Consider the following 53,064-nt stretch of genomic DNA (forward strand, 5'->3'; position numbering starts at 1 on the left):
TAATGCCTACTATGGGCTGGGCGTTGTGCTAAGCATTTTAACCACCACCACCACCACCACACACACACACACAAATATATAATCTCATCTGATCTTTGTAAGAACCCTAAAAGCTAAGTGCTGTTTTAAACCACATGTATAATTAAGGAAACTGAGGCAAGTAAGTAATAATTAGCTGTGGGTCACACAATCTGAGGTCAGATTTGATCTCTGGACTTCCAGATTCCAGATCCAGCATCTCCCTGATACAAAATGCTCTTTCTGGAACAGTGTTTTCCCTCAGTTCTGACCTGATACCATTTCCACAGATGTATCCTCAGATAAGAGCAGTAGCTCTGTAGCATGGGACTCAGGGAGCTCAGGGCAGCTATTTCTCATCTCGTATGCTCTTTCTCATAAGAACATACATCTAGGACTGGAAGGAACCTTAAAGGCCGTCTAATTCAACCCTTTTATTTTACTGATGAGGGAATGGAGGCTTGGGGGATGGATGGGTGGAAGAAGTAGTCACCCAGGGTGAGGTTTAAGCCCAAAGCCTCGAACTCCAGAGCAAAGGCTCTTTCCACTGTACCAACCTTCCTGACTTCCTTTGGGCAGGTTTCATTTACAAAATTAGTCTAGGTGAATTCTGAGGCATCTTCCAATTCTAAGTTTGTGGTCCTGATTTGATCAATCCTTCTTCCACCCTGGACCTGGACCACTAAAAAAATAAACTGAATGTGCAGTACCATGGCAACGAGGGGAACACCCGACAGTACAACTGGAAACATCACATATCAAAAGTGATCAGGAATCAGGGCCTGGAAGAAAGGGCTCTGGGCCTTGTCCCCCAGGAAAACCTCAAACCCTCCACCTGGGTCAGATCTTCTCAGAACAAATCACCCCTCTCTTTCCTCTGCCTTCCAAGGCAGCTCTCTCTCTAGGAAGTCTCTTCTCATTCTCTCCCGTCCAATTCTTGTCAGTTCTTCACATCACCACCTCAGTAATAAGCCTGCATTTCTGAGCAGGGGGTTTTGTCTCAAATCTCAAACCCAGAGGGCTCGAGGAATGGGTCTTTTCTATCAGAAGTTTCCCAGGACTGCCTGCCTTCTACCCAATTAATCTCCAGCCTCCCACTTTCCTCCTCCCTCCTAATGCAAGTGGAGTGTCTCAGAGGTTCAGAAACAGTGGCAGCTTCTCCAGAATCTGATTAGCTGTTTATTTCATTAAGTGATTAACTGAGGCGACATTGTTTCCTGTAGGATGTCTAATTGGTGGGGAAAGCAGCAGCTGAACCAGCCCCTGGTGCTTCCTCCCCATCCTAGGTGACAGGGTTCCCCACCCTCTCTCCCGTCTGTGAGGGGCTTCAGAGTAACAAGAGAGAACTGTTCTCACCCCCGTTCTCACCCCCTTCCCCCCTCCCTTTTCTGTCTGTCTGCCCTCTCACTCTCAACCTCAGGGCACATCAGGCAATCCCAGGAGTAAAGAAGGATATGAAATCCTTTTCCGGATGTCAAGCTCTGGAAATGCACTAAACGCAGGTGTTTTATACCCCTTCCCCAAGGGCTTTGTCTTCCTAATTATGTCTTTTTTAGGCTGATGTTGAAATTTTGAGTTTTCTTTTTCTGTATGCAAACCATTGGGGGAAGGATGGGAGAGGTGATGGAGGAAGAGGGAAGATCACCTGGGTTAGCAGATCAGTAAAACCAATCTTGAATTACTTCTCTGAGAGCCCCAAGGCAGGTAACTATTTCTTCTCACCTGCAGAGAACTTCCCAGGTGCAGGGCACAGGATGGTCAGTAGATAAAGTCCGAGTCACACAGCTGGGGCAGCCACAAGAGCCCAAGGCCTTCGTATACACCAGAAGTAGCAGAGAAAGGGACTTGCCCTTCCTGCCCGCTCAGCAACCGGCTCATTCTCCGGAGTCCCAGCGGTTCTCTACAATCGAGTCTGACTCGGTCATACAAAGTGCTATACTTATGGGACCTAGCTTTTCATTAATGCAGAAACTAGGCCCTGAGAGTCAGGGGCAGATGACTGGAAATTTCCTCTTTGGGAAGAAGTGAGAGTGAACTCTTAAATAACAAATTTCAGAGCAGATTCCCAGGGGGAAATCCCAACAAGAGGCCATAGGTTATGAACTAGAAGAGGAGTGGAGTTCGGGCAGATTTAGGGACCTGGGATCTTGGGGGGAGTGGGGAGAAGCTGAGAAGGCCATTGAGGAAGAATAGGCAGGATGGGGGGTTACAGGTAGGTGAAAGTCTCCCAGGGATAGACCATTCTCTCTGCTTAGGAGAGCTGACAGTGTGTGGGCCAGTTTTCATTTCCCTGTTATTAGGAACTAGGCTGGGACTGGGGGATGGGTTTGGAAAGGAGGAATTTCCCCCTCAAAACAATGGAGATTTAATACTCCCAGGAAGAGGATTAGTGGAATCCACATCAGTGCAGCTGTGATTTTCTAGTTTATACAGAAATTCTCCATCCTTTTGCCATGAGAAAATTCTCATTTCCCAGAAGTTCAAGATAGTTCTTTCCCCCACCCCACCCCCTTGCTAGTTGCTGTCCTTGGCACCAGGGCCAGGGAGGAAAAGTGGACAGAGTGCAACCAAACACCTAACAAAACACACAAAGATATCACCTTCCTGGTCATATAATAACAGTCCATTCCATGGGGCTTCCCTCTTCCGCCCTGGGACTCTCCATTTCAAAAGGGATGGATTAAAATAAAGCATTGGATTAGAAGAAAGAAGACATGGATTCAAATTCTGCCTCTGGAACTTGCTACTTTATGAGACCCTGGGCAAAGGGAACAATCTCTGAGTCCCAGTTTGCATGGAAAGCATTTATTAAGCGCCTACTATGCACTTAATCAAGGGCTATGATAGGCCCTGTTATAAAATCTCTAAAATGAGAGTAGAATGAAGTCTCTCTAGTTGCAAATCCTTTAATCCTATGAAATTTAAAACTGATTAACCTTGCCCAGCTCTGGTAAGTATTGAACCTTAGAACTCCAGCTCCTGAACTCAATGAAGCTCAGAAATCGGGTGCAAGTAGCCAGAACCCCCAAACCAGCTAACGGGATCACAGGTTTTCTTAATTTTCTCAACCTGGGATGTTAAAAGGTAATGTAAGTGATTTTTATTCTCCTGTGATACACCCTTAAGGAGGGAAAATTTGGAATGAGAGAGAGAATCCAAGACCGTGAGGATGAGGACCAAAACCTCAGGGGAGAAGGGAATACATACTCCTGTCCCTTAACGATGGACACTGGCAAAGAAGAAATAATATAATAAAAGAATTGAAGTTCATAACTTGAAATCAGGCCCGGGAACCTGGACAGTGGTTATTCTGATAGACCCAGCTGGGTACTGTGGTCTCATCAGGGGAAGTTGTCATCTCCCCAACATTTTGTTCCTCTGTCCAAGATAGGGGAAGTGCTGGAGAAAACGTTCCAGTCCACTTTCCCCAGAGAACTTCCTTTTTCTGTGGAAGTGGCAAATGGGGGGCCAGAGGAAGGGCAATTTTTGCCATTGCACATTAAAGTCCTAAAATCTTCAACACCTCCCAGAGCTAGCAAGTCTCCCATCTTTCTCTGACTTCCACCACAGAGAGCTCCGTCTTTAACCAAGATTGCTCTCCTCTGTGTACCTTCAAACATTAGCAAGTCCTAGGTGGGGTGTGACTTCCATTGCTCAACCTCTGAGAGTCTTCTCCTCTGTGGGAGCCTCAAATAATAGCAAACCCTAGTTTCCACGCCTCTCGCTTCCTTCTGTAGGGTTGGAAAATGCAATGAACTGAAGTGGAGCCGCTTTCCATGGACATGGGTTTTATTAGCCTCCTGTTGGTGGAGGAAGGCAGCAGGGAAGAGAACTGAATGGGGACATATCCTTTGTCCTGATTTAGTGCACGTGGCCTGGAGTTAGGGGGTCAGAGAAAACAGCAGCAGAAGCAGATGGGGGTGGGAGTGGAAGGGGTGGCTCTGGGCCCGCGAGGGGCGGGTGTGACTATGGGGGGAGGGGGAGAGGGCCACTCCTCGTCTCCCGCACGTTCATATGTGTAAATGTTTGTGGACATGCTTGTGTCCATGCACACATGCCTCTGGGCTCAACCTTGGGGCTCCGTGTAGCATGTGCCCAGATCGTTTAGTCATGGGGGCGCTCCCAGAGTTCCGCAAGGGAGAGAGAGGGAGGGGAGGTAGGAGGTGCTGGGCACAAAAATCTCCCCCTCCCTCCTCCCCAGCCCGCCCCTGTGCCAGATTAAGCTAGGTTATCAGGGTGAGTCTGGGGGGTCCCGGGCGAGCGCGACTCCAGCCCAGCACGCTCCCTCAGGCTCAGCCGCGTGCCCGCTGAGCCCTCACATGACGCTGCAGCTCTTGGCCCGGTCCTTGCGAATCTCGCCCTCGGCCCCCTTGTCCGACCTCCCGGGCAGCTGCGCCGACCTCTGCGCCGACCTCTGCAGGCCTCTCCTGGAGTCACTGCGCCGGAGCTGCCGGTGGCCGCGACCCAGGGAGGCCACGGTGGCCACGTGGAAGACGTCCCGGACGCTGCGCTCGGACGACCGCGACGAGCACTCCACGTAGGACACGGCCCCCACCTGCCGGGCCAGGACGCTGCCCTGGGACGGAGGGAAGCGCGGTGTCCTGAGGGTCTGGGGGAGCCAGCCCCCCATTCTGAGGGCCCGTGTGGGGGTAACGGCCCTGAAGGGACTGGGAGCGAGTGGTGGCCGGGGGGAGAGAGCGAGGAAGGCAAAGGGTCCGGGCTGCGGGCCCAAGTGGGACCGGGCCAGAGGGCTGGGGCGCACCTGCTCATGCGTGACGGGGATGAGCCGTTGCTTGGAGAGCTCCCTCAGTGTGGCCAGGTCTGTCCTCATGTCCAGTTTACACCCAACCAGAACGACCTTAGCATTGGGACAGAACTCCTGGGTCTCCCCTTGCCACTGAGGGAGCAAAGAAGCGGTTTGTTTTGGGGGAGGGGTGCTCCCCCCAGCCCATGAAATCATTCACTCTCTGACTTCAGAAGTTCGGGATCCGTGGGTAGTGGGGCCGGAGCGTGAGAACCTTCTAAGTGAAGTGTGAGAATGGCCGAGTTCAGAGGGAGACTTGGGCTGGGGTGAGGGAACTCCCTCTTTCCCAAACTTTCCCTGGGAACGGGCTAATTCAGACCCCTGCCCCCGCCCCCTCCCGGGAACCCAGCAGGCCAAGAGCCCACTTCTCTCTATTCACCACAAACTTTTCTCATGGAAATCAGGTCCTGGGGAGAAGGCAGCTGGGGAGCAGGGCTTCCCCGGCCCCACCCCCTGAGCTCAGGGAGCTCCCAAACTCCCACAGAGACCCGGCGGCGGGAGGGGCGGGGGTTGGGGGGGAACGCTCCAGATTCATTTCAGGGAAGGAGTAGAGAGCCTCAGCGCAGCTGGCTAGGCTGCACAACCCAGAAGTCCCTTCCTTCATCCCCAGAGCCCAGGGCTCTACCCAAGTAGCCTCAGTTTCCTAAGGGAGAGAACCTAGATTTCCCCACAATAGTTCCCACCTTCTTGAGCACACTGTCCAGTGTCTCCGGCCTGCTGATATCGAAGCAGATAAGGACAGCATCAGAGTCTGGGTAGGCCAGTGGTCGGACATTGTCATAATAGGAGGAACCTATGGAGAGAGAAAGAAACAAGAGGTCCAGAGCTGGTAGGAGAAGGCTCAGAAGGAAGAGTGGGGGGTTAGTCAGGGAATGGGCAATGCTTCCAAAGTAGAGGAGAAGAAATCAGAGCTCCCCTTCTTCCTCAGCCCCGACTCCAGCAAAAATACAAAGGGCGGGAAAACATCAAAATATCAATAAGTAATAATGTCAAATAGCCCTTGAATTGTCCTTCATGGTTCCTGGAGCACAGGGGAGACAGGGAGGGGAGAAAAGTAAGGAAGTCAGATTGCAGGAGGAACTTTTCAATTATTATAAGATAGTGTTCTGCACCATCTGGGCAACCCCTGTCTCCCAAACTCACTAATTAAGAGACTTTTCCAAGCTAGCTCTCATCTCAAAAGGAAAAGGGGCAAAAATAAAAAGTCACTGGCTTCCCTTAAGTTCCACAGACACATCTTCCAGAGGTCTCACATCTTCTTGGGTATGGGCTCCGTGTAAGTCTGGAATGGTTCCTTACTCTGCCTAGGGACTCAGTTTCCCCTCTGGACCGACAAGATCCAGCCCTATCTTTACACCTTCTGGCCAGGCCTTGAAGCTTTATAAGGGAATGAATGAAAAAGGCAGGCGTGTATATGTGTGCCCTCTGGGGACGGAACTGTTCTGTGCACATTGGGGGTCTCCTAGGATCGGAGCTGGCGGGGAGGCCCGAGCTCGGGAGGGAGTCGGGTCCTTCCGAGACGCCGGAGAGGGAGTTACCTGAAGTGTCCCACATGTTGAGCTCTATGCGGCGCTTGTCGATCTCAAAGCTGGCTGTGTAGTTCTCAAACACGGTGGGGACATAACTCTGCGGACAGGAGGCACTGGGTCACGGTGAAGACCCTTTCCCCCTCTTCCCTCCACTACTCGGGCCACATTTCCTCCCTTCCCGCTCCTCCCGAGGAAGGACCTGGACACTGGATCGCCCCGGGATTTCGGGGGGGATTGGGGTGGGGGGAAGTAGAGGGCTTGGGAGGACTCTGGGAATTGCCGAGGAGGGAAGAAGCCGGAGAGCCTTGCACGATCCCCCTCCCTTGCAGCCCCCATTCTTCTCTTCCTCGGCTCCTCGGATAGAGATCGCTTTCCTCGGGTTCTCCCCCGGGTACCCCAAATCTCAGGATCGCAGCCCTGTCCCTCGGTCCCCCGTCCTCCCAGCCCCCACCGCGCTGCCTGAACCCCCAGCCCCGATCACTGCAGCTGGCAGGCTTCCCGTTCATCGCCCAGCGGCCCCCCCGGTGCCCAGTCGCCCAGCTCCGAGCCTCCCGAGAGCGCCTCCCCCGGGTCCTCGGCCCCTCACCCCGGGGTAGGCGTCCTTGGCGAACACCTGCAGCAGCGCCGTCTTGCCGCACTCCGCGTCCCCCACCACCACGATCTTGCAACGGCCGCTCTGCCCCTCCATGGTCTCAGCTACGCGCCAGCCAGGGCCCCCCGCCCGGGCGCCGCCGCAGCCGCTGCAGCCGCCGCTCCGGCCGCCGCCGTCGACACCGGCATCTCCCGGGCCCGCGCCGAGCCCCCGCCCCGGGCAGCCACCCCCCGCCTCCCCCGGCCTCCGCCCCCCAGCCCGGGAACCGCGCCCCCGGCCCCGCCTCCCACCCCAGCGCAACGGGGAGGGGCTGCGAGGGCGGGGCGGGGCCAGGGGCAGGAGGTGCCTGCAGACTTGCGGACGGGTGGGTGGGACTTATTAGGGAGCTTCTTCCTCGGCGAGGCGGGCTCTGACACCCCGGAGAAGTTTTTGGGGGTGAGGCCGCTGGTTTGCTCCTTCTGCTGATTAAGTGCCCTCCTCTAACCACACGCATGCATCCACGTGTACATGCAACAGTGCACCTGCGGGACCTGCGGGGTCGGGGGGAAGGGAGAGGGGTCCGCAATTCTTTTCGCCCCAGGAGAGCCTAGAGAAAATAAGGGGATCCTTCTCTCTAAGCAGGGGCACAGGCTTTGAGGATCAGCGACGGCCGAGGCGCCGGAAGGCGCGGGGAGGTAGTGATGACATCACGGTCAGCGCCTAGGCGGTGGGGTGGGGCAGGGGCGAGAAGTGGGGTCATAGGGGAGAGTAGTGGTGACTGCAACGTGAGCCTGGGATGCAGCGGAAAGAGCTCAGACGCCCGCTCCTTGCGACGAGCTCGGCTGGCAAATTTTTGGAGAGCGGCGCTCTCTGCTGGTGAATCTGAGGATAGGAGAAGGGGGAAGAATTCTGTTTTGTGACATCTGGTGAATTCAGACTCACACCTGACTAGACCTGAAATCCTGTCTGGGCCCTATCAGGCCTGATTGTCATACCGGTTTGCCTAATAGTTACCCCACAGAAACAGAAGCATCCTGGGAAGACGAAGGGGCTTGGAGCCAAGAAAATCGAGATTTGAGTGCAGGTTTTGCCCCTCACTGGCCCTGTGACTTTACACAAGTCACTGTCACCTTTTTCAGCTTCAGTGCTCTCATTTGCAAAACAGAGATGATATTATTGATGTAAATTCCTCCCTTAAAGGCTGTGAGGAAAGTAACATGAAATCCCCTTTGCAAGTAATCTTTTCTTGTTCTCAAGACCACTATAGTTTTGGAACCAGAATCTTACTAGGAGGAGACAGGAAATCCAGGTGCCCTAATCCTGACTCACTAATCCACTGTGTGAACTGTTACTTAACCTCTCTGGGCCTCCATTTCCTCCCTTGTAAAATAAGCCACTGACTAATCCTACTAACTCCTTCTAGCACTAATGATTTTACTTTTATTTTGATGATTTTACTTATTTAACTTTTTTTTTTTTTTTTTGGTGAGGCAATTGGGGTTGTGTTTTGCCCAGGGTCACACAGCTAGGAAGTGTTAAGTGTCTGAGATCGGATTTGAACTCAGGTCCTCCTGACTTCAGGGCTGGTGCTCTGTTCACTGCGCCACTTAGTTGCCCCCTTATTTGACTTTTTCTAAGTGTTTTCAAATCCCATTTTTATTTACTAAAAAAAATAACTTGATGGAACATGAATTATTTATTGGGTATAGAAGGCTCTTCCTTCTCACTTTTGCCTTTCATAATTTCTAGCTTTCTTCAGGGCCTAGCTCTCATGCTTCCTCCTACAGTGCCTCTCCCCAAATTCTTTCATAATACACAAACACACACACATGCATATATGTTGTATACACCCACACTTTAAAATTTTAATCTGTATACATATCCCAATTAAAAAAAAAAAGCTGTTGGACTGCAGAGACTTGAGTCTTTTGCTTTTATCTTGGAATCTGCATGTACTTAATACAAGCTTGTTGAATTAATGAATGCATAATGAATTAATCTCCATTTTAGAGAGAAGAAAATCTAGGCACACAGAGAGGAAATCAATATGATATAAAGTCATATAACAATGTAGCTGTTTCCTTATGCACCCCTATATTATATTACCCCACTAGCAGCCCATTAACTTTTCTACTAGTGAGTACACTAAATTGTTCCTAGACTCTATACTAAGGAAAGATAAAAATAATAATAATAAAGTCAGTCACATCTTTTCTGGGTTGGGGCTTCAGTTGGAGAAAGCTTGAATTCAGTCCTGGGACCTAGGATTTTCTTCTTTCAGGGTATCCTTAGCAGGATTTGGCAAATCCTCTCAGGTCCCTAAACAGCCTAAAATTATGTATGTGATCATTAACAATCATTTCTTATGTCTCTACTATTAAGCCAGAAAAATGCTATGCTAGGCACTATAGACACAAATACTTAAATGAAAAAGTGACTAAACTCAAAATTTTAAGTTGGCCCTGAAGACAATAAATACGCAATTTAGAAATTACAAAATATATACATTTTCATTTCAAGGTATTTTAGAGGACACACACTAACCACTAACAGCTGGTAGGACCAGTAAGGTCTGTGGTAGAAAGTGGTCTTTCATCAGAGTTTTGAAGGAAAAGGAAAGTCCTTCTGAAGCATGAATTACTTAATTTGGGGTCCAGGTACTTATATGTGTGTGTGTGTGTGTGTGTGTGTGTGTGTGTGTGTGTGTGTGTGTGTGTGTGTCTTTGGATACCTATGTCAGTATATGTTGTTATCCATATTTTATACATTTAAATATTATTTGAAGGAAAAAAACTCCATAGGTGTCACCAAAGGTCTTCTTGACACAAGAAAGGTTCACCTTTTAAAAAATATATTTATATTTATTTCATTAAATATTTCTCAATTATATGTTAAAAAAAAAAAAGTATCATTCTTTTTAAAAAATTTTGAGTTCAGTTACTCCGGCCTGCCCTCTCACCCGTTGAGAAGACAATAAATATATCAACATATCTATCTATCTATATATCCTCATATATCTAAATATATATGTGTGTATATATCCTCAAATATACATAAATATATAAAACACATTTCCATATTAACCATGTTGCAAAAGAAAATATTAACACAAGAAAAATAAAGTGGGGAAATAAGTTTCAGTCCACGTTCAGAGTTTATCAGTTCTGTCTCCGCAGGTTTTGGGGAACTGTCTTGGAGCAGAGTAGCTGAGTGTTTCGCAGCTAATCCTCGTTACAAAGAATCTCTGTTTTAAGGGAAAACCCTAAAGTGCCATAAGAATGTAGGGGAGGAAGAGCCTTATTCCTTGTATTTTTATCCCCAGCGCCCACTACATACTTAACCAACGTTGGGAATAGATGTGTTCACAATAATTGTTGATAAGGACCATTAAGATTCTTAATTTGTCTCGGGATCACTAACAAAAATAGATTCTCATCTGTCTGCCCACTCCCCTAACAGACGCTCACAATGCCTCGCCTTCCCGTCTTGCCCCTAGAAATCGGGAGTAGAACGTTAGCGCTGTTAGAAGGCAAGCGCGCTGCGGGCAGAGAACATTTCGTTCCAGCCTGGGCGGGCGCGGAGGCCGCGGCGAGCCTACGTAGAAATTGACTAGGGTCGGGCCCACTTCTGGCGTCCCTTTAACTCGGCCGCCCGGGCTCCGCCCCGCGCCTCGCGATTCTTCGCCGCCTCGGCTCCGCCCCGCGCCCCTCGCCTCGCTTTCCCCAGCGCCCGGAGCTCGCTCCCCATAGCTGTGCACCCGGGACCGGCGGCGAACGGACAGAGCTGGAGAGAGCCATGTCCGCAGAGGGGGAGGCAGCGGAGGTGGCCATTGCAGCGACGGCCACGGCCGGCGAGGGGGGCGATGCCCCTCCGCAGCTCCCAAAGTCGGAGGAGCCCGCCGCCCCGCAGCCGTCGGAGGCGGCCAAGGACGAGGTTCCCCCGGAGCGGCCCCCGTTGCGCTGCCTGGTGCTCACGGGCTTTGGCGGCTATGACAAAGTGAAGCTGCAGAGCCGGCCGGCCACCCCTCCGGCCCCGGGCCCCGGACAGCTGACCGTTCGGGTCCGAGCCTGCGGCCTCAACTTTGCTGACCTCATGATTCGCCAGGGAGTGTACGACCGGCTGCCGCCGGTGCCCTTCACCCCCGGGATGGAGGGTGCAGGCGTTGTGATTGCGGTGGGAGAGGGAGTCAGCGAGCGCAAGGTGAGCGGGCTCTCGGGGTCTGGAGGAGGTGCGGGGGTTACAGGTATGGTAGGCGAGTGGATGGGGACTGGGGGTGTGGCACAGAGGGGAAAACTGACTGGGAGGGGAGTGTGTGGGTGTGTTTGGGGAAGAGAATAGAGTTAAGACCTGCCAACAAGCCCTCCCTGTCTTGGGGCTCCTTCATAATCCCTGCGGATAAGGAATTTTGGGGTGATCGTTGGGAAGGGAACTCCACCCCATGTGTCTGTCCACTTGCAGCCGCCGCCCTTCGCCGGTGCCTGAAAAACAATAGGGTGGCCTCGCGCATGCGGAAAGTGAACTACACATCCAGCCCCCCCCTCAAAAAAAAAAAAAAAAGATTAGCCCCCACGACTTCTTGAGGGTGCCCCCCCCTCCAACAAACAGTCGAGTCTGGACTGTGCACGTCTTTAGGCAAAGTCTATAGCGCCCTGCTCTGTTAAGGCGAAGGGGTGGGGCAGGGATCAACATTGCTTAAGAGCTTATTGGTTTTGGGGGGGTAGACGGGGAGCCAGGGCCAGAGTCACATGCACCCCCGTGGCTGGCGGGGGCGGAGGGAGGGGACTACCTCTCCCTAAGCCAGAGTCGAGGGACGGGCACGCCCACCTCCTGGAAGAGGGAGGGTGGGAACTCTTACCCCACCAATTACCCTTTCCTCCCCTTCCCCCTTTCTAGGGGCGTTTTCTACCCCAAAAACCAGCTAGGCATTTTTTGGGGGGGAAGAAAAAAGGGAGGAGGCGTCGAAGACGGGAGGGGGCGTTCGGAGAGGCTCCTTCTGTGACCGTCCTGCTCTCTCTCCTCCCGGTGACTCACACAACCGGCCTGGCTTACAATGCTGCTGCTGCTTAGGCCGGGCCAGAAACCTCGGAGCACCCTCTCCAAACAAAGCAGCCCCCCACTGGGACCCTGGCTCTGCTTTTCTGAGAGCTTTGGGGGTGGGGTTGGCACTGAGGAGCAGGTTGTCCCTGCTCCGCCAGTCACAGCATCCTGTTTGAATTTATCATTCATCTCAGCACAGCCCTTGATTTCATTGGGGAAAAAAAACAATTAAAGTTTAAGAGAAACGTGTGCAAAGGGATAGATAATCAAGAGATCGTTATTTTATAAAGAGACCTTTACCCACTCCCAACCCTATAATAAGTCCCAAAGGTACGAGGGGGAAGGGCTATTGATAAAGGTCTGGCTAAAACTCCCCTTAAAATTCAATCCTTTCCTTTTAGCTCTTCTCAGTGTCACATCTCTCCAGCCTTTTAGTTGGGAAGCTGACCTTAAGAGATGAGGGATTTGGAGGTGGTGAACGGCCTGTTCTTGTAAACTGTGGAGGGCCATTCTTGGTATCTTCCCCAGCCAAAATACACAGAGCTTCCGACGGATATCCTGTCCGGAGGAGGAATCAGAAGCGAAGGTCTAGAATTAAGCTTTGAATTGACCTCACCCCTGAGATCAAGGGATATGGGCCTTTGGAAACGTTACACAGGCTACATCCAGGGTCCTGTACAGAAAAGTCCTATAAATAAATGGATTATTAAAAGTGGGGAAAGGAGATCTGGGAAATCCAAAAGAACCAAGTTCAAATTTTGTTTCAGTTACAGCTGTGTGAGGGAAGGCAAGTTAATTAGGAATCTCAGCTTTTTCTCTATAAAATATGAAGAAGTTGGCCCCTAAGGTCCCTTCCCAGTCTAAATCTATGATCCTATTAAATCAGAGAATTATTTTTGCCCTCCACCCTCACCCTACCCTATTTCCTAGCCTTTGAACAGAAGCTGGAAGAGAATTTTCCTCCTATTCTCTTGCCTTGACCAGCCCAAGGCTCTCATCCTGTGCTGTAAGGAGCAGGCTGAGAAAGCGATATCTATGTTTCAGAGTTTTTGTGCTCTAGTTTCCCTACTATGTAGAGAATGTAAGCCTTGGGGATAGTAGGCTTTTTGGTGGAAAGGGGGTTAGATAAGTGTGGGAGTTCTAGCCCCCTCCCCCTTCCCCACTAACTGGCTGCTTCTCATTATCATGCAGGAGTCTCATCATTCTTGGCAAGGGCTGAGACAGACCCTGATTGTCCGAGCATCTCACCCCCACCCACATCTCTATGTTCCCTATGGAGGAAGAATAAACCTTCCACCCCCGTTCCAGAGAAGACCCCCCCCCTAAAAAAATGCTGTCAAGCTGGAGGAGAAGACCAAATAATAGTCTGTTCTGCTTTTAGTCTAGGCATTGTGTGCACTGTGCTCTGGGAGTGTTCAGGGGTAGAAGGGGAGTGTTTCTCCATCTTGGAATGAAGGGATGGATGAGAAGCAATGTAACCGATCTCTCTGAATCCCCAATAACTTCTCTGTGTATGTAGCATGTTCCAGAAGTCTTAATGTGGTTTAAAGACATTTGAACTTAAACGTGCTAAAACTTTCAGAATACCTCGTATTCTACCCTATCTGTCAGGATCCAGTCTGATTCCCACCCCCATCTTCACCCTCTGCCTTCTTTGAATTCCCATAGCATAGTATTAGAGTTTATTCTTGTATGTGTTTTGTTCCCCCTACTCGACTGTAATCGTAAGAGGAGGGATGGTTTTATTCATCTCTGCGTTCTGCCTCCTCCCCCCGGCAGTGCGGAGCAGCCTTGGACAATAGTTAAATAAGAGAACATGACCTGGGAATTAGAAAGCTGGACTTGAGTCCTGCCTCCTCCACTTAATAGCTGTGTGTGATTTTAGGTAAATCCTTTTCATCTCTGGGCCTAAGTTTCTTTCTGCATAAAATGATCTTAACCTAGGGGTCCAGGGACTTGTTTTAAGGTTATACCGATAACTGAATTTCAGTAGAATCTATTTTCTTTATAATCTTTTGTATTTTATTTTACGCATTTAAAAAAAACACACACACTTTTTTTTTTTTTTTCCTGAGAAGGGGCCCATAGGACTGTTAGATACAGGCAAGCTGAAGACCCCATGGACCAGGTGATTTGAGTCAGACTCCTCCCAGACTCCGTAATTTTCTTTGTGGAATGAAAAGTCTTTTTCTCTTCCCGCCCCCCTAAGGTAGGGGACCGGGTGATGGTGCTGGTGCGGTCCGGGATGTGGCAGGAAGAGGTGACCGTGCCAGCAGTGCAGACATTCCCCATGCCAGAAGCCATGTCCTTTGAGGAGGCAGCTGCCTTGCCAGTCAATTACATCACCGCGTACATGGTCCTTTTCGACTGTGGCAATCTTCGGCCTGGCCACAGTGTCCTGGTGCACATGGCCGCAGGTAATGCCGGACTCTCCTCCTCTGTCTGCTGGTCCCCTCCCCCACCCCTGCCTCCTCCTCCAGCCACCAAGCTGGCTGTTGTCATGGCAACACCAGGCAGACCTTGGCCTGGACTGCCCAGGAACCTCCCAGAGGCCTCAGCAGTGGTGTTGCCTTGGCAACATCCAGGCTCCAGGTTGGGTTTGGCGGTGTGGTTTCCATAGCAACTTGCCCCTGCCCCTTTCCTATGGAAATCTGGGCCTGGAATGTGAATGTGGAAGTGGGCTGGGAGGTGAGGTGCGCGAGGGCCTGCCAGAAGACTTGGCCTCCTACATGTTGTTTTTGTGACCATCCCCTGTCTGTAGGAGGGGTAGGAATGGCAGCCATCCAGCTGTGCCAGACAGTGGAGAACGTGACCGTGTTTGGGACCGCGTCAGCCAGCAAGCACGATGTGCTGAAGGAGAAGGGGGTCAGCCACCCCATCGACTACCACACGTCCAACTATGTGGATGAAGTCAAAAAGATCTCCCCCAAAGGTGAGCATGTGTGTGTGTGTGTGTGTGTGTGTGTGTGTGTGTGTGATGGAAGGGGGCTCCGTGTGTGTATGTGAGATGGGAGGGGGCTGCGTGTGTGTGTATGTGAGATGGGAGGGGGCTGCGTGTGTGTGTGTGTGTGTGAGATGGGAGGGGGCTCCGTGTGTGTGTGAGATGGGAGGGGGCTGCGTGTGTGTGTGTGTGTGTGTGTGTGTGTGAGATGGGAGGGGGCTGCGTGTGTGTGTGTGTTGTGTGTGTGTGTGTGTGTGTGTGTGTGAGATGGGAGGGGGCTGCGTGTGTGTGTGTGTGTGTGTGTGTGTGTGAGATGGGAGGGGGCTTCCTTTGCCCAGCTCCACCCCTGCTGACTTTCTGTGACCCTCCCTACAGGAGTGGACATTGTCCTGGATCCATTGGGTGGAGCAGACACCTACAAAGCTTACAACCTTCTGAAACCAATGGGTAAAGTTGTCACCTACGGTGAGTTTCTTTTGGGGGATGGACGGACACTGAGGGAGAGGGGTCAAGTTGAGATATGCAGTATCAGGCACATAGTAGCTAAAAATGCTTGTCAATCTACTTGGCATTGCATCCTCCTTTTTATGGATAACTGGGGAACACTTTTACTGATTTATTTTTAAATGTATTTTAAAGTTTAATTTTTAATAAATGAGTTCAGGAGAAAACAGTCAAGTGGTCTGCAGATGAAGTGAGTTGGGGAAGGTGTTCCTAAATCTCTGAGGAAAGGGAGGTTGGCCCTTTTTCTCTCATTCATAAGGTCATAGATTTGGAGATGGAAGGGATCTTAAAAGGATCAAATTCAGTTATTTCATTTTGCAGGTGAAGAAATGGGCTGAATGTTGCCTACAATCACAGATCTGATAAGTGTCCTGAGATGAGGTTAGACCTTTCTGACTTCCTGTCCAGCATTCTCTGCAGTACACCATACTCCCATTGAAGGGATTTAGGGAAAGTTATAGCTGGGGACAAGGAAGGGGCTTTTGAGACATTTTTTTAAAAATGTAAAACCAAACTTTGTTCAAGATCAAATGAGATATTTGTAAAGTGTCTGGGACATAGTAGATACTTATTAAATGTTCATTTCCTTCCCCTTTTCCTCCATCTTGCCCCGAGTATTGCTACTCTCACTGCCCAAGGAATGCAAACCTCATCTTAATGTTATTCCCTGAATCATATATTGCTTCCTTCTTTTGGAGAGGAATCTGGAAATGTGTAACAAGAGTTATAAAAATGCTCACCCTTTGACCAGCTTACCGATTCCACTTTGATGACTATTCCACAAGAAAATAACCCAAAAGGAAGATGGGGGAAAGAGATGAAAGTTGTGCAGGGGCGTTTTTAACAGCGCTGTGTATAATGGTGGAAAAATTACAGACAACTAGATTGCAGTTGTAGGTTGTCTAAATTAGTGTGCTATCATAGTGGAACACTGGCTGGCTGTAAAGTGATAGGTGTGTGGACTCTGCCCACAAAGAGTAATGTGTTGACAGTGCTAAAGTTCTGGCAGTGCCTGGAGATCCTAGGCCTCAAAGTCCTGTGGAGGTAGAAAGAAGGCAGCCCTGGGCCTGGCCATGGGCCTGTCTGCTGTTCACAAACCCAGGGCAACAAAGATGGTGCCTGGGTTTGCTGATTTTCCAGTTGAGACAGCTATCAGAAACCATCTGCTATTGTAGCAGTCAGGTCCAAAGCGACAAGATATAGCACGCTTAAAGTAGAAAATCCCCAAGATTATAATCACTCTGGCTAAAAGACCTTCCTAGAGGTCTTCAGATAAAAGCTGGATGAGTACTTGTGAGGAATGTTGTAGGAGAGGATTCCTGTTCAGGTGTGGGTGAGACCTGCATGGTCCTTATCAACTCTGATACAATGGCACAACTATGTCAAAGTTGACACATGAACAAAGCAAACCCATCAACAGATAGCAGGAAATAATCTGAGCGCCTTAAGAAACCAGTAGGTTTCCTTCAGATGGCAAAGTAGGTAGAGCTCTGGACCTGGAGTCGGCAGGGGAGCTGATTTCAAATTTGACCTCAGATATTTGTTGGCTGTATAAGCCCAAGCAAGCCACTTACCTTTGCTTCAGTTTCCTCATCTGTGAAATGAGCTGGAGAAGGAAATGGCAAACCAGTCACTTAGCCTTGTTTGCTCATTTTACACATGAGGAAACTGAGGCAATGACAAATCACTACAATGTCTTTCCTAGGAAAACCCCAAAAGGGAGTCTAGTTAGACAAAGACTGAAATTAGTCCCTCTCCTTCTAAAAATGCTTAGATTCCTGATTTAACACTTGTGTATACACAAAAAAAATATATATATATATATATATATTAATGCATAATTACATTATATAATTTAGTTTTTTAATTTGAGTAGATTTGTAGTCTTATTACTAATAAAGAATGCCCAGTGAGGACATTCCTATCAATGCAAATCAACTCCTGCTTTCCAACTGAGGGGTTATACACTGGGCTCTGATGGATAATTGACTTGATGGAGGTCAGAAGCAAAAGTTGTACTGAAGTCTTCCTAATTCCTTAAGGCTGAGACCTACTCTTTACCCTTTTGCCTCTAAAGAATGTGCATACTCAATATACAATTTGTATTAAATCTGTACTATGTAGATGCACCAGATGTTTTTGTTTTCATTGTACCTAATACGTAACACATTCGTGTGTCATGTATACACATGGATGTGTATGTTTTGTGTGTTTACAGGGTTTTATGTTAAAAAAAAAAATCTACCTGAGCCACACACAGATTGAAAAAGTCAGAGCAAATTGGCACATTCTAAAGCTAGTCGGGGAGAAGGCTTCAGGATCAGGCGCTGGTGTGGAATTCCCCACTTGCTGCTTCCTGCCCTGGTGGAGATTGTTTGAGAAAAGGCTCCAGTGGGCCTTGGATCCCTTCCTTCACCAGCAGCGGATGTGCGTGGTTTTTAATGAATGTGTCCTGTCTTTCCGCAGGGGTGGCCAACTTGCTGACCGGCCCCAAACGGAACCTGATGGCAATGGCGAAGACCTGGTGGAATCAGTTCAGCGTGTCTGCCTTGCAGCTGCTGCAGGCCAATCGGGGCATCTGTGGCTTCAACCTCAACTACCTGGAGAACGAGATGGAGCTGGTCAGCAGGGTGGTGCTGCAGCTGATGACCCTTTACAGCGAGGGCCACATCAAGCCTCACATCGACTCAGTCTGGCCCTTTGAGAAGGTGAGCTGGGGGCTGGCCCAAGCAGGCCTTAAGGGACCTGCTTTATGAAGCTGACAATTCAAATATGAGGTGCCATAGGAATGATTATTTTACTTAAGAGGGCACTGAGATTCAGAAAGAGTTGCCTGTGTTTACTTAGGTGGCAGGTGGCAAAGATTTACCTGATACCAAGGCTGGACCTGGAGTCAGGAAGATCTGAATTCAAATGCAGCCTTAGACATTTATTAGCTCTGCCACTTAATCTTCATTTTCTCAGTTGTAAAATGGGGATAATAGCACCAACTCTCAAAATTGTTGTTAAAGTCCAATGAAATAATCTTTGTAAAAGTGCTTAGCTCAGTGCCAGGTTCACAGTGGGTGCTCTACAAATGCTTATTTCCCCGATTTGTTCCCCCAAGTCCACTGTACAGTGCTTTCTTATAGCTCTTGTACCCATAATGGCAAGGGTAGCTGAGAAGGGATGGGAATGTGTTCTGAGCCTGGCTCCAATGTTCTCTGGATGGTCTCTTTCGACTACAGTCCACTGAGCCTTAGGAATACCTTGTTTGGGATTACTCCCCGAATGGGGGTAGAGGGAAAGGAACTCCAGGGGTCAAAAAAAGCCTCAATGTTTTGTTTTGTTTCCCCTTTCCCCAACAGGTGGCTGACGCCATGAAGCAAATCCAAGAGAAGAAGAATGTGGGCAAAGTCATCTTGGTGCCCAACTCAGAGAAGAAGAACTAGTGGGGAGGGTGATGGCAGGGGAGAAAGGCTGGGGGCAGAGAGGACAAGGGTTAAGACTTGGGGGGTCTAGAATGGAGAGGTCAGGAAGTCATATTCTTTTGGGTTACTACTGATGTCTCTGCCTTCTTTCTCCAGCTCTCCCAAATACACTGCCCTCCCAAGGGTCAGAGATGGTCTTCGTGGTGTGATGACCTCTCTCCAATCTTGTTTCTTTTCTCTTGGTCAGGGCTGCCTCCCCTCCCTCCCACTTCCCTCAGAAGGTTAGGAAGTGACCACTTGGATGTATGGGCCCTGCTGAGTGGGCGGGGACCGCCCAGAGGCCCAGCTGCTTCTTCCCACCCCACCCCCTCTTGTTTCCCCTGGGCTTTCTGCCCTTCTTGTGCCAAGTTTAACCTCTTCCCTGTTGTGTATGAGTTGGTCTCTGCTTGTTGTTCCCCAATCCTACCCCCTTACTTCCCCCAAAGAAACTGAAATGCCAGCTCAGGGTGGGGGTGAGGGGGCCGTCCTTTTGAGTCTGGCACATATCCCATTTCAGGTGCACTCCCTATTCCCACTAAGTCTGAATAGCCTCAGAGCTGACCACTCTCTAAAATAATATACAGGGTGTCCTAAAACTCTTAGTGCCATTTTAAGCTTGCTAAAATGGCACTGGGATTTCTGAGATACCCTCTGTAAATGCAATTAATAGTAAGTGGCTAAGTCCAGTCAGTATTTCCCTTCTCCTTATTCCTGACTTTAAAAGCACAACTGGACCTTTCCTTATACAGGGCTCTTCCACAGGTTTAATCTAATTTGTGTCTTACACCCTAGGGAAGGGACCAGCTCCCCCCACCCTGATTCTGCGGGGTCCTGGCAGGAGTCCCCCTAGCTTCCTCTCTTCCACTGAGTTCCTTAGATCTGTTCTCAGTGCCTTAGCATCTGAAAAGGTTCTTGTGTTCATGGGGAGTACTATCATTTCCTACCCACCCACCCCAGGTTCTCTTACCCCAACACTCCCCAGTGCCTTGTTCTGATGGAGCTGGGGTTTCCAGTCCCACTGTGCTGCCAAAAAAAAAAATCTGTGTCTGAGGGGGTGGGGATCCAGACAGCCTGTAGTCTCTGGGGCTTGTGAGAAACTCCCCTACCCTTTTTCCAGTCTAACGTAACAGTCTCTGGTTGGGGAGAATTTTTTTTTTCAGCCTTGCAGATAACTGTGGAATTTACCAGCCTGGCTTAGAAACAATTGTGTCCATTTCCAAACTCTGGGACCAAAATAAAATTTGAAGCACATTCCAGCTTGAGTCCTGTTAAGGCCCCAACCAATTTTTTTCCTCCTCAAATTGGGAGGCAAGTTTCTTAAACATAGTCCTGGATTTCTTGTTTACATTGGGGATTGGTTGAGGGTGGGGAGAGGAAGAGAACAGTAGGCAGATTTGGGCATCTGCCTTTGGGTCCCTGAGCTGGAGCCAAATGTCAGGATTCTGAGAGTGACCACCGTCAGCCCCTCATCTCTAAATTGAGAATGGGGGATAAGGGACAGGTAGATCACTACCCTGGCCACTGCCAAATGACCAGTGTGGGGAAGGGGGTGGGCTTATATCCTTCCCTTCTTTTTCTAAGCAAGGCCTAACGTGAAATGTGATCTTCTGCTTGTGTGTTTGTCTTCCCTGTCCACCCACTGCCGAAGCTGCCTTTGTGTCAATAAAACGCTGTCCCTATAGCTTGTCTCCACTGGGTTTTCTGTGACTGTGTATTGGGAAGTGGGAATGAGGACGGGACTGTGGAGAAAGCTGCAGAAAGCCCCAAGGGTTCTTGGCCTTTTCTCCTCCTCACACAATCACAAGCATTTATTAAGCTTCCGGGTGCCAGGCCCCTGCTAAGAGACAAAAGATTGGCGCTCCCTTTGCTCCTCTCTTCCCTACCTGTTTGAGTGAGATGGATGAAAACGTGATGTCAATAGAGGTTTAATTTCTGAAGGGAGAAAAGGCTGAAGAGAAGGGAATGAGGACCTTTCCCCTCCCTTTAAAGGAGATACAAAATGAGGACTATGAGAAGCAGCAGCCCAGGGAGGAGCTGCAGCCGCTAACCAGACTCTGGGGTGAAAAGGGCCAACTTCTGGGTCCCCGGGGGAACGCAGACCAAAGCTTCCACTTCACCTCCACCTTGGCTTGGCTTCTGGAAATGGATTTCGAGGACATCCAGCAGTTCTTCGGCATCAAGGATGTCTGGGATGTTGTGCACCAGCACTGAGTGGGGGGCTGGGCAACAATTTATCTGGAAGAGGCACATAGACATGGAGGGTTGGGTAGGGTGGGGTGACTGGGCTCCCCAGCACTAAAACAGGGTTACGGCTCCTCAGATGAGAGGCCGAGACCGCCCTCTAAAGGTGTGACGTCCTCACCCCCTCCTCCCCTTACCTCTATCTCCTGGATCTTCCCATTGATGTAAGGAAAGACTCTCAAGGGAACCGAGTGCGGGCCCAGCGGCACCAAGAAGCGACATATGCTGATCAGGCGCTGAGCCACTGGGGAGGGAGAAGCAAAGGGAAGGCTCCTTAGCCCCAAGGTGCCCGAGACCCCCCTCTCCCTGGTTACTCAGCGAAGCCCCTCCGATCCGTCACCTTGGTCCTCAGCAAAGCTCAGGACAGCCGCCCCGGGCAGCAGCTCCCGCGTCTGCACCTCCCCGCCGCCATTGGAGGGCTTGCAGAAGAACAGCTCCAACTTGTCCAGCAGCTGCTCCTCGCTCAGCGGGAGGGCGGGGGGCAGCCCGATGACGAGGACCTTCTGTCTGCACAGCCAGGTCAGGACCTGGGGAGGGGACGGTGGGGAATAGCGCCGACGTTCCCGCCCGTGACCCAGAAGCCGCCCACCCGAACCTTTAGAACCTTGATGGCCGTGGGGACGGGCAGCTCCACCGGCTGGAGGCGGACGGGGAGCCGGCACTTCTCCAGAGGGACGCGGTGCTCCCGCTGCCGCAGCAGGCCGTTTGCCACTGGGGGGCAGACAAGGAGAGGTCAGCCTGGGCTTCCCTCCCCCGGCCCAGCCCTTCTCCCGCGTTCCTCCGCTACCTCCAGCGTCCTCGAAGGTGATCAAGGCTGAACTCCCAGGCAGCGGGTAATGGATCCGGAGGTTGGAAATCAGGGTCTCAGGCGCTCCCTTTTTCTCCTTTTTGTGTCCTCGGAACACCAGGACCGCCTGAGGCACTGGGAAGGGGACCTGCAGATGGATGGGGAGAAGATACAGATCAAAGGGAGTCAGGTCATCTCCAGTGTTCGCTCGGCAAGTGGCGACATCCCATTCAGCTGAGACCCCTTCGGTGATCCCTCTGGGGTCTCAAGTGGAGCTCACCAATTCAAATAGTCCCTTTTTCTTTCTTTCGTTTTATAAAATTAAAACTTTTTATTTTTCAAAACATAGGGGTGGACAATTCTTCAACATTAGCCCTTGTAAAACCCTGTGTTCCAATTCCCTCTCTGCCCCCACGCTTTTCCCCAGATGGCAAGCAGTCCAATATATGTTAAACATGGTAGAACATGTATGTGTTAAGTCCAATATATGCATATGTTTATACAATTATCTTGCCGCACAAGAGAAAAAGTGAAACAAAACAAAATGCAAGCAAACAACAAAAAGAGTGAAATTGCTATGTTGTGGTCCACACTCATTTCCCACAGTCCTCTCTCTGGGTGCAGATGGCTCTTCATCCCTGAACAATTGGAACTGGTTTGAATCATCTCATTGTTGAAGAGAGCCACATCCATCCGAATTGATCCTCATATAGTATTGATGTTGCCGTGTATAATGATCTCCTGGTTCTGTTCATTTCACTCAGCGTCAGTTCATGTAAGTCTCACCAGTCCTCTCTGTATTCATCCCGTTGGTCATTCCTTACAGAACAATAATATTCCATAGCATTCCATGCCACAATTTACCCAACAATTCTCCAATTGATGGGCATCCATTCAGTTTCTAGTTCCTTGCCACCACAAAGAGACCTGCCACAGACATTTTTGCACATACAGGTTCCTTTCCCTCCTTATGATCTCTTTGGGATATAAGCCCAGTAGAAATACTGCTGGATCAAAGGGTATGCACAGTTTGATAACTTTTTGAGCATAGTTCCAAATTGCTCTCCAGAATGGTTGGACCAATTTTACAGTTCCACCAACAATGCATCAGTGTCGCAGTTTTTCCACATTCCCTCCAACATTCGTCATTATCTTTTCCTGTCATCTCAGCCAATCTGAGAGGTGTGGTAGTGCTGAGTTGTCTTAATTTGTGTTTCTCTGATCAATAGTGATTTAGAGCACCTTTTCATATGAGTAGAAATAGTTTCAGTTTCTTCATCTGAAAATTGTTCACATCCTTTGACCATTTATCATTTGGAGACTTGAACTATTATAAATTTGAGTCAATTCTCTATATATTTTAGAAATGAAGGCTTTATTAGATCCTTTGGATGTAAAAATGTTTTCCCAGTTTATTGCTTCCCTTCTAATTTTGACTGCATTCGTTTTTTTTTATTTAAATTTTATTTTATTTAATAATAACTTTGTATTGACAGAATCCAGACTGCATTCGTTTTGTACAAAAACTTTTAAACTTAATATAATCAAAATTATCTATTTTGTGATCAATAATGATCTCTAGTTTTTAGTCACAAATTCCTTCCTCTTCCACAGCTTTGAGAGAGAAACTATCCTATGTTCTTCTAATTTGTTTATATCATTCTTTATGTCTAGATCATGAACCCATTACTACCTTATCTTGGTATACAATGTTAGGTGTGAGTCAATGCCTAGCTGACATACTATTTTCTAATTTTCCCAATAATTTTTGTCAAATAGTGAGTTCTTATCCCAAAAGCCGGAGTCTTTGGGTTTGTTAAACACTAGATTGCTATTGAAATAATCCCTTTTTCAACTATGTAAATCGTCTACCCAGTGCAACTTTTGTCTATGTTTCCCAAAAGTTCACTTTTTTGGTCCGCTCAGTGTATTGGAGGCCTTCCCTCCTTCCTCCTGACATTGAGGGGGTTCTAGGAGATGATCATCTCATCTGCTTTTCCTAGCAGACAATGTTTGATGACTTCTTTTATTTCTGTTCTTGAGAACTCCTCCCTAGTTCTATGTTGCATCTGCTCTCAAGGGTCTCTCCCTTATGACTCTCATCTTTAGTTTTTTAGAATCAGTGGTGATGAACAATTATATATTGTTATATGGCAATATCAATGAAGTAGAAATATTGAAACAGAGAGTATGGGCATGGAACTCTGCAAAGTCTTTTTTTTTAATTAAAGCTTTTTATTTTTAAAATATATACATGGATAATCTTCAACTCAATTCAATTCACCTTTACAAAACCTTGTGTTATAAATTTTCCCCCTCCCCTAGGTGGCAAGTAACTCAATATATATGTTAAACATGCACAATTCTTAAATATATAGATTTTCACAAATATCATGCTTTTACAAAGTCTTAAAAGCCATCCACCTCCCTCTCCGTCTCTTCCTTTTCAGCTCTGTTTGACCAACCCATTGTCCAGTGGCTCTTTTTGTTGAACATTGACCTGTAGTTGCACTAACTCTCTAGCAAAAGTTCTAGGAATAAATCCATGAACTTGGTTCAGAAAACAAATGATATATTAATTTCAATATTTTCTTTGTAATCCTAATGTAAAAATATTAATCTAGGAAGAGGCCCATTATTTCTAAAATATATAGTGAATTGATTCAAATTTCTAAGAATTCAAGCCATTCTCCAATTGATAAATGGTCAAAGATATGAACAGACAATTTTCAGATAAATTAAAACCATTTCTAGTTATGTGAAAAGGTTCTCTAAATCACTATTGATCACAGAAAAGCAAATTAAGACAACTATCAGACACCACTACACATCTGTCAGATATGGCTAAGATGACAGGAAACGATAATGACAAATGTTGGAAAGGATGTGGGAAAACTGGGACACTGATACATTGTTGGTGGAATTGTGAACAGATCCAGCCATTCTGGAGAGCAATTTGGAACTATACTCAAAAAGTTATCAACCTGCACTTACCCTTTGACCCAGCAGTGTTTCTACTGGGATTATATCCCAAAGAGATCATAAGGAGGGAAAGGGACCCACACATACAAAAATGTTTGCGGCAGCCCTGTTTGTAGTGACAAGAAATTGGAAATTGAATGGATGCCCATCAATTGGAGAATGGTTGAATAAGTTTTGGTATATGAATGTTATAGAATATTATTGTTCTGTAAGAAATGATCAGCAAGATGGTTTCAGATAGTCCTGGAGAGACTTACATGAGCTGATGCTGAATGAAGTAAGCAGAACAAAGAGATCATTGTATATGGCAACAAAAAGATCACACTGAATGTTGGAGGGGATGCGGGAAAACTGGGACACTAATGCATTGTTGGTGGAGTTGTGAACGAATCCAACCATTCTGGAGAGCAATCTGGAATTATGCCCAAAAAATTATCAAAATGTGCATATCCTTTGATCCAGCAGTGTTTCTATTGGGCTTATATCCCAAAGAAATACTAAAGAAGGGAAAGGGACCTGTATGTGCCAAAATGTTTGTAGCAGCCCTGTTTGTAGTGGCTAGAAACTGGAAAATGAATGGATGCCCATCAATTGGAGAATGGCTGGGTAAATTGTGGTATATGAATGTTATGGAATATTATTGTTCTGTAAGAAATGACCAGCAGGATGAATACAGAGAGGCTTGGAGAGACCTACATGAACTGATGCTAAGTGAAATGAGCAGAACCAGGAGATCATTATACACTTCGACAACGATATTGTATGAGGACATATTTTGATGGAAGTGGATTTCTTTGACAAAGAGACCTGAGTTTCAATTGATAAATGACAGACAAAAGCAGCTACACCCAAAGAAAGAACACTGGGAAACGAATGTGAACTATCTGCATTTTTGTTGTTCTTCCCGGATTATTTATACCTTCTGAATCCAATTCTCCCTACACAACAAGAGAACTGTTCGGTTCTGTAAACATATATTGTATCTAGGATATACTGCAACATATCCAACATATAAAGGACTACTTGCCATCTAGGGGAGGGGGTGGAGGGAGGGAGGGGAAAAAAAAAATCGGAACAGAAATGAGTGTCAATATAATGTAATTATTAAATAAAAAATTAAAAAAAAAAAAAAGATCACACGATGATCAATTATTATTAATGTGACTTTTTCCAACAATGAGATGATTCAAACCAGTTCCAATGATCTTGTGATGAAGAGAGCCATCTACACCCAGAGAGAGGACTGTGGAGACTGAGTGTGGATCACAACATAGCATTCTCACTCTCTCTATTGTTGTTTGCTAGCATTTTGTTTTCTTTCTTTTTTTCCCTCTTTTTCCTTATGCAGCAAGATTATTGTATAAATAAGTATACGTATATATATAGGATTTAACATATATTTTAACATGTTTAACATATATTGGATTACTTGCTATCTAGGGGAGAGGTTGGGCAAAGGTAAAACTTGGAACACAAGATTTTGCAAAGGTCAATGTTGAAAAATTATGCATGCATATGTTTTGAAAATAAAAAGCTTTAATAAAAAAAAAAGAAGAAGAAGAGGCCCAATAGGATTTACCAGACTGCTAAGGGAGAGGGAAGAAGTACATGATACAAAATACTCAGATTTTTAAAATGGTTTTCTTATTTTTCAAATAATTTAAATAATGATAAATAAGTCACAGTCACTTAAACCTGTTTGCCTCAGTTTCCTCCCCTATAAAATGGGCTGGAGAAGGAAATGGCAAAACTATTCAAATATCTTTGCCAAGAAAATTCAAAAAGAGTCAGACAAGACTGAAAACAATAAAACATATACACAATTCACAACTCCAGCAATAATGCATGAATGTGCCTGTTTTTTTGTAACCCCTCCAATGTTGACTTCCCATCTTTTGTCATATTTTCTAACTTGGCATTTTGGGGGGATGAGGTGAAATTTCAAGCTTGTTATGATTTCTTTTTCTCTTATTATAAATGATTTGGAGCATTCTTTTGTTGGGTTGCTAACAGTTTCCAAATTTGTTTTTTCTGAGAACTGTTCATATCCTCTGAAGATTTTTTTAAACTGGGAAATGGCGTTCTCCTATTTCTATTCTGTAGCAGTTGCCTCCAAAATGGAGTACTTCAGGTGTGCAAGAAGGTATACAAAGGTATACATGGAGGTATACAAAGAAAATATTAAAGTCCCAAAGAAAGCCACATAGCTGTTCAATGAACTCCTGGACTCTAGAACCAACCAGGGGCATGATCTGTGGAATCCTGGAGGAAGGAGTTCTCCATGAGCTCAACCAGGCTGTCAGGGATGGGGGAAATGCTTCCCATGGATGTAATTTTCCTTTTGTCTGCTCAGGTTTTTCTCTCTTCCCAATTACCTCTAAGAGAGTAAGGAAGGTTTGTGCCAACTGGGGAAGAGTAGCATAGATGTGTCAAAAGGGGGAGTGAATAAGAAGCAAAAGACAGTAGTGTTGGCACCTGCTGCCAGTGGGTCTGGGGCTTAAAACTAAGTCCAGGACTCTCAAGGATTTGTTCTAGGACTTGATTTATGCAAACCCATTGGTCAGCTTGGAAGCAACCAGGGGACCAGAGCTTAGTTGGGCATCTTGCCACTAGTCCCTTCTCACCAGATGGAAAAGAGACCCTCTGGACTAGAACCTGACTTTCAAAGATCATGACCCTCCTATCCCTAATATTATGGAAACTGACTAGACAAACTTTAAGAAAAGCAATTTCATTTTGGAGGTTGACAATTTTATACCAGATTTGGCAAGTACATGCTGAGATGTTCTTCCCTGGGGATCTTTGAGTTATGGTAGGTCAGTATAAACTGAACTTACACTCAATAAACTGAACTTACACTCAAGAGATTTTTGGAATTAGATTATGGTTCAAATCTTTTGCCACCTACTATCTGTGTAACTTAAAGTAGGTCATTTTATTTTTGTAGGCTTCAGTTTCCTCATCTGTAAAAGGAAGGATCTAACATTCCTTCTAGATCTAAATCTATTTTCTCATGATCCTTCAAATCACTTTATTGTCAAGTGTTAAGCCAATATTTTCAAAAATAATGAAACAGTCATTAATATTGTTCTCACTAGAAAAACTGTCATAGATTGTTAGTGAAAGCAAAAAGCTTTATAATAAATTTTTTTTAATTTTGAAAAAAATTTTTATTGCATCGTTAGTTCATCCTTTTCAGAAACTATTTTGTATATATTTTTCGTGTACATAATTTATAAATATTATCAATATTGGAGCTGCGTTTTCAAAAAGAAAACAAAAGAAAAGTAGATCCAAAATGATCAGTATGATGAATGTGTCTATGTCTGCCATAATCCTTCCTCTTCTGTATAGTTCAGTTCAAATGCATCCCCTTCCAGGAAGCCTTTGATTGTACTTTTTTCTTGCCTTTATCACATGCTATTTCATAATATACCTATTTGTGTATGTATCAATAAAAGTGACAACTGATGAATTCACAAAGTATTAACTATTAAGAGTCACATTTCCTACCCCTTGATAAATTTCGTTAAAGTAAGGACCAGCCTCACCTAAATTTTGCATATCCTCTAGCACAGTTCTTGCCATACAGATAATTCTTAGTAAAATTTTATTGAACTGAATGGAATCACCCCTTTTAAAGACAAAGAACTGAAGTAGAAAGAGATTTTTTAAATGGCTTAACCATCTCTTGGACAAGAAATAAACTTTTCAGAAAATGAATTTTAAACTATTACCACATGAAAGAATGTAGTTAAGTTACCACAGGTTCAGATTTGTTCCTTACAACTACTCAAAACCACATGAAATTCCTAATTGTAAGAGAAATACAAATCAAAACAATCTCAAGGTCTCACTTTGCACCCAATAAATTGGCAAAGAAAACAAAAGATGGATAGTCAACAATGGAGGGGTTGTGGAAAGACAGGCATGCTAATGGATTGTTGGTGGAGTTCTGCATTAGGATAAGTATTCTGGAAATCAATTTGAAATTATGCAAAAGAAGTAGCTAAAATACCAATTCAGAGTTCTATAATAAAATGCCCTTCAGAATTCTATACTAATTCAGAGATTGTCATTCTAGACAAATGCATCCCCCAAAGGAAGTCCCAAAATATTTATAGCAGCACCTTTTGTGGTAACAAAGAATTGGAAACAAAGTAGATGCTCATTAAATAAGAAATTATTATTAAACAAATTATGATGCATAAGTACAATGGATCATCAACCTACTTTTTAAAAGACAGATAACGTGAATACAAAGAACCTTGAAAGACTTACACTAAAACAATAAATAAGATGACACAACAACAAAGTAAATGAGAAGGACCACCACCAAGAGCAACTGAAAATGAGCACCACAGAATTTCAAAAAACAAATATAGCTCCCAAAGAAGAAATATGAGAAGATATCCTCACTCCCTCTTTTGCAGTGGTGGGAGGTCCATATAAGTGGAATATTACCTATATTTTTCCTTTTAAAAAAAAATCTTAATTAGTTTTGAATGGTTTTCTACCTTTCTCTTTTTCTCTTGCAACTTGCAAGCCCATCAGGAAAGATGTGTTTCAGTGGGACGCCAAGGGAAAGAAGTTCAAGAGCAGTAGTAGCAGCCAGTCTCGGCTGGGGCCTGTAGCAGGGCTCTGAGCTAGGGCAGTCCATCAACAGGCCTGCCCTCTGACAAACCTTGAGGCAAGTGAGCATCCTGAGCACAGTAAGGTCCCATCCCCAGCACAAGCCACCAGCAAGGTCCTGGCCCCCATTGCTGACCTGAGGCCTACTAGTAGAGAGACCTTGTTTCCATAGTAATTCAACAGCAGGGCCCCAGCTCTGGACAGACCAACAAGAAGAAGTCTCCTCCAGGGCTAACTGCTCGAAAGACTCTGTTACCATAGCAACTCAGCAGCAAGGCCCCTATCCTTGGAGCAGGCCAGTAGCTAAACCCACAATCAGGGGAGACCAACAGGGAGGCCCCCAGTATAAGCCAGGAGGGAAGTCTGTGCTCCAAAGGAAGCGAGAAGCTAAGCCCTGAAGCCTAGCCCTGAAGCCCAGTGAAAGTTGATAGTAAGACCTAGAGTCCCAGCACAAAAATCTAGGGACAGTGTGGAACCAGAGCCCAACTCTCACATAAAAACAGCAAGCCACAAAAAAGGCAGGGGGACAGGCAAGAACCAAAACAAACAAAAGAGCTGGACCACAGAAAGTTAGTATGGTTGCAGGGAGGATCGAGGCATAAATGTTGAAGAGGACAATAGTGTCAAAAGGGCTATGTGTAAAGCCTCAAAGAACCATTTAATTTGATTGCAGGCCCAAAAAGAATTCCTGGAAGAGCTTAAAGTTACAAAAACAAGTTAGAGAAATAGAGGGAAAATTTGGAAAAGAAAAAATAGTAGAGTAATAGAAGCATGGAAAAAAGCAACAAAATGGGAAAAGATACAAAAATTTCCTGAGGAAAATGATTTCCTAAAAAATAGAATTGGCCAGTTGGGAAAGAAAGTCCAAATTTCACTGAAGAAAATAATTCCTTAAAAATCAGAATTGAGCAAGTGAAAACTAATGACTTCAATGAGACATCAAAATATAAGACAAAATCAAAAAAGTAAAAAAAAAATAGAAGAAAATATGAAATTTCTCATTGGAAAAACAACTGATTTAGAAAATAGATGCAGGAAAGAAAATATAAGAATTATTGGACTATCTGAAAAGCATGACTAAGGGGGGAAAAAGGCGGGACAACATTTTTCAAGAAATTATCAAAGAAAACTGCCCTAATCTATTAGAAACAGAGGGTAATATAGAAATTAAAAGAATACACTGTTCAACATCTGAAAGAAATCCCCAAATGAAAACTCCCAGGAACATCATAACAAATTCCAGAGCTCACAGATCGAGGAGAAAGTATTGCGTGTAGCCAAAAAAACAATTTAAATATCATGGAGCTAGAGCCAGAATTACACAGAATTTGGCAGCTTCCACATTAAAGAACCAGAGAATTTGGAATATGATTTACCAGAAGGCAAAGGAATTAGGCTTACAATGAAAAATCACCTACTCAGCAAAACTGAATATAGTTTTTCAGGGGGAAAAATGGATATGTAACAAAATAGAGTACTTTCAAATATTTCTAATTAAAAGACTAGAGTTGAATAGAGAATTTAACCTCCAAATACAAGATTCAAGGGAAACATTAAAAGGTAAGAAAATTATTTTTTAATCACCAAAAAAAAATAAGAAGAAATTTGATAAGGTTAAACTGTTTATATTTCTATATGGCACGATTTATTTGTAACTCTTAACTTTAGTAGGGTAACAGCAATTAGGAGTATGGATAGTAAAACTAGAATCTGGTTTTATGGGGAAAAAAACCAATAAAATAGATAAACCATTGGCTAATTATGTTTTTAAAAGAAAAGAGAAAACTAAATCACTAGTATCAAAAATGAAAGTGGGGAACTCATTACCAATGAAGAGGAAATTAGAACAATTGTCAAAATCTACTTTGCCAATCATATGCCAATAAATATGACTATTTAAATAAAATGAATGAATATTCACATATTACTACAAAAAACATAAATTGCCCAGAGTAATAGAAGAAAAAATAAAAATAAAATATTTAAATAACCTAATCTTAGAAAAAGAAACTGAACAAGCCATCAATAAACTTTTGAAGAAAAATTCCCCAAAAACAACTTAAAATTCACAAATGAATTCTACCAAACATTTAAAGAACAATGAATTTCAATACTATTTAAACTATTTGAAAAAATAAGTAGAGAATGACACAAATATGATGCCCCCAAACCAGGAAGAGCTAAAACAGAGAAAGAAAATTCTAGATCAAAATAGTGATACAAAATTTTTAAATAAAATACTAGCAAAGAGATTGCAGCAATATATCACTAGGATTATACACTATGACCAGATGGGGTTTATACCAGAAATACAGGCATGGTTCAATATTAGGAAAACTATTAGCACAACTGACCATATCAATGGTAAACCCAATAGAAAAAATATGATTATTTTAATAAATGCAGAAAAATTTTTTTTGACAAAATATAGCATCCATTCCTATCAAAAACATCAGAGGCCCTAGGAATAAAGAAATTTTTCTTAAAATAAGTAAAATTTATCTAAAATCATCAGCAAGCCTTATCCGTAATGGGGATAAGCTAAAAGCCTTTCCAATACAATTAGAGATGAAGTAAGGATGCCAATTTTCATCTCTATTATTTAATATTGTACTAGAAATGCTAATTATGGTAATAAGAGAAGAAAAAAGAAATTAAAGGAATTAGAACAGGAATGAAGAAATAAAATTATCATTTTTTGTAGATGATATGATGTTATGCTTTAAAAATCCTAGAGAATCAACTAAAAAACTACTTAAAATTATGAATAACTTTTACCAAGTTTTAGGATATAAAATAAACCCATATAAATCATCAGTCTTTCTACATATTACCAACAAAGTCCAGCAACGAGATAGAAAGAGAAATTTCATTTAAAATAACTGTAGACAATATAAAATACTTAGAAGTCTATCTGCCAAGACAAACAGAGCAAATAAATTCATAGCTAAACAATTGGGAAAATATTAATTGCTCATAGGTAAATTAAACCAATTTAATCATCTATCAATCAATTTGATTTGTTAATTAATTTGCTAATTCAGTAACATATCAAAATATCAAAAAACTTTTTTTAAACTAGAAAAAATCATAACATGATTCATTTGTAAGAACAAAAATTCAAGGAATCAATGAAAAATAAAATGTGAAAGAAGGTAGTCTAGTCATACCAGATCACAAACTGTATTATAAAATGGTAATTATCAAAACAATCTGGCACTGGCTAAAAAAAAAAAGAGTGGTGGATCAGTGGAATAGATTAAGTACACGTTACCTCATAGTAAATGATCATAGTAATCTAGTATATGATAAACCCAAATATCCAAGCTTTTGGAAGAAAAACTCATTATTTGACAAAAACTGCTAGGAAATCCAGAAAACATAATGGCAGAAACCAGGCAAAGACCAATTTTCACATAATATACCAAAATAAGGTTAAAATATGTACATGATCTGGACACAAAGGGTGATAATATAAGCAAATTAAGAGAACATGGAAGTTTATCTGTCAGATTTATGAATAAGGGAAGAATCTGAGACCAAAGAAGATATACAGAACATTATATAATATAAACTAGATCATTTTAATTATATAAAATTTAAAAGGTTTTAAATAATCAAAGCCAATGCAAATAAAATTATAAGAAAAGCAGAAAACTAGAGGGAAAATTTTTGAAACAAGATAAAGGCCTCATTTCTCAAATATATAGAGAAGAGAATCAAATTTATAAAAATATAAGTCATTCTTCAATTGATAAATGGTCAAAGGATATGAACAAACATCTATCAAAGAAGATCAAAACTATCTATAGGCATATGAAGAAATGCTCTACTATTGATTAGAGAAATACAAATTAGAACAACTCTGAGGTACCATCTTACACCTATCAAAACGGCTAATATGACAAAAAAGGAAAATATTGGATGTTGGAAGGAATATGGGAAAACTACGACACTAATATACTACTGATAGAGTTGTGAACTGAACTAACCCTTCTAGACAGTGATTGGGAACATGTCCAAAGGGCTATAAGATTGTGCTATTCTTTGATCCAGCAATGATACTGCTAGATCTCTATCCATAAAAATAGGGAAAGAACCTATTTGTACAAAAATATTTCTAGAAGCTCATTTCGTGGTGGTGAAGAATTGGACATCAAAGGGATGCCCAAAGAGAGGGATTCTATTAGGGAATGGTTAAACAAGATGTAGTATTTGGTTGTAAGGGAATATTATTGTGCTATAAGAAATGACAGATAGGATGATATCAGAAAAACCTAGAAAGATTTACATGAATTGATGCATAGTGAAATGAACAGGACTGGTTTCTATTGTACCTACAACAATAATATTGTTTGATGAAGAATTGTAAATGATTTAGCAATTCTAAGCAATAGTAATCCAAGATAATCCCAAAGGATTAATCATGAAACATAATATCTGCCTTCAAAGAAAGAACTGATATTGATTGAGTAGACTGAAGCATGCTATTTTTCACTTTCTTTTTTTTTCTTTTATTCAAGTCTTCTTGCATAAAATAACTAATATGGAAGTGTTTTAAATAATTGTACGTATATAATCTATATCTGATTGCTTACTGTCTCAGGGAGGAAGAGATGGGAGGGATAGAATTTGGAACTCAAAACTTTAAATAAAAATGTTTTAAAATTAAAAAAAAATTCTTTATTAGATAGCATGGCTCTCTAGGAGTGAGGAGGAGAAAGGATACCAAAGAAAGTTAAACAATGTAAAAAACAAACAACATCAATAAAAATATATTTATAAAAATAAAACTAAATTAAAAAATTCTAATGAATTCCTGGCCACAAAGGGGAAATATGAGAAAAAAATATTCATTTGCAGAGTTCAGAGATACAGGGATGTGGAACATTGCACATAATGTCAGATTTTTTTTTTGACGTACTGGTGAGTTTTGCTAAATTTTTCTTTTTCTTTTTTTCTAAAAATAATTTGTTATATGGGGGCAGCTATATGGCACAGTGGATAGAGGAGGAGTCTTGAAGTCTGAGGGACCTGAGTTCAAATCTAGCTTCAGACATTTAACACTTACTAGTTGTATAACCCTAGGTAAGTCATATAACACTAATTGCCTCACTCTCTCCCCCCCCAAAAAATGTTATAAAAGATGGTTCTCTGAAAGGGGGGGGATATAGGAGGAAATGTAGTAAATGTAACAACAAAAGATATCCACTTTGATGACCTAAGTTAAGTGAACAATTGACTAATTAAAATTCAGGCTGTAAATGCCTACTTATTTTAAGGCATCTTGGGAGATACGGATTGAACCACAAACCACATAGTTCTTGCCTTAAAGGATTTTCGATTCTAGATATGAAACATAAATACAAATACACAAATTTTTAGCATAAAATTTAGGAAAAACATATACAGAAGAGATCAAAGAGAGATGGGAACAGGAAGTAGAGCTGAGCACGACCCTTGATTTGAACCTTGAAGGAAGAGAGTTTTTGTTAAGTCAGAATATGAAGGAGGCCATTCTATAGATGGCTTGTGTGAAGGGAAAGAGTAGTTTCTGATCTTCATGGTCTAATAAAGCCTAGGGACTCCTTCTCAGGTGAGGGGGCTTTTCAGAATATGTTCTTAAATGAATAAAATAAAATACATAGCACTACAAAGGAAATCAATTATACTGAAAATAGACTTTAAATTTTTATTAAGGATTAATTATTGATGTTAAATATGAAAATAAATGTGAAATATTAAAAATACATATTAAATATTTAAAATGGAACTCTTACAGAAGATTAATGAATAGTTCAGTTTGAGGAGACATAGAGCAGGTGAAGGAGAGTTCTATGAAATAAAGCTTTATAATACAGTTTGAAATCTGGTATGACCAGAATAGACACGTACCTTCTGGTAGATGAAAGAGATTTTCAGATATAAACCTGACAGAATTGGGAACTTTACTGGACGTTAGGGAAAAGGGGAAAAAAAGTTCCCTTCAGTCCCCAACCTCCACTTCTGTCTGCTTGTCCTTTACCTCCTTTTTTTGAAAGACTCCTGTCCGGAATTGCTGTAATTCCTCCTTTCTCAGTTTCAACCTCTTCTGTTCTTCCTTCAGAAAACAGAGCTCCTGCTCAAGTAGGGGGAGGCGGGGAGAGACAGGTGATGATGAATTAATTACTTGTCTTTCTAAAAAATGTACCAGCAAAATAACAGTTTGGTCAAGTATACTTATTTTGTATTTAATTTATACTTTAATATATTTAACACCCATCTAGGGGAAGGGGTGAGGGGAAGGAGGGGAAAAATTGGAACAAAAGGTTGGCAATTGTCAATGCTGTAAAATTACCCATGCATATAACTTGTAAATAAAAAGCTATTAAAAAAATAAAAAATAAAAAATGTACCTACCCAAGGAAAAGATTCCTGATTCTGGAAGGTCTTACCTGGAATACAATCCATTCTCTCTCCTTCCTGGAGAAGGCCCTGGCTGATCCCCATGGGACTCACCTGAAGCTTCAATCTCCACCATGCATCCTCCTCAGGTCTGTGTGTGTCTGCTCCCAAAGCATCCTCATGGGTCAGTTGATCCTTGTCATTCAATCAACAAGCCCTGTTGAGTGCCTCCCATCTCCCCAGCACCACATCAGGGGCTCTGTAGGATTTGGGCACTATATAAAACATGGTCCCTCAAGAAGTGAGGATTCTAGTGGTTTCATGCTGTGGCAAGATTTATACACAGAGCATCATAGACAGAGGTAAAAGGGACCTTAAAGGCAAATGACTGAATGTGGATTTTGGAGGACCTTGGATTCAAATCCTGCCTGTGAACCTGAGTAAGTCACTTAGTTTCCTCCTCTGTAAAATGAGGGGATTGGACTAGATGGACTCATAAGGTCCCTTTTAGCATTCAATCCATGAACCTCTGATCTAATTATCACCGATTCATTTTATAAATGAGGAAAATGAGGATCAAACATGTTTAATGATTTGCCTGCTACCTAAGTAGGAAGTGGAAATGATCTTAGTTGAATTCCAACTATTTTGGCAATCAAATTGGAACTTTGTGCAAAGAGTTCTATAGTTCATGCCTTTTGACCCAGAAATACCACTACCTGTTTGTTCTATGCCCGAAAGAGATGAAGGAAAGAAGGAAAAGTCTTATATGTGTGAAAGATTTGTAATAGCTTTTTCTAAAGTGACAAAAAAGTGAAAACTAAAGAGGTGCCCATTGATTAGGGAGTGGCTGAACAAATCATGGTACACTGTTGAATGGAAGTGACAGAGGGGCAGTTTCAGAAAAATCTGGGAACACATGCTATGAATTGATGCACAGGGAGGTGAGCAGAACCAGGAGAATAAATTAAATAATAATAATAATAATATAATAAAGAAGATAAACAACTTTAAAAGACTTAAGTCTGATCAATGCAACGATCAATTTTAGAAGTCTGATGATGAAAAATGCTATCTCCTGACAGAAAGAGGGTACTCATTATACAGAAGAGAACATAACTTTTTAGATGTATACAATATGGGTATTTATTTTGCCTGATTACGCATATTGATTATAAGGGTTTAGTTTTTCTTTAACATGATTTGATGGGGAATAGGGAAGGAGAGGGAGAGAAAATAAGTGATTGTTAATTGAAAAAAAAACATAAGAACACCTCGTTTTAGAAAAGAACACCTGAGACAGGAGGATAGATAGATATGCAGACAGATTGCAATGAATTGAGAATGAAGATTGATGTTTATCTTTGTCATTAGATTTTTGGGGGAGCCCAGGGACTAATGTTTTTCTTCAGACAACGAGCAGGCTCCTTCAGACTCTGAATAGGAGCGTTATTTGAGACACCGTGGGGTTGATTTTATGTGGGGTAAGGGCTCAATCTTTCTCCTCTCTTTTGAAAGAGGTATTGAAAGCAGCCTGATTTCTGCTCCCAGCCACAGCAGACCCCTTTCTATCTGTAAGCCCACCAGTCGGAAAGGCTGTCATTCTGACGGCCACTTACCTTATTATCTGTCTGGTCCATGAGGTTCTTCTTCTATCTGCTTAGGGGTAACACGAAGACTCAGGGTGCCACCTGGAGGTGAGGATTCGAGGAGGGAAAGGAAGGGAAGGGGGGTGAGCTATGGAGGATTGATGCCGGGGTCTCAGCCCTCTTCAGAAACACAAGCTGGAGGATCTCCAACCTCTCCCCAGTTAAGTACTTCCACTTTCATTTCTTGTAAATACCCACCCCTCAGTGACCACGCCTCCCTAATTTCCCTATCCCCACAGGGAGCCTAGATAGGCCCCTGGCAGGCAGTAACAAGTGCCCACCTTCACCACCCTCAGCCAGTTCGAAGCTGGCACTGTCTCCCCATCTCCAACTCTGAGATGGACAGGAGATGAGATCCGCCTCCCAGGGATGCCTCACCTACAGGAACGTTAATCTCTTCATCTGATCTCAGGCTTCCGCTCAATCCCACAAAAAGCAAGCAGTGACTATTAAGTAGTCAGTCAATAAGCATTTATTAAGTGCTTACTGTGAACTGTGCTAAGTACAGGGGACATAAAGAATGGCAAAAGCAATCTGCTTCAAACTCACATTCTAATGAGGGAGACAAGAACTCTCTTAATTCTGGTGGCTTCCCTCAATTGATTATTCCCAATTTATCTTGCATATGTATAATGTTAATGCAGTTGTTTTCAGGCTATCTTCTCTATTAGAATCTGAGCACTCTGAAAGCAGAGACTATCTTTTACCTTTCTGTTTCAAGCACTTAGCCCAGAGGTATCACATAAATGTTGACTACTGGACTATGTACAAACAATAATAAAAATATATTATTATTATGTTGACATAATAACCGTTTAAATAATATATATTTATATATTATATTTTATATAAAATATGTATATATTTATATATATTAGCCACATATAAATGTATATTATATGTAAATTATATATAATAAGTCTTTTTTAAAACTTTCTTTCCTTTTATTGAAAAAATTCATTTAGAAAATGGCATTTGATAAAAGAACATAGGACAGAAATTAAGATATGTGAGAGTATGTGTGTGGGGGTGACAGCAATTCAAGGAAGCCATGGAGGACATAAAGAGGATTAAAAATACCATTGACAGATTTAATTAATCAAGAGAACAAAAACTGATACCAAGATTTCCTTTCTTGTGTCTGCTTTCAACAACTTAAAGTGATGAGTATTGGGAGTTATTACTTTTTAAAATCCGTCTTCCTCCCCCCTCTACCCGCCTCTGTCCAATAAATACAAAAGTAGGTCTGTTACTGGAAGTTGTACCTCAAAGGTTTTGTCCTAAATCATGTAAGAAGGCCGGATCTGGAATTTTAAAATACACAATATATCTACGTGCATATATACATAACACACAAGTATGCATATAGATGTGCAAGACTACAATACTTTATATATACATGAATACACATGTACATGCACACATATAGTTACATGTTCATAAACACTACATACATAGTATGGTGTGTATACATACAAAGCATCAGAGGAAATAGGTTAAGAAATTCAAAAAAAGTACAGCAGATAGAACACTGACCCTGGAATCAGGAGAACCTGAATTCAAATGTGACCTCAAACACTTAACACTTCCAAGCTCTGGGACCCTGGATAAGTTATTTAACTCCAATTCCCTCCCCCCAAAAAAATTCAAAAGGGGTGGGAGTGGCAAGAAGCTTCTACAGGTAAAAGCATTGCCAGGTAGAGCTTCCAGCAAAAACTCCTTCCAAAATCAAGAGGTGGTTTTTTAAAAAATCTAATCACTCATAAAGGTCTGAGAGCAACTCCAGTGTCGAGTTAGAGCAAGGCAGTAGACCATAAGCTCCACTAGCTCCCAACAACTATCTCTGCTTTACTATCTTATTGATCCAGAAGGGAATAGAAAGAATTTCATGAAAAAGAATGAGACAGTTTAATATTTTTCATTTTACACTCATCTGTCTTAATCTGTGGGATGTTTTGATTTTTGTTGTTTGTTTTGTGTGTGTTGTGGGGGGGGGGGAGGGCAGCTAAGTGTCCAAGTGGATAGAACACAAGGAAGACATTTTCCCCAAGTTCAAATCTGGCTTCAGACACTGTGTGACCCTGGGTAAATCACTTCACTCTATTTGCCTCAGTTTCTCCATTTGTCAAATGAACTGGAGAAGGAAATAGCAAATCACTTCAGTATTTGTATTTTTGCCAAGAAAACCCCAAATAGAATCATGAAGAGTTGAACATGATGAACAATAACAACTGTGGTGTTAGGTCATAAAAAATCAGGAGGCAGAAATTATCTCAAATTAATAAGAAATTGGTTGTCATATGCAGTAGCCAGAATGCATACATGTAAACTGAATTACAGGTATACAGGTAGCCCACTGGAGAAATTATGAAATTCCCTAAATCACCCCAACTTTTAAACCTTCAGTCGAACAACTCTGGTTTCTTCTCTTTACCAAACATTGTTCTCCTACTGATATATCAATGCAAACCCTTTTTCTTATCCTATAAGTTTTCAAGAACATCCAGAGATCTGTACAAAAAAATCCTATCATTTACCAGCAACTTAAATGCTTCCTTTTTCTATTTCATAACCTTGTCAGTAGGCATGAATTAGTTTCCTTATTTTTTTTTTTTTTTTTATTTACAAAGCACATGCATGGGCAATTTTTCCAACATTGATCTTCCATAACCTTTTGTTGCAATATTTCCCCTCCTTCCCCCACCCCCTCCCCTAGCTGGCAGGTAGTCCAATACATGTTAAATATGTTGAAATATATATTAGATCTAATATATGTATACATATTTATACGGTTATTTTGTTGCACAAGAAAAATCAGATCAAGAAGGAAGAAAAAGAAAACTGAGAAAGAAAACAAAATGCAAGCAAATAACAGAGAGAGTGATAATGCTATGTTGTGGTCCTCACTCAGTTCCCACCATCTCTCTCTGGGTATAGCTGGCTCTCTTCATCACTGATCAAGTAGAACTGGTTTAAATCGTCTCAATGTTGAAGAGAGCCACGTCCATCAGAATTCATCATTGTATAGTCTTGTTGTTGAAGTGTATAATGATTTCCTGGTTCTGCTCATGTCACTCAGCATGAGTTCATATAAGTCTCTGGAGGACTGTGAAATCATCCCACTGGTCATTTCTTACAGAACAATAATATTCCATAACATTTATAGACCATAACTTATTCAGCCATTCACCAATTGATGGGCATCCATTCAGTTTTCAGTTTCTGGCCCCTACAAACAGGGCTGCCTCAAACATTTCTGCACATACAGGTCCCTTTCCCTTCTTTAAGATCTCTTTGGGATATAAACCCAGTAGTAATACTGTTGGGTTAAAGGGTATGCACAGTTTGATAACTTTTTGAACATAGTTCCAAATTGCTCTCCAAAATGGTTGGATCTGTTCACAACTCCACCAACAAAATCATTTATCATTATCTTTCCCTGTCATTCTAGCCAATCTGGCAGGTGTGTGGTGGTATCTCAAGAGTTGTCTTTAATTTGCATTTCTCTGATCAGTAGTGATTTGGAACACCCTTTCAAATGAGTAGAAATAGTTTCAATTTCTTCATTTGAAAATTGTTCATATCCTTTGACCACTTATCAATTGGAGAATGGCTTGAACTATTATAAATTTGAATCAATTACATATTTTGGAAATGAGGCCTTTATCAGAACTTTTGAATGTAAAAATGTTTTCTCAGATTATTGCTTCTCTTCTAATCTTGTCTGCATTACTTTTGTTTGTACAAAATCTTTTTAACTTAATATAATCAAAATTATCTATTTTGTGATCAATAATGATTTCTATTTCTTTTTTGGTCACAAATTCCTTTCTCCTCAACAAATCTGAGGTAAACTATCCTATCTTCTAATTTGTTTATAATCTCATTCTTTATGTCTAGATCATGATATGTCTATGTCTAGATTATTTTGGTATACGGTGTTAGGGGTTGGATCTATGCCTAGTTTCTGTCATCTTACTTTCCAATTTTCCTAGCAGTTTTTATCAAAAAGTGAATCTTATCCCAAAAGTTAGGGTCTTTGGGTTTGTCAAACACTAGGTTGCTATAGAAATTGATTATTTTGTCCTGTGAACCTAACCTATTCTACTGATCAATTTCTCCATTTCTTAGTCAGTATCAAATGATTTTGTTGACCGCTGCTTTATAATAGTTTTAGATCTGATACAGCTAGGCCGCCTTCATTTGCTTTTCTCTTCATTAAATCCTTAGACATTCTTGACCTTATGTTCTTCCAGATGAATTGTTATTTTTTCTAGTTCAGTAAAATAGTTTCTTGGAGTCTTATTGGTATAGCACTAAATAAATAGATTAGGTTAGTATTGTTATCTTTATTATATCCAAGAGTACTTAATAATTTTCCAATTGGTTAGATCTGACTTTGTGTGGAAAGTGTTATGTAGTTTTGCTTATATAGTTCCCAACTCTCCCTTGGCAGATAGATTCCCAAATATTTTATTCTATCAACAGTTATTTTAAATGGAATTTCTCTTTGTATCTCTTGCTGTTGGCTTTTGTTAGTGATGTATAAAAATGCTGATGATTTATGTGGATTTATTTTATATCCTGCAACTTTGTTGTGAATTATTTCTAAAAGCATTTTAGTTGATTCTCTAGGGTAGTTTTCCTTATTTAAAACATCCTGTTGTGGGTCAACATGAATTAATTTCCCTGACTAAAGCAGTCTGTTATAGTCATACACAAAGTTAACTCTTCTGCAGTCATCATGATCCCAGCAGGAAAAAAGGCTGCTCCTAAAAGGTTGCTTCCTTTCCTCTCTGTAGGGATCACGGAGCTTAGAGATCTCTTGTTTGTAGGTTTCCATGACTAGCATTCTACTCTTGTCAAAAAACTTGGCAATGGATTTGGTGAATCCCGCTTCCCTTTCTTATGGTCATTGCTATTCAGTCATGTTTGACTGTGACCTATCTAGAATTTTCATAGTAAAGATACAGATACTGTAGAGGTTTGCCATTTCCTTCTCCAGCTCATTTTACAGATGAGGAAACAGTTGGTTAAGTGACTTGCCTAGGGTCATATAACTAGTGTCTGAGGCTGGATTTGAACTCGGGAAGATGAGTCTGGCATTCTATCTACCATACCATGTAGCAGCCTCTACTTAACACATACAGGGTAAATTAGAGGTAATTTCAGAGGCAAGTGGCAAAGTACCTGGGGCATGATTGAGCAGTACACAGCACTGGCAATGAATAGTCTCCTATAGATTTGATTTGAGCAGAGTCTTGAAGGAAGCCAGTAAGCACATACAGGTGAGTGGAGGACATTCCCAGAATCTGGGACACCAGATTTTAAAAAAAGGCATAGGTAGAATTGAGGTGAATGATTATATCAGTTCACAACTCCAATTAGTGCTATTTTTTTCCCACATTTTCTTGAATGTTTGTCATTGTCCTTGCTAATGATCTCTTAATAACCAAATCTAATAGCTAATCAATTCTCATCTTCCTTTTCTTCTCTGAAGCTGTTGATATGCTTGAACACTTTCTTCTGATGTTCATTCGTCTCTAGGTTTTCATTATAGTGCTTGGTTCTCTTTGAACTACTCCATGGCTTACTAGAGTGTACCCCAAAGCTTAGACCCTCTTCTTGACTTCATAAACTTCCACAAGTTCAATTATTTTTATGTGAACGATTCCCACATCTACCTTTCTCACTCTAAACTTCATCTCCAGCCAAGCTCATAGAACTTATCAATGTTTAAAACAACTTTTACTCTCAAGTTAACAATTCCAAGCCTTCTCTTACTTTCAAGGGTCACATCATTGTTCTAATCAAATTATCAACCTTGACTTCTTAGTCACTCACCTGAAATATACTATTTTCATTTATAAGGCATTCATCTAGTTTAAGCTCCCTATCAACTCCCCCACCCCCATCTAGAATACTCTTTATAAAAAAAAGCCTATTTGGTGCTTAATTCAAGGGTCTGCCCATCCCACCAGTCAATTTTCCTAAAGCTAAGCCTGATCTTGTCATTCCAAATCTGGTGCCTGGCTCCCTATCACCTATAGAATCAAATGCAAACTATTTGGCATTTAATTCTCTTCACAAAAAGGTTTCCAACTACTATGGAATTAGAATATGACCATTTTTTTAAAAGGAAAGATTTGCTCAAAGTTTTCCCTAAGAAACAGTTGACCAAGTTAGAAGACATCCCAATTCTTTTAAAAAATGATTTGCAATTCTTAAAGGATAAAGTACCATATTTTATTAGCAAACAAAAAATTTATTATGTGAGATCCTATCTATTCTTCTACAATGTTCAAAAGTTTTTAAATAACTAGCATTTAAATGTAAAGTGCAAAGCACTTTATAAATCTCATTTCATCCTCCCAATTACATGTATATTTTTAATAAGATTTTATGGTCCAAATACTTCCCTCACTGCTAAGAAAGCAATTTGGTAGAAGTTATATATGTGCAATCAGGTAAAACCTATTTCATACTAGACATGTTGTGAAAGAAACAAAGGAAAAAAACTACAAAGAAAAAAAAGTAAAAATAGCATGCTATAATCAACTCAAGATTATCAGTTCTTTCTCTGGATGTGAATAGCATTTTCCATCAGGAGTGTTTTGGAATCAGTGTTCAGATCTAAATACTATCATAAAAAAGGTTTAAATGATTCCTGAGGGTCACTTAAGATCCTGCAGGTTTAACAGCTAAGCATTTTTTTTAAAAATACAGGATAAGATGAAAGAGAATAGAGGTACTAAGGTAACAGGAAAAGTTCTAAAATAGATGTATATCATTAATCAAGCCAATTTCTACTCTACCTTTTTTTTTTTTTTTTTTTTTGCAGAATTCTTATATATTATACCCTTAATGCTTTCTATGATGAATGGAATGCACTCCTGCCTCTTGGAACCCTTTATTTCCTTCAAAACTCAAATTAATTATTACCTTTATTATAAGTTCTTAATCTTTTTTTGGGTCATGGATTTCTTTTTTTTTTTTTTTGCTGAAGCAATTGGGGTTAAGTGACTTGCTCAGGGTCGCACAGCCAGGAAGTGTTTAGTGTCCGAGACCAGATTTGAATTCAGGTCCTCCTGATTTTGGTGCTCTATTCACTGTGCCACCTAGCTACCCTGGTCCACGGATTTCTTTGGTAAAGTCTATGGAACTATTCACAAAATGCTGTTAAGTACATATAATGAGCATAATGAAATGCAGTTATCAAAATATTTTTTTAAAAATCAAGTTAATGGACCCAACTTACAAATCTCTGTTCTATATGAAGCTTTTTCCAGATTCCTTATCCAATAGAGCATTCCCTCTTCAAAATTACCCTTATACACACACTTTCATATTTCTTATTAGCATAAAAGCCTTTTGAGAACAGAAGATATTTCACATCTGTAAATGTGCAGAGCTTAGCACAACGTCTGGCTCAAAACAAGGGTTCAACAAATGATTTTGTGTGTGCATATGCACATGTCAATAGCATTCTGTCTCCTACTACAGTCTACTTCTCCCTGCTCTTCTTCACTTTATTCAACAAGTCATTAAATAGTCTTCTCATCTGTAAAGAGATTTAAATCCCATGTACTCTATGAATCAGACACACAAATGTCCATTTTTAATAAACATTTTATTTTACTGACCAACAGGGTAGTTCTAAAATCGTAGCTTCTGGAAGAACCACTTGTTTTTGCCTGTCTTGTACCTAGAGAGAAAAAAAGACATTGATGAAGAGATAATGTAAGCATCAAGGAAAAGGACAAAGCCTCCATGTTAAAGGGAGACTCCCTACTCCTCCCTCACCCCCCCCCCCCCCCCCCCAGTATCATACTACTTCTAACTCACCTTTCCTCAAACTTGACTTTGGCCTCCCTCCTTGCCTTACGTTTCAGTGCAGGGTCACGGAACACATCCTTGTTGACAACAGTTTTATCCAATGGGATGTCCACGGAGTATCTGGAGATAGGAAAAGTAGAAGGTGGTAGAAAAGCTACTAGACCCAGCACCCATTAGCCCCAAAACTCAAGCACAGTCTATCTAGCGAGACCACCAAAACAAAATTTGAAGTACCAGATTCTAAACAGTTCTTACACAGGAAAGACTAAGAGGCTAAGTTTAGGTGGGAAATGGAAAGTGGGTAGGTAGCTGAGTAAAGGAACAATTAAAGGGCAGGACTAGTACTATTTAATCCTATACTTAATTATGGGCTGAGAATTGGATTAAGGATGGAAACCTAATTTTGACCCTTCCCCATTCACAGAAAACTGGTTTAAGAGCCACCTGAAGTACTCAGGTGAGACAGTTGTCAGTACTTTTGTTAGCTGGATGACCTTGTTCAAGGGACTAAATGATTTAATATTTGTAAAGTGATTTAATGTTTGTAAAGTACAAAAAGCCTGGTTTGTCACAGGAGCTTGATAAAATGTTTCCTTTCCCAATTCTTGTTTTATTTAGAAATAAAGATTTTGATCTTGGAGTAGTAATCTTTCAATTGGAATTAGTTACAACTGAAAACCAAGTTAAGCTTTTTTTTTCTTGCTTCAGTTTTCCTATGTTACCTCAAACTTTGTATTGGGTAGAAAGAGGCCACAGGACTATGCCCATTTGGACTTTTTTTTTTCCCTCTGCTGAGGCAAATGGGGTCAAGTGACTTGCCCGGGGTCACACAGCTAGGAAATGTTAAAGTGTCTGAGGCCACGTTTGAACTCAGATCCTCCTGACTTCAGGACTAGTGTTAAATCCACTGCACCACCTAGCTGCCTTCTCAACATTTTTTAAAGCCGAAAGAAAAAGACTTGGACATGAAATGTTCAATTAGTAATTATAATCCATTAATCATCATGGCAGACCAAAGTCTAAGGTACAAGAAGATAATGTCAATAGTGTTTATTGTGGAAAAGCCCATAAACACATAATGCATACAGAAAATCACTTATAAAGTTAACTATGGATAGGACACAGTTAACCTATATCAGATTGCTTATTGTTTTGGAGAGAGAGAAAACGAAAGATTCACAGAAACTTTTGTTGAAAACTATCTTTAAATATATATAGTTGTATATATAACTATAACAGAATGCTTTAGTCAGGGAAACTAATTCATGTTGACCCACAACTGGATGTTTTAAATAAGCAAAACTACCCTAGAGAATCAACTAAAATGCTTTTAGAAATAATTCACAACAAAGTTGCAGGATATAATAAAAAGTTAACCTATTCCTCTGCCTTTCATGATCTTTTGAAATCTTATGATACTCATCCAAACCACTTCTTCTCCCAATTCATATTCTTAGATTTTTGTACCAATCTCCAATACAAAGTCTGACTAAATGGAGAATTATCAAAAGAACTGTACCCTCTCCTTTTACAGAGGCTTACCTAGTGGGCATGAGGTGGTTGTAGTTATAAACTTTCACGAAAGACTTGATTTTCGATCTCTTAGCAATCTTCTTTTTGCCCATTGCTGCAGTCACTTTGCGAGGATAGCGGTCGATACCTGCCACCAAGGCATGGCTGTAGGGCCTGTCTGAGGTCCCATCATCAATGTTCTGAGAAAAACAATTAAAATCATAGCAGGTTGGCAACTGTCAAAGAACTTGTTCCACAAAAGTTCTGGTCTTACCCTACAAAAAACGCCAGTGAGCAAGCTCCCTTGAAAGCTGGCTCTCAAAACTTCAGGGCTGCTAAAATGAATTCAAACCCCAACAAGAAGAATGCTTAAACATTTCCCTTTCGACAGAGATTTTGGTTAAGATTTGGTTTCAGCCAAGTGACTCTTCAGATCAACTCCACCCAGATCCCAGTTCTCTGTTCCCAGGTCAGTTTTGTTTTTCTGTGGACCACAGGAAAGTTCAGGTCTGTTAAGGATGTGCAGAGCCATCTAGGCAACCATCACCCGGCCTCTCCCAGTCCTCCTCCCCGCCTCCACTTCCTCTATATTCAGTCCCACTGGGCTCAGTGGGACTGGGCTTTCTCTTCCTCACACAAAATGGGCCATATCCTAACAGTGTATTTTCTCTGGCTGCCCACGATACTTCTCTTCCTCGGTCCCTGTTTGCCAGCTCCCCACACGTGCTCTCCTAAATGCTATTCTTTTCCTCAGTGAATTATCTCCGACTCATCCCAGCCCTAGCTCGTTGGTACACCACTGTCTGCATGCTGATCTCCCCCCTTTTGGATATGAGCACTCTGGAGAGCAGGGACTGGTTTTGCCTCTGCGTTTCACTAGAGCATAGCACCAAGCAGGGTACACAGCAAGCGCTTACTGCATGCTTGGTTGGCTCGAGAGCCGGCCCCCACTCCCGGCTCTTCTCGCCCGCCCCAACCTTCCCGTACCTTCACGATGACGGCTTTGCGCCCGGAGTACCGCCCGGCCAGGACCAGCACCACCTTCCCGGGTTTCATAAACTTGCCCATTTCTGGAGAAAAGAATGCAGCAGCAAAGAGACCCGTAAGCGCAGGGAAGGCCTCCGACACCGCTGAGCCCAAATCCAGCCCCGGCTTCTTCAGCCTCCCCGCAGAATCACATCCCCGCCCATCCCACAGACCCCCAGATCTTAGCTGAGAAGACCTCGAGGGTCCCCGTGCCCCCTAGGGCGCGGATGGCAGCGGATCCTACCGAGGCTCGGAGCCCGAAACTCACCAACGCGAAGCAGGCCTCTCCTGGAGCCAAAAGGAAGACAGCACGCTTCCGCTGACCTTTCACACCGGGCCGGATAACGTCACTACCGCCTTAGGTCCCGCCCCCGAATTTGGCCATTCCAGTCAAGATCTGCCGAAGCCCGATTATGGGCGGAAGAAGCTTTTTGAAAGGGTGCTTGGGCCTGGTAAATCGTTCCGTGAAACTAAACTTTATTAGCAGCCCAGGGCGCGGACGAGGGACAAAAAGCTGCTTCCCTGTTTCCGGGATTCGGAGCTAAGGAAGGGTTCAGAGTCGGGTCTGATGGGAGACCCTCCCCGTAGAACAGACGAGGGTGGAGGGGTGGGATCTGCTGGAGGAGCAGCTTTGAGGGACCCCCCCACCCTCCGATGTGCTTTTATTAAATCGGCACTGGGAAGGAGCCCCTCTCCTCAGGTCAAGTTTATTGCCTACTGCGCCGAGAGGTCTGTGCTAAACGCTGGGAATGCAAAGGCAAGGCAAAGATCCTTGCCGTCAAACACTGATGGCCACAAGTCGGAGTCCAGTCCCGCCCTCTCTAAAATTGTGTTCCGACCAATCTCCACTCATCTGTCAATTTCATCTTCCCGACGCCCCTCCCACTTTCCTAAATACCGGTAGCCTAACATCACTACAGGGTCAAGTATAAGGGCCAGTTGGGCGCTTCGAGCTCTCCTCGGGGGGCTCCGCCTCCCTGCTGCTACTCCTAGCACCCACCGTGCCTCACCCGCTCCACTCCCAGCGCTTTTACGCCGGGGATGCTCTCCGTCCTCACCCGTGGGGAGCTTTTCCTACCGCTCCCTTTAACGGGACTGCCTTCCTTCCGCGGTCCTGTAAAGATCTTGTCTGTCTGTAGTGCTTGCATGTTGTTTCCCCAGTTAGATTCTGGAGAAGGGACTGTTCCCTTTCTTTGTATCCCCAGCGCTCAGCATAGCGCCTGGCACGTAATAGGAGCAATTGTTATTGGTCTGCTTTGTTCTAAAGCTACCTCTTTCAATCCTCTGAGATTTGCCATTTCCTTCTCCAACTCATTTTACAGACGAGGAAACTGAGGCAAGCAGGATGAAGTGACTAGGCCAGGATGACACAGGTAAAGGTTTGCCATTTCCTTCTCCGGCCCATTTTATAGATGAGAAAACTGGGGCAAACAGGGTTGGCCATACATCTAGAAAGCATCTGAGGCCGGATTTGAATTAATGAAAAGGAGTCTTCCTAATATTAGGTCTAGCATTCTATTCAGGGATAACCATTATTTAAGTCTATTATGCGGCTCTGCACATAGACTTGGAGTTACGAAACCCTGGGTTCAAATCCTGCCTCAGATCTTTACAATCTTGACTGGGCAAGTCACTTAACCCCGTGCAGTTTTCTCATCTGCAAAATGGGATTGTTTTGCAGATAAAATGAGAGAACTTTTGCAACCTTAAACCTCTATATAAATACTATCACTACAATCAACAATACTCTCCTTTTACTTGTGTTTTGTCTTTTTTTTCCCCCTGAGGCAACTGGGGTTAAGTGACTTACCCAGGGTTACACAGCTAGTATTAAGTGTCTGAGGTCATATTTGAACTCAGGTTCTCCTGACTTCAGGGCTGGTGCTCTATCCATTGGGCCACCTAGCTCCTATCTTTTCTCTTTTTGAAGCTATCCAAGGAACTTTACAACAGAAAGTTGTTTTTTTTGTTTGTTTGTTTCATACACCCCTTTGGCAGTTCAAGTGGAGCCTGTGAACGCGTTCTCAATGTTTTTAAATGACTTGAATTACTTAGAATTACAAAGAAAATCAATTTTGATGAAATCATGATTTAATTATTAAAAAAAAAATCCACAGGACTCCTCCTCCCAGTACTGAGCTCCTGCTCTGCAGTCTTCAGTATATATATATATTTTATGCCTACTCAAAATCTGCATGAATTCAAAGCACAGAGCATTAAAGCTGGATGGTACTTCAACCCCTTTATTTTAGAGATGAAACAGGGTCCAAAAGAGGTTAAATGATTTGCTTAGTCACATAGTGTCTAGGCAGATCAAGGACTGGAATTCAGGTGTTGGAGAGTACTTAGTTATTTTGGATGATCTATTAGAGGGCAGCTGGCTTCAATGGTGTGCTGAATTGCTGTGGCAAATTACATTTTCAGTGCGAGCTTTTGCACCTCAGAAACAGACAAATGCTATAAATCAGGGTATGATTTATTTTCTCTATTGCTTGGATTTAAGAGAGATGATTAAAACTTGTTATGCATACTTTTTTCCCTAGAAAGTAGATTGTTACCATTTGCCAAACCTTTGCTAGCCTCCTGCAATTAGTCAGTCAACAAGCAAATATTTAGGTCAAAGGATATGAACAGACAATTTTCAGAGGATGAAATTGAAACTATTACCACTCATATGAAAGAGTGTTCCAAATCATTATTGATCAGAGAAATGCAAATTAAGACAACTCTGAGATACCACTACACACCTGTCAGATTGGCTAAGATGACAGGAAAAAATAATGATGAATGTTGGAGGGGATGCGGGAAAACTGGGACACTAATGCATTGTTGGTGGAGTTGTGAACGAATCCAACCATTCTGGAGAGCAATCTGGAATTATGCCCAAAAAATTATCAAATTGTGCATACCCTTTGATCCAGCAGTGTTTCTATTGGGCTTATATCCCAAAGAAATACTAAAGAAGGGAAAGGGATCTGTATTGCCAAAATGTTTGTAGCAGCCCTGTTTGTAGTGGCCAGAAACTGGAAAATGAATGGATGCCCATCAATTGGAGAATGGCTGGGTAAATTGTGGTATATGAATGTTATGGAATATTATTGTTCTGTAAGAAATGACCAGCAGGATGAATACAGAGAGGACTGGCGAGACTTACATGAACTGATGCTAAGTGAAATGAGCAGAACCAGGAGATCATTATACACTTCAACAACGATATTGTATGAGGACATATTTTGATGGAAGTGGATTTCTTTGACAAAGAGACCTGAGTTTCAATTGATAAATGACGGACAAAAGCAGCTACACCCAAAGAAAGAACACTGGGAAACGAATGTGAACTATCTGCATTTTTGTTTTTCTTCCCGGGTTATTTATACCTTCTGAATCCAATTCTCCCTATGCAACAAGAGAACTGTTCGGTTCTGCAAACATATATTGTATCTAGGATATACTGCAACATATCCAACATATAAAGGACTGCTTGCCATCTAGGGGAGGGGGTGGAGGGAGGGAGGGGAAAAAAAATCGGAACAGAAATGAGTGTAAATATAATGTAATTATTAAATAAAAAATTAAAAAAAAATGAAAGGAGAGAAAGGAAAGTTGAAAAACACACACACACACACACACACAAAAAAAAAAAAAAAAAAAAAGAAATGACCAGCAGGATGAATACAGAGAGGACTGGCGAGACTTACATGAACTGATGCTAAGTGAAATGAGCAGAACCAGGAGATCATTATACACTTCGACAACGATATTGTATGAGGACATATTTTAATGGAAGTGGATTTCTTTGACAAAGAGACCTGAGTTTCAATTGATAAATGATGGACAAAAGCAGCTACACCCAAAGAAAGAACACTGGGAAACGAATGTGAACTATCTGCATTTTTGTTTTTCTTCCCGGGTTATTTATACCTTCTGAATCCAATTCTCCCTATGCAACAAGAGAACTGTTCGGTTCTGCAAACATATATTGTATCTAGGATATACTGCAACATATCCAACATATAAAGGACTGCTTGCCATCTAGGGGAGGGGGTAAAGGGAGGGAGGGGAAAAAAAATCGGAACAGAAACGAGTGTCAATATAAAGTAATTATTAAATAAAAAATTAAAAAAAAAAAACAAATATACCTAACAGAACAACAACAGTAAAAAAAAAAAAAAAAAAAACAAGCAAATATTTACTGTAAGCTAGGCACTATGCTAAGCACTGGAGATACAAAGACAAAAGTCCCCATCCCCAAAAGGTTTAGATTTTAATGGGGAGACAGTCCATACACAGCTAAGTAATGAAATATGTGTACAAAATGAAAATGGAGCAATCTTGGGAAGGAGGGCACCATTTCCTTAGAGGCCAGAAAAGTTTACATGGAGAAAGTGGGCTAACTCTTAAACTAAACTTGGGATTCTAAGAGGTAGAGAGAAGGTGAAGATCTATTCCTTATATGGAAGAGTGGAAAGTAATAGAGATGAGAAACTGAGGATGGTAAAGGCAGTTTGGTCTCAAACCATACTGAGCAGAGGAGAATAATGTGTAATAAAAGCCAGATGGTGAAGAGCTTTAAACCCTAAGAGTTTATATTTGATTCGAGAAGTGACAAGGATTCACGAAGTTTGATTGGATAGGTGACAATCACAAATGTATCCGAGGAAGATGGAATGGAAAGGAATGGGGAAACTGGAGGTGAGAGAATCTCTAATACTCTAGATAAGAGCAACTGAAGGCTTTAACTTGGGTAAAAGTCATAGGAGTGGAAAGAAAAGGGACATACTAGAGAAAAGTGGAATTTTCAAGTGACAAGCCTTGCCAACAGACTGGAGAGTAAAATAAGAATGTGGAGTCAAGGATACCACCAAAGTTATGAACCTGTATGCCTGGAAGTTTGGTGGTGTCCTTGACAGTAATAGAGAAATTCAGAAGTGTAGATCGAGAGGGAAAGAAAAATAAATTTTGTATTTGTGACAGCCCTTTTTGTAGTGGCTAGAAACTGGAAACTGAATGGATGCCCATCAATTGGAGAAAGGCTGAATAAGTTATAGTATAGAGATATTATGTAATATTATTGTTCTGTAAGAAATGACCAGCAGGATGATTTCAGAGAGGCCTGGGGAGCCTTACATGAACTGATGTTGAGTAAAATGAGCAAAACCAAG

General features: G+C 42.5%; 4 protein-coding genes across 5 annotated transcripts; 1 reads left to right on the top strand and 3 right to left on the bottom strand.

The window, feature by feature from the left end:
• Window positions 1-3,789: 3,789 nt before the first annotated feature.
• RND2 (Rho family GTPase 2) lies at window positions 3,790-7,122 on the bottom strand. The gene is made up of 5 exons (XM_051994359.1): window positions 6,938-7,122; window positions 6,361-6,448; window positions 5,506-5,615; window positions 4,781-4,915; window positions 3,790-4,594 (listed from the first exon to the last, which is right to left on the bottom strand). Exons 1-5 carry the CDS (start codon window positions 7,037-7,039, stop codon window positions 4,334-4,336), a joined length of 696 nt encoding a protein of 231 aa, XP_051850319.1. The 5' UTR covers window positions 7,040-7,122; the 3' UTR covers window positions 3,790-4,333.
• Window positions 7,123-10,480: 3,358 nt separating this feature from the next.
• VAT1 (vesicle amine transport 1) lies at window positions 10,481-20,534 on the top strand. The gene is made up of 6 exons (XM_051994361.1): window positions 10,481-11,122; window positions 14,169-14,376; window positions 14,721-14,891; window positions 15,276-15,365; window positions 17,871-18,112; window positions 18,752-20,534. The coding sequence occupies exons 1-6, from the start codon at window positions 10,718-10,720 to the stop codon at window positions 18,833-18,835; spliced, it is 1,200 nt and encodes a 399-aa protein (XP_051850321.1). The 5' UTR covers window positions 10,481-10,717; the 3' UTR covers window positions 18,836-20,534.
• Window positions 20,535-20,762: 228 nt separating this feature from the next.
• On the bottom strand, window positions 20,763-37,705 carry IFI35 (interferon induced protein 35). The gene is made up of 8 exons (XM_051994362.1): window positions 37,499-37,705; window positions 35,994-36,074; window positions 35,521-35,613; window positions 21,882-22,029; window positions 21,699-21,805; window positions 21,435-21,621; window positions 21,232-21,338; window positions 20,763-21,088 (listed from the first exon to the last, which is right to left on the bottom strand). The coding sequence occupies exons 1-8, from the start codon at window positions 37,517-37,519 to the stop codon at window positions 20,897-20,899; spliced, it is 936 nt and encodes a 311-aa protein (XP_051850322.1). The 5' UTR covers window positions 37,520-37,705; the 3' UTR covers window positions 20,763-20,896.
• A 7,434-nt stretch (window positions 37,706-45,139) lies between these two features.
• Window positions 45,140-48,282, bottom strand: RPL27 (ribosomal protein L27). Of its 2 annotated transcripts, none has more exons than XM_051994370.1 (5): window positions 48,171-48,282; window positions 47,864-47,946; window positions 46,907-47,076; window positions 45,374-45,484; window positions 45,140-45,233 (listed from the first exon to the last, which is right to left on the bottom strand). In XM_051994370.1, exons 2-5 carry the CDS (start codon window positions 47,942-47,944, stop codon window positions 45,185-45,187), a joined length of 411 nt encoding a protein of 136 aa, XP_051850330.1. In that variant the 5' UTR covers window positions 47,945-47,946; window positions 48,171-48,282; the 3' UTR covers window positions 45,140-45,184. The 2 variants fall into 2 exon arrangements, with proteins under 2 accessions (XP_051850330.1, XP_051850332.1); XM_051994372.1 differs by lacking the exon at window positions 48,171-48,282 and adding an exon at window positions 48,147-48,167.
• Between the last annotated feature and the right edge of the window lie 4,782 nt (window positions 48,283-53,064).

This window comes from Antechinus flavipes, chromosome 4 (assembly GCF_016432865.1).
Source record: "Antechinus flavipes isolate AdamAnt ecotype Samford, QLD, Australia chromosome 4, AdamAnt_v2, whole genome shotgun sequence".
Lineage (NCBI taxonomy): Eukaryota > Metazoa > Chordata > Mammalia > Dasyuromorphia > Dasyuridae > Antechinus > Antechinus flavipes.

Coding starts and splice junctions, on each gene's coding strand:
- RND2 (XM_051994359.1), bottom strand. CDS start 7,039: ATGGAGGGGCAGAGCGGCCGTTGCAAGATCGTGGTGGTGGGGGACGCG. Junction 5,616..6,360: donor CAACATGTGGGACACTTCAG/GTAACTCCCTCT, acceptor CTCTCTCCATAG/GTTCCTCCTATTATGACAAT. Junction 4,916..5,505: donor TGGACAGTGTGCTCAAGAAG/GTGGGAACTATT, acceptor TTGCTCCCTCAG/TGGCAAGGGGAGACCCAGGA.
- VAT1 (XM_051994361.1), top strand. CDS start 10,718: ATGTCCGCAGAGGGGGAGGCAGCGGAGGTGGCCATTGCAGCGACGGCC. Junction 11,123..14,168: donor AGGGAGTCAGCGAGCGCAAG/GTGAGCGGGCTC, acceptor CGCCCCCCTAAG/GTAGGGGACCGGGTGATGGT. Junction 14,377..14,720: donor CCTGGTGCACATGGCCGCAG/GTAATGCCGGAC, acceptor CCCTGTCTGTAG/GAGGGGTAGGAATGGCAGCC.
- IFI35 (XM_051994362.1), bottom strand. CDS start 37,519: ATGGACCAGACAGATAATAAG. Junction 36,075..37,498: donor TGGACCAGACAGATAATAAG/GTAAGTGGCCGT, acceptor TTGAATGACAAG/GATCAACTGACCCATGAGGA. Junction 21,339..21,434: donor GAGCTTTGCTGAGGACCAAG/GTGACGGATCGG, acceptor CTCCCTCCCCAG/TGGCTCAGCGCCTGATCAGC.
- RPL27 (XM_051994370.1), bottom strand. CDS start 47,944: ATGGGCAAGTTTATGAAACCCGGGAAGGTGGTGCTGGTCCTGGCCGGG. Junction 47,077..47,863: donor GCAAAGCCGTCATCGTGAAG/GTACGGGAAGGT, acceptor TGTTTTTCTCAG/AACATTGATGATGGGACCTC. Junction 45,485..46,906: donor AACCACCTCATGCCCACTAG/GTAAGCCTCTGT, acceptor TCCTATCTCCAG/ATACTCCGTGGACATCCCAT.